The sequence below is a fragment of the Aquila chrysaetos genome, chromosome 1, assembly GCF_900496995.4.
Source record: "Aquila chrysaetos chrysaetos chromosome 1, bAquChr1.4, whole genome shotgun sequence".
In the NCBI taxonomy this organism is placed as follows: Eukaryota; Metazoa; Chordata; class Aves; order Accipitriformes; family Accipitridae; genus Aquila; species Aquila chrysaetos.
This window is the reverse complement of record NC_044004.1, coordinates 10,363,965-10,424,912: the sequence shown is the minus strand read 5'-3', so window position 1 is coordinate 10,424,912 and position 60,948 is coordinate 10,363,965. Positions and strand designations below refer to the sequence as shown.

Sequence of the window (60,948 nt, the reverse complement as noted above, 5' to 3'; positions counted from 1 at the left end):
ATTCAGGCTGACTTCATCTTCCTCCACCTCATAACTAGTTTCTGAATGGCTTTTAAGATTAGAATACACCTCCTCATTCTGGGTAAAAAGTGTCATGATTATTAGGACAAAAACTCATTAAGATATACCTACATAAAGTAAAATAATTTCTTTGTGCTCCACCAAAACTTTGGTTTCATTTCAGACTAGCCTTGCAGTTATTCTAAATGACCTTTTGGAATGAAAAGAAATGGATTTTTCCATTAAGTGCATTTGTTAAGAGTCATTTTGGCCTTGACAGTATGTGTGAAAGACTTCTCAGTACCCTCACCATCTCTTCTTAAGGTTCCTCTCAAAACTAGGTTAAGGTCTTGCCTCCTACTAAAATTTCTATTCCGTGGTAAAAGTTGAATGTCAATGGACTAATTCTTTGAACTTCTGGCAGCCAACTTCCTCCTTCACCTTTTTAGGGATACAACATTTGTTGTGGCCATTTCATGAGCCAGGTGATCCAGGTGGTTCCTGCTGAAATCCAGGTGATTATGGCTGATCCTCCATAAACATACTTTCCTTGATAATTGGCTTACTCCAAGTTCTTGACTAGCATAACATCCTAATTTAATCTGAAATAGAAAATTAGCCTATGCTTTTTTTCATAAGCCATATTATTCTTAAGACTGAACCTGAACCACATACTTTACACATCAAGTATATTTTCTTTGTATTTGGAGAAGACAAGATCAAAAGACATAGCTGTGTCTGCAGCTAGGAGATTCAGAGGCATAGCTGTATTTGGAGACAGATGACTGACTATAAGGACTATCAGAGAGGAATTTTCTTCTAGTGCTGAAGAATGCTGCACCAGTGTTCAGGCAATTTAAACTTACACTAGGCACCATGCCATTGCTGATGTTTCAGCACGTGGGGTAAATGTCTTCAACTGAAGATGCTGGTACCCCTCTGTAAGCAAACTGGGATGTTGCATGGAGTTGTCCATTGCACAAATGAACACATACAGTCAGTCACACAGAAGGGAAGTCCACTTAAGAATAAAGATTTTCAATGTATATTGTACCTTTTTTAACCACCTTCCTAAAATAAGGTCAGGGCTTATTCAAATGAGAATGCATAAACCAAATTACAAGAAGTTCTTGCCAGCAAGGAGACATGAAACAAGTGCATAATTTCTGGTGTAATCTGTATTATGCCATTTCAACTGGTGAAATTCAGTCATAGTTTTTACTGAATGTTAACCAGTGTGAACCAGCTCTAAATAGGCTTACATCCTTAAATACAGATGAGATGTAGATTTAAACCCTATGTAGACAGTTTGATTTTTGTGAAAGATTTAACAGTGGTGTATTTCATCTTCACCTAGTGAAGTTCCAAGTTAAGCTAACTGAAAAAGAAGTATATAAAATCTTAGTCATATAAGTTTAAAGAAAGTATAGCGTTATAGTTAACACCACAGAAGTTCATGTGGGCAAGGTTTTATGCATCCATAAAGGAGATTGCATTTGATCTAATTATATTGAATTAAAGATAAATTATAGTTAAACCCGTAGGGGGAAGAATGAGGATCATGGAGAGTTTTTAAAGTAGTTTTAATTAATTTTCTAAATATGTTTACTTTGCAGTTCATAGAAAATTGACATTTCTATAGCTTCCTTCAGTGAAACAAGCCTTCCTCAAGCTGTGATAAGTACTTCTCAACATTAAGTATGTAGCAAATTTTATACCTTAAATAGTATGCACCGATTCATTTTTTTCTTGCAATGCATAGCAAGCCAGAACTTACCCCTAAGATAACAACATACAGTCAGGAAGTTAGACTTTTGTTGAAAATTTTACCAACACACTTACAAATCCAAATTCAGATATATGTGGTTTAACATCTTAAACATTTTAAGAGTTATTTGCCAAATTCTTAGAACCTGATGGAAGAAGCACAGTTTAAGAAAACAGAATTATAAAAAGATTCATTTTCAAATGACTGAAGGCAGCTACTTTGAAAGATATTTTCATATGAGCTACTTTCTTTAAAAAAATATTTTAGTACTGAACAAGAGATTTGGAATACAAGCAACACCCTTCACTACATTGCAAATATTTTACAAAGACATGATTCTTATGGATGACTTCAACTACCCAGACATTTGTTGGAAGAACAATACAGCAGCTCACATGTCATCCATCAAGTTCCTGGAATGTGTAGAGGACTGCTTCCTCATACAAATGTTAGATGTGCCAACCAGGAATGAGGCACTGCTGGACTTGCTACTCACAAACCAAGAAAACCTGCTTTGTAATATCTCGGTTAGTGATAGCCTTGGCTGCAGTGATCACAATATTGTGGCGTTCAGGATCCTGCTGAGCACACTGAAGGTTAGTATTAAGAAGACAAAGGTTTTAGATTTTACAAGAGCAAACTTCAGCTCACTCAGAGCTCAGCTGGGAGGGATTCTGTGGGAAGCTTCCATGGAGGATAAAGGAGCTAGCAAGTGCTGTACATTTTTCAGGAATGCTATCCTGGAAGCACAAAAACAGTTCATCCCCTTTAAAGGTAAGGGAAGTAGGCAGAGCAAGAGACCCCCTTGGCTTAACTGTGAGCTTCTGAGTCTGCTCAAAACCAAAACAGAAGTGTACCAGAAATGGAAAAGCAGATGAATACCCACTGAGAACTACAAGGGCATTGCCAGGGTGTGCAGAGGTGCAGTTAGAAAAGCAAAAGCTCAGCTCGAATTGAGATTGGCCAGAGATGTCAAAAACTACAAGAAAGGGTTCTTCAGGTACATGAACAACAAGCAGAAACAGAAGGAAAACATTGGCCCGCTGTTAAACAGGAGAAGTGAATTAGTTACCAACAACGTTGAAAAGGCAGAGGTTCTCAGCACTTCCTTCACCTCTGGCTTTACCAGCACTCTTGGGCCCCAGGGCTTGGGAACAAAAATTCAGGCTGATGCAAACACAGACCCGACCCACTGGAAGTGAAGGAAGAGTTGGTATGTGAACTATTACAGGAGCTTGACCCCTACAAACTGATGGGCCCTGACGTTATCCACCCGAGGGTGTTAAGCTGGCTGACGTCATTATGAGGCCGCTCTCCATAATCTTTGAGAAGTCATGGAGATCAGGGGATGTCCCAGAAGACTGGAAGAGGGCTAATGGCACCCCCATCTACAAGAAGGGCTTAAAGGACAATCCAGGAAATTACAGGCCCATCAGTCTTCAGTCCCTGGGAACGTTATGGAACAAATCCTTCTGGGAGCTGTCACAAGTCAAATGAAGCACGTGATTGGGAAAAGCCAGCATGGATTCACCAAGGGCAAATCATGCTTGACAAACCTGATCACCTTCTACGATAGAGTAACCTGCTTGGTTGAGGTGGGGCGAGCGGTAGACATTGTCTACCTGGATTTCTCCAAGGCTTTCAACACCGTTTCCCACGCCTCCTTCTAGAGAAACTGATGTCTTATGGCCTAGACAAGTGGTCTGTGCGGTGGGTGGGCAACTAGCTGACAGGCCACACCCCGAGGGTGGTGGTAAATAGCTCCTTTTCAAACTGGCAACCACAAGTCACAAGTGGGGTCCCCAGGGATCGATATTGGGCCTAACGCTGCTTAATATCTTCATAAGTGATCTGGATGATGAGATCAAGTACACGCTAATGAAGTCTGCTGATGATACCAAACTCAGTGGGGAAGCGGACACTTCAGAATGGAGAGCCACCCTGCAGGAAGACCTAGATAGGCTGGAAGAGTGGGCTAACAAGAACCTTATGAAGTTCAACAAGGACAAGTGTAAGGTCTTGCACCTGGGAAAGCATAATCCAGGAGCGCAGCAACAGGCTGGGATCTACCCAGCTGCAGAGCAGCTCTGTGGAAAGGGACCTGGCGGTCCTGGTGGACAACAAACTCAATATGAGTGAACAGTGTGGTGCTGTGACAAAGAAGCCAACAGGATGGTGGGTTGCATCAACAAGGGCATCACCATCAGAGATAAAGAAAACATTATCCCACTCTACTCAGCACTTGTCAGGCCACACCTGGAATACTGCATTCAGTTTTGATCCTCACGATGCAAAAAAGATGTGGACAGGCTGAAGAGGGTCCAGAGAAGGGCCACAAAGATGATCAAAGGACTGGGAAGCCTGCCGTATGAGGAAAGGCTGAGAAAACAGGGTTCGTTCAGCCTTGAGAAAAGAAGGCTTAGGGGAGACCTTATTGCCATGTTCCAGTATTTAAAGGGTGGCTACAAAGAAGGTGGAGACTCCCTTTTTACAAGGAGTCACATGGAAAAGACAAGAGGTAATGGGTACAATTTACTCCTGGGGAGATTCCAACTGGACACAAGAGGAAAATTTTTCACAATGAGAACGATCAGCCATTGTAATAAGCTCCCCAGTGAAGTGGTGGGTTCCCCAACACTGGACACTTTTAAGATTCAGCTGGACAGGGTGCTGGGCCATCTCATCTAGACTGTGCTTTTGCCAAGGAAGGTTGGACCAGATGATCTTTGAGGTCCTTCCAACCCTGTATTCTATGATTCTATGACATAACGTTCAACCAGGAACGAACTGAGATCTTATCTGTAGTAATTAGCTTCAGATAACTGGATGTTGTTCACTGCAGATGACTGGTCTGTCTTTCAAAGAACACACCTGAAATTATTCATCCTTATTAGAAATGTGTTTCAATAAAACACCTTAAATTAAACTGTAGGAGAATGAAAAATTTCCAGCCAGAAAAATTATGCATAGGAACAAAATTTCACCCCCAAAATGGCAAAGTAATTTAAATGTTTCTGTTGGAACACTAAAAAAAAGATCAACAAAAAAGTTTAATGATGTAGTCTCAAGCTTGCACACACAGGAAGTATGCTACCCATAAAATCAGGGGAAATAGATTAGCAATCTAGAGACCAGATGGTTAGTATTTACTTGCTGACATAACACCACCAAATGTTTCTAAATTTCTTTTTCAAATTTGCCTTTCACATTACATTATCAGCATAGAAACTGATCCTACAAACATATAAATACAGAGTTCAATAAATGTATTGGAGTAGTCCTGTTGACTTTAGTACAAGAGACTATTCACAGAACCAGGCTGTCAACTTAGGGAAAGTCTACAGAGTTGTAAACTCTTTTTACCTACACTGAATTGGGCAGATTAAGTCTGGAAAAATAATTTTTAAATTCTGTTTATGTGTTTTTCTGCTGGTTTTGTACTTTGCAAAAGAGATAGCTGTTTACGGAGAAAATTATAAAAGACATTCCATGTCCATAAATATATTGCCTGCTTTTGTGGATAACTGTTAAACTTGGCAAGGCCTGAAATAAACTAAAATCTTAAAATGCTTCTCCAATTTGAAGTCAAGGAGTAAAAAAAAAAAAGTTACAAACTATTTTAACCAGCAAATTGTTAATACCAACATGAGAAAATGCTGTTTAATTATAAAGGGATCCTACTAGAAATTACTTAACCTCTCTAGTTTGTGAAAAATATTTTTGCTTCCAAATATTTGTCCAGAGACTTATTTTTCTCTGGTGGGGAAAAAAATGTCACTACTTGCTGTACCCTATTTAGAACTTGTCTAAGTTATTGGTAGGAGCTGTCTATTCAAAATATACACAATTTCACAAGTGTTAGATCTTCATATTCATAATGTAACTTTTCTCCTTCAACAGTATGTTTTTTCTTCCATTTTCACTTTCCTGTCTTTTAAAATGTTATGTTCCTTCTCGTCCCTGTCATTACTAGCTTCACTGGGAGGCATTTACTTTGCCCCTTTGCCTAACATTTTTTTCCCATCTTTCCTTTCATCACGATCTGCTTCTCCTTAATTGCTTGCATGTTTCTCAATGTCTCATTTTCTCATCTGCTTCCTCAGATTCCTTTTCATTCCATTTTTACATCACTTACAAAGTCACCTGCCTCCAGGCAGCGTATTTCCTCCCCTATTTATTTTTTCCATTTGCACTATCTGTGTGTAATACAGGCGCTTCATTTAGTGAAAGTGATATCATACTGTGTTGACCCCGTTACTGCCCTGAAAATAAGAAATTTGTTTTCCTGTGCTACAGTTTGTTTGTTGATCACACTTCTAGCAGCCATGAGGGAGTTCCTTTAATGTCATAGTTACAATGATAAACTTGAGTAATCCCTGATGTGCTCTCCTTGAATACTTACTACACTCTAAACTCCCTACTCATACGGACACAACAGCAGTGTCTCAGTTTTGCAAAACCAGGAATTCTACCAAGCATTTTAATTCTAGGCAGGTCTTTCAAGTTATAATTTGTCTGAATAGCTCAAATATTCAAATATCTTTATGTGCAGCTAACTGTCCTCTATAGATGAGAAATCTGTGCCTACCTTAAAAAAAAAAAAAAAAAAAAAAAAAAAACACAGAAAAATCACTCAACCTATTCTTTCAGGTAAATGTTCAATCTTTACTAAAACAAATGAAACAAGCAGCAAAAAGAAACTATGGGTAGATAGGGAATTTTCAACCTGTTGTCAAAAAGAGCATTAGAAAAATTCTGTCATACATGAAACTAGTTATATTTGTCTACAGTAGTGCTGTGTTCACTCTCTGAACAAAAACAGGGCTAGAACACATATAATCTGGAAGGATGGGAATAAAGCCTTTTGTTAAAGAGATGAGGTTTTAAAACTGAACTTCTAAATTTAACTACTAAAAAAATGATGTTTTATATAGAAATAAAATCTCACAACCTCCAGAAAACACCACTTCCTTTAATGTAGTTACATAAGACAATGTTCAGAGTCTCATCTAGAATGCTGTATATCATTCTGGTCATTCATCTTTAAAAAGGATGAACTCAAAGAGCAAAATTAACAAAACAGTCATTAGAATAATCCCTACCTTATAAAAGAGTGTTAGTCTTCTGAAGAAGGGCTGCATGGGACATGACCTCTGGCTTTCAAGAGTAAATGCTACAGAAAATGGCAAAATCACAGTGTTGATACAAGAAGAAATTGGTATAAATTGAGCAGGAATAATCCTAGAAGCAGTCTTCTAAACTGCAGTTTACCCATCTCTAATGCAGCTCTTCATATAATTCTGGGGACAAAACACCTAATTCATTTTAAGGTCCACACATTTACAAAAGGGATTATATGACACGGTTGCTTGTGGTAGCAGGCAAGGAATCAGTGGATTTCCTCCATTCCTGTTCCTACAGCTCTGGAGTCACAATTCTCTTAGCATGCAAGGAGAGGGGCTACCTACTCTACGGAACAAGGTTCACATACGCTGCCATTGTTATTGCTCATTAATTGGATTTAATTGCTATAAGGTTCAAGTAGATAATATCAGTAAATATTATTAATTCCTGTGGAGTCAGGGGAGAGTTTCTTTGTATCTTACTGTAAACAAGTTAAAGTGTCAGGAAGCACTACAACATGGATACATCAGCTTACCCAATCTGTTACAGATCTACATTTGGAATGTGCAAAACCATGACAAAGCACAAAACATATATGCCCTCTCTCTTATATGCCTGTATGACAATGCTCTTGCAAGTATTCTGATCGCCTATATAACATTAGGAACAGTCCTGCTTTTCACAGTAGCTCTGCAGGCAGAGATATAATAAGGTTTTATGATTCTCTTCCAGATATGACTAATTCAATTTACATAAACAAAAGTAGTTGGAATTTCACTTTTGCTAAATGTCAGCTATCACCCTATCTTTGCAGACGCTTGCCCTTTTTCCAGTTACCCAATCACTGTAGTAAAGGTGGAGTGAAGGAAAGTTATTTCATTTATACTTCAGCAGCCACCATTTTCTGCTGGTTCAGTCTTCTACTACATTTGCATTATCCTGTTATCATGAATTAAACTCTCTAGGAATGGGCCACATTTACATACTTAATCATTCTTAATCTTCATACCTGCAGGATCTTCTAAGAAACATTTCCACATATTATTACTTTGCTTGGTGAGTATAACCTTTATCCTGGTCACTAAGCATAATTACAGATTAATTGGCTGGGTCTGGGTTTTAAAATAGTTTAGCTAACATTAGCTTAGGTAACAATATGTTAAAATATATAGGAAAATGCAAAAATTCAAAAGCAAAGTTTCAAGAGGGAGCATTATTTAATAGAGGGAATGGAAAATGGCCTGAGTTCCTAGTACTAACATTAATTCCATACTTCTATATCTGAATCTAACCTTCAGTCTTGCAAATACAGTGAAAGCAGGAGAAATATGTTTTTCAAGGAGAATGCAAAAATAAATGGTATATAGGAAATTCAGCAGATGAATTTTTAAATTTATGTAAAAGGTTATTTCAATGTCATATTTCATTGAAGAATGAAACACTTGCTGGAACCTCATCTTAACGACTTAAATACAATCCTTTATGCCTCCGGCTCCCTCTTGTGGTATATCAATGTTGATCTTCCTTACAGACCACACCTTAAAACCTCTAATTGCACACCGAAGCTGTGCCACCAGCAACTACTACTGTAGACGTATTGAATGTTCTTCATGACTTCCATCTCTATATTTTGGGCATCAGTATAGATCTTAGCACTGCAATTAAGAATTTAAAAACTTTGACGGTGGTTATCTCTCCCAGTATTTTTCATTGTCCCAAAGCATACTATCTGCCCAGCAATAATAAATAAGTTTCTTCTTTTTCTTTATTTCATTTGATAGATTATATATATATATATGTATATACACACAATACAATATTTTTCTTTTGTGATAGAGAATAAATGAGAGTTTTCATTGCTGGTTGTTCATTAAGTCAACAGATTCCAGTTAATAATGAAAAAAATTAAACATTTAATATCAAAAGCAACTTCAAGTATCTTCTATACATTTTAGTATTCAGCATATAGTAAGGTGGGTTTGGGGTTTTCTCTTTATATCAAAAGTGTATTTGAATAGACTATTTTTACCCTAATACTTTAGAGTACTATTCATATCAGGCATGGAGTTTAAAATGATGTATCTCATGGTCCCAACTAGCTCTTCACAAGAACCATAGTTCACTTGCACAATCACGGCATATGTTTCAAAACAGGGTTTAATCATCAGCAAAGTCAAGATGCAATTACCATATTTAGAAATGCACTATTTCGTTCTCCTACAACAGGTCAAGCTACAGTCCTTGATGTGAAGCAATATACAACACCACTGTTTGTAAAACAATACCTGACCGAGGCATAAATAGTACTGAAGTTCCCAGAGCTATTCATCCCTTAACCTTTCCATATAAAAATAGTTCAACTTCGGCATATATTGCACTAATTTTATCATACTGGATAGCTCTCGCCCTGCATTATCTGTTCTCTTTGCTTATCTAAGATTACACTAGGGTTTTAATTTCCATGGAAAACCTGGGAATAGGGCAACAGACACACATATGGTGTGCAATAAAGGGATATCTATAATATCAATAGTAATCTCAGAGGCATTCACAAAGGAAACTACACATTAGATTTGGAGATCATTTTTTCCAGTAGATTCATCATTCTCTCTTGTAACTGTAAGCTTTGAACTTGAATGATGTTTTGCTGATCCAGAATCCTGCGCACTTCTCTACAGGTTTCTTCCATAGCTCTACTCAACTTCTTTTGTTCTTCCAACATGGCCTCCATTATTTTTAGCTTCTTCTTTTGGAAGCTGCAGCTTTGCATTTTTCTTTTCTTAACTGGTCTTTCTTCAGCTCTGAAATGTGAATACATGTTAACAATTAAATTTATATTTATTAAAAAAAAAAAAACTATGTTAGAACCTAAAATTCTATACTACATTCTTGGCCAAGCTACAACCTAGTCCTATTTTTAAACCCCTCTGTGTTCTCCAATAAATTCCCTCTCAAGTTCATGCCAAAACATAAGTATTTACCGTATTATTGCATAGTGTTACAGACAGTTTAAAAAAAAAAAGTTTTTAAATCTCATTGTTTTTAATAAGAATTTTCCCTGCACAATACCAGGCTTTTTTTTTTTTTTTTTTTTTTTAATCTTGACGTTTCTTACACATTGAATTTATAAACTGTATTGGGAGAGAGATTTTGCTCATCTGGCCATTAAAACTCCAATTTTAATGCTGCAATAACCATCCCATCCAGAGAAAGCGCTGCACTGTTATGTGTGGTTGTAAGTTACAGCTTGTTTCTTAAAGCATTGCATCAGTAAGGCTGAACCCACTACAGAATACAAGTCTCAGAATTTGCCCTTGCACTGAGACATAATAGTTGCACTGACCACTCATTTATATATTCCATCACAAAACATTATAAACATAAAAGTTTAGCAGGATACAGCTTACAAGATTCCCTCTTTTCTTAGTGGATGAAGGGAAGGCTGTGGATGTCATCTACATGGACTTTAGTAAAGCCTTTGGCACCGTTTCCCACAGCATTCCCCTGGAGAAACTGGCTGCTCATGGCTTGGACCGGCATACTGTTCGCTGGGTAAAAAACTGGCTGGATGGCTGGGCCCAAAGAGTTGTGGTGAATGGAGTTAAATCCAGTTGGCAGCCGGTCACAAGTGGTGTTCCCCAGGGCTCAGTTCTGGGGCCAGTTCTGTTTAGTATCTTTATCGATGATCTGGACGAGGGGATCGAGTGCACCCTCAGCAAGTTTGAGGATGACACCAAGTTGGGAGGGAGGGTCGATCTGCTCGAGGGTAGGAAGGCTCTACAGAGGGATCTGGACAGGCTGGATTGATGGTCTGAGGCCAACTGTATGAAGTTCAACAAGGCCGAGTGCCGGGTCCTGCACTTGGGTCACAACAACCCCATGCAGCGCTACAGGCTTGGGGAAGAGTGGCTGGAAAGCTGCCCTGCAGAAAAGGACCTGGGGGTGCTGGTCGGCAGCCAGCTGAGTACGAGCCGGCAAATGTGTAAGTGTATGACACATCTTAAAAACCTCCAGTTACAGCTGGATCACTTCTTTTCTAACTTAAAAGTGGTAGTCCACGTGTTTGTTCACACTTTTTGTAACTCCAGACTGGAGTGCCCAACATCAAAGTTATCTGATGATGGGTCTTGAAGTCCGTTCACACAAACAGCAATCTCAGTCGTGTTCTGCCAAATGCAGTATCCTTTCTAGGTGAAATGCAATAATGAGATAGCACAATTGTGAGTAGTATGCTATGTCAACATCTTGCAGATTTCAAGGCATCCTTGAATAAGGATAACTTGAACTCTTGAGGAATGTATTTTTATTAATGTGAAGAAGGGGAGTGGGGAGGGAGGTCACTCAGCTGTGGCAGATTTGTATCATAACTTCATTCATGTTCTTATCCTACTTGACAGGCTTTGTGCAACAGTGACTGTGACATTCAGATCTCTCAGCAAGAGAAATAAACAATCCTAAGCACCTGAAAGAATTAATGCAAATATAACAAAAAGATACAAGCCCCTTGACATTTAAGAATGCAATGACCGAAAAAGGGTGAGCTCTACAAAAAGAAACAAGTGGATTAAATTAAAAGCTATTAAAATCTTAGAGAAAAAAAATTTAGAATTGGTCATGAGGGAAACTGTTTGAGCACCGTTTAGTCATTAGAATGTGCTGTCTCCCTGTGCACAGGTAAGAAAGAACAACAATCTTCCTTTGCAGGTGGCACACTAACACGGTGAACAAGACCACTGGCTTTCAGATTATCCAAGAATTTAAAGTTACTTGTACAATTCAAAGGGCTTTATCACTATTACACTACTACGATGATGCTAAGGGAAAGGAAAAGTCATCATTTTTATGCTAAACAAAACTTTGGAAGATATACAAAACAAACTCACCTTTGCAGATCTATCTATCATATCTGACTTTGGGCATTAAATAAATGTGCGTAAAATAAATACATGCTGCTCTGCTCAAACTGTGGGTCAAGCTTGCAGCTGATTACTGAGATTATCACAGCCAGCCAATCCTGCAAGAATGGGTCTTGGCTGACAGCAAATTCTGTTTCTCCCCATTAATTCTAAGGGCCAGAATGATTTGAAATGTGGTTCTCAAAGAAGTCAAGCAAGTGGAAAAGGTCTACAGCAGTCTAAGGAAAGCACTGAATCTGTTATTCCAAGGTTCCCATCACTGCACTCACATTCACAAAGAATGCATGTTTTCTGGGAGGCAGAGCAAGAAACTTTCTGAAATTATGGTATTATTTTAGCCAAAGTCACCTTTTGAATTTAAACTTGTCTTCACAAAGGATTTAAATATTGAAAAGTTGATGGATCTCTATCCTCCTCCCTATACAGTACTAGAAAGTAGCTAGCTGAAATAAGGAAGGACTGGCTCCTAGAGCCACAAGAGGGCTTGCATCTTGTCAAAGTAAGCCCTGGTGAGAATGGTCCTTCATAAGGAATGAGAGAGAAGATCTGAGGCATGTCAATGGTACTGAGCTGCACTGAGTATTGTGTGACCTTCTTGGCAATTGTGGCTGCCATGTGGTTTTTAATTTCAATCAAGACAAAAAAAAAACATGAAAAAAGGACATAGAGTAATTTGGATTGAAAGACCTAAAATAAGCCTTATGTTTAAGAAGAAAAAAAATCTTTGAAGTGTTTTCCTAGAGTCTGTACAGGATTTTATCTGTTTTTCAGTTAAACAACTGTGGTCCATCAAAAACCTGTAAGACATATAACCATATGCCCAAGACAACAACTGTCTTGCACAGCTTCAGAGAGGAAAGAGAAGCAAAATGTGTGATGGTGATGGCAGCTACCTGGGGAACTGTATCAGCAGTTCCTGCAGTCTGCTAATAACTGAGAAAGTACTCACTGACAAGCGCTTGCTCAAAATCAGGTTTCAGCACAGAGAAGTCCCCCTGAAAGCCAGGGCACAAGGATTCTTCAAGGTCTCCTAAGTACCCTCTATGTTTGTTTACAATTAACAAACATGACTTGGTAATTAGACAGCCTTCATTGGAAAGAATTTCAGACACCCCTAGCTTTGGTGGTGTTCCCAATCTCCTTTTCTCTCCAGCCATAGTGACTATCAATGAGAGGGTTTTGTGATCACTCACAAGTCCATAGTAAGGACTTGGAATTTACAATCCTCTCTTATTTCAGAATAGCTCTTGAAGGAGAGCTCTTGAGAAGGGGTCTACAAAAGAAGGACCTAAAGAATCTAATTTACAACTAAAGAACCCTCAGCAACATGAAACAAAGTAAAATGTCCAGTGATGCCTGAAGGAGTTATATGAATACTGAAGCGTTTCCTCAGATATTTAGCCATCTTTCTTGAGAAGTTTTAGGTCTCCTAGGTAGCACACCAGAGAGACCTCTCCAGTGTCAGTAACTTTTTATAACAGAAAGTCGAGAGGGAAGCAGGGATAGGAATATGTGTTCAGCACTGTGTAGCCCACCAGCATCAGTACCCTCAAATAGTTTCAGCTAGGAGTATGTGTAGTTTGGCAATCTATAGGCATGAGCATAAGAAATGATCAATGTTTGCTGCAGCAAACACCAGTCGGTTCTTGTTGCCAATTCTCCACGTTGCATTCCTGTGCAGCCAACATGTCTGTGACAGTAGGGGTGCAACGGATCCTGACAGCATCCACAGCCTCTGCCAAAGAAGCATCTCCACTGTTTGCCAAGCCTAGTCTGCCCAGTCTCTGAAGGTAGATTTTGAGATCTGGAGGAAAGAGGGGTTTAGGAAATCCAGGACCTCAAATACAAAATCTGCTGATACTCTCAGGCCTTCACAGTGTCTACGGCAGGGAGCCTCTAAAAGAATTGGCACTGGTATTCCCCTGACCGCACAAATGAAGTGTGGAGGAGCTCTGGCATTGGGACTGTGTTCCAAGCAGACGCTTGCAAAGCTATTTCCACACTGTGCTCTAGAACAGACGGGCAGGGTTCAAAGGAAGCAAACCAAGGGAAAGAAAATGTTCCATCTCATCTAGGAGGCCGAGCAGAAATGACAGTGTTTATTGGGGACCAGGGTGAACAAAGCAAAACCTCCAGATATAATTAGACAAGATATTAGGCAAGTCTCAAATGCATTTGCTGCCTACCTATCTAAGATTGATTTAATTCACTGTTCAATTAGAAGTTCCTTGATTGATTGCCTGCACTCACCCAATAAGGCCCAATTTCAGGGATGTGTGTGAATAATAAATGAAGCAGGAGTTGAATACAAAGAGTTATCTGTCTACCAAAATGTTTTACCCCCACAAAACCACTAAAACAATTCTTCCTTTCTGACTAGTTCATGGCAAATGGGTCTCCAGTACCATTGGTTTCTGGAATTTACAGCTTTCAACAGCTAAGGGCTATTTCTGGCTTGTTTGTGCTTTTTTTAGCTATGTACAAATCTGAGTGGACCTCCATAACCCATGTCTTTATGGAAAACAATTAACAATGATCTGGAAATGTCACATTAATTTTAGAGATGGCACAAAGATCTTCAGAGTTTGAGGACTGAGGATCGAGCAACCTGGATCTCCTGGTAAACTTGGCTCATTCAAATACAGCCAGATGCATTCAGGAATTAATGAGGCTCATCCTTGAAATCAAGTATAGAAAAGAACCACAAAAATGGCTTGGAGCCTGGGCAAAGCATCTTGCTATGATAACAAGTCTGCATAATGAGTTAAGATGCACTACATAATGCGCATAGCCTAAAGCTCAAACTTCTTTGTAGATGCTGCCCATTCAGATTTTAAATAGCCATGGCATAATTTTAGAAAGATTAAAGGCTTTGCCAAAACTGTTATTTCCTGAATTAGCAACCTCGCCAAGTTTTAATGCACTTCTATTAAACAATTCATATCTTAGCTAATTCATGTTACCAATTCTTACTCTTTCTCCTTATGTAAACCTTCTGTACCAAATTATTTAATCTACATTTAAAAATTAAAGAATACCAAAGATGGTGTGATCATGGTACACAACTACCTTGAGGCAAAAAGTGAAAAATGCTGAAAGGGTCTCCAATATAGTGAAACGAAAAATAAATAGAAGTAACATCTGACATTTTAATCACTATATTCACATTAGAAACAAGACACTGGTTTAAGCAAAGGATTGATCACTAGAACAGAACCCCATAGGGATGACTGAATTCTCCATCTTCTGAATATATCAGATCTAGACTGAATATCTAGTAAAAATTTCCAAGAGTCAAACGAATCATAGAAGCAAAGAAGTGGAGGACAACAGAGACATGGGGCTCCTGAGTGCAGTAGTCCTCTGCTGAAAGGAAGCATGTCACAGAACACCCTCCATAACATTTCTGGGCTCCACACCAAAATAACTGAATTCAAATACATGGATGGTATTTAACAAGAAGTCAGAGTAGATGACATGGTGGTTTTATTATGATCTATTAATCTGTGAAAGTAACTCTTTCACCCCCATTTTTAGTACAATAGAAAAGGCAGAACAGATGAAGTCTGAATCACATTCGCAGTCTGTATAATTATGTTCTGTCATTACTTTAACAATGAAAATAAAGACTATAAACTAGTCCACAGGGTGAAAAAACACTGTTTTCAGTTAGATAAAAAGTCATTTATAGTGTCAGGAATTTTGATTTTAAAAGTTTAAGCTGCAGTACAAGACTCCGCCACATTGCATTATATTATCTGACCATAATAGAATAATTCTCTTATTGTCAGATGTTTTATGGACATTGCAGTAAAATACAAGCTTTGTTGAAGCCCAGGAACAGTGTTAGAACAACACTAAACTAAACTAAAGCAGGAGCCCCACTAAAGGGAAATAGGGATTCCAAATATTTTCCTCATCTGGAAATTGCAACAAAAATAAAAACTAATTTTATCCCACATTAATTGTGTTATCACTACCTAGCAAAATTTGTTTTTTTGTAAGAAGGTCCCAAACACAAAGAAATTCAAATAAAATGCAAAGAAACCCAGTTTCAGCTATTTTTAGCTTAAGAGTATGTATGTATTGATTGAACTATAAATCTTGGCATCTTTCTCTATCATGAAAGCTAAACATTAAAATCAATAAATTTTTTTATGTTGTAATTTATATAGCCAAGTATCCTCCTGCTATGTTCAAGGATACTGTGGAAAATACAAAGCTGACACTCAAAAGCTGTGTTTGAGAGTTTAAGGGAATAACAGTAAAGTTTTCAGAAGTTTAAAAATTGACTTAAAAAAAGTACTGCTTGAGGTTTTTTCCACTATCTATTGTTGCCATAACATTATAATTTTTATTGCTGAAGAAAAAAATCCCATAGCGTAAGCTTACTTTACATACTTGACTGATCTGTGTATAGTCTGCTTCACAGGAAAAAAAGGAATATACAGTTGTAAAATATACAGCTGTAAAATGCATCTATATTTTACATATAGATATGTGCATATATTTTTCAAAATGTTTCAAAATAATTGTTTTGCATAGCCATAAAGTACAAAAATCAAGAGAGAAATTGAGGACCTGAAATGTTCTTTTAATTTCGAATCCCAGTCTTGTCTTTAGCTCCTTTTTTGAGTCTGTTAGATCAACTGTGTACTGTTTAGAGGCAAAGGCATTTACAAAAAAGCCAAGATGGACCCAAATTTTGTATGCTAATTCTTTTCTCTCTTGTTGGCTATTTCAAAGTGTTTTTCAAATACAGGATGACACACTAATTGCTTACGCTGAAAATTGCTTCTCAGTTCATAATTTTCCATTAGTAACTCTAAAAGAATTATCTTCCTTGTCTTACCATGGCAGCTGTAAGTGATTTTAACCCATCTGATATCATTAGCAAGCACTGTATTTCCTTCTGGCCAAGAAAGGGTTCCCTACCCTTCTCTCATTCATCAGGCTAAACTAAACAGGTCAAAGCTGTACAAGCTTTTCAAAACCTCCTATGACTATTGGAATACCACTTTTCCTCCTCCCAGATATGTGTCCCATTAATACCACAAGTGCCTTCTAATTTTTAATCCGATCACAATGCTCACCTGAAATGTTATGCTAATCTCTCAAGTGGTATCTACTGCTCAACTTTTTCTTTTTTTTAAACACAGCAGAACTGTATTTTAGCTTGTGAGTATGTACATATCTTGCTGTTAAATGATAAGCACAATATTATATTGCACAAAATCTGTTTATAGTAGGGACTGTGAAAGCATGGCTGCATTTGTAAATTAGGGAGCAATGTATTATGGAGGTCCTACCACACTGATATCTGACTTACCCTTTCCTGCAGCTCCCAAACCCTGTTGCACAGCCATCCTTAGCAGGCAACAGCAGCACTGCAGCCTGACCTACTGCAAGGACAAAGCATCATTACCTGCCATACAGCCTTGCAGCCAGTTAAAAGCCAGCCTGTGCTGTTAAAGGCCAGAGTTAAATGACCTGCAGTTTCTACATTGGCCAAGTAAAGTTAATATATTTTTTACTAAAACAGCTTAGGTAATTACCTTGGACAAAGTAAAAAGCCCACTGACCCCGAAGCTGGCTAAAATGCATTATAGCCTAAATTTGCCAGATCTTAACACTATGGAAATAATTCAGTTAGAATGGCTTAAGTCCACTTTGGCTGTGAATGAAAGCATCTACATGAGAGTGGGAGTCCACGGGCAAACTGTAAGCACAACAGATAGATACACATTTGTGGTTGATTAGCTTGACTTCTGTGATGGCTTGTCTACACTCTGTAATGAAACCTGGTGTGGTGACCTCTGTCATCCCCTACCAGTCACCTATGGTACAAAACTGTATTGTCCTGGAGTTGTCCCTAAGCTGAAGAAACTTAACATCTGGCATTTTGAAAAAGTCTGATGTTATTAAATAGCCTAGTGAACAAACTATAGCTCATATTTGTGGAAAAGTGACCTTCTAATTAAATATTAAATAATATTATTGGAAATCAAATTGTGAATTAGGGAAAAAAGTTATTGCTTCAGAAAAGTGATCTTGGAGTTTGCAAATCCTAAAATCAAGAGAGATTGTGTACCAGGGATACCTAACTTACAATGAACTAGGATGAAAAAAATTGTTGCTTACAGTTCAAGAATTACACACCCTAATATGTATTCAGTTGCCAAAAAAAAGTTTTAAAAAATAATCAGCTGTTCAAGGGCTATTTGCTTGAATGATAGAATGAATTTACCCTAGTTTTATTCATCCAAGAGTAAGCCTGGAAACAATAATCCAAACTTGTTAGGTTGGTTCTGCTTCCAGCTCAACACCTTCTCAGTTGCATGACTGACAGATAATTTTACTGTCATAGTTAAAGCCTCACAGACTCATGATAAGGATCTCTAGGATCAACTTTTTTCCTGCCAGAAAACTGTAATCAACTCTTTATTTCGCACCACTCTGGACAAAAAAAATGAGACCAGTAAAGTTTAAAATTTGTATCAAGTATACAACCTTGCCTTTTGTTAAAACGTTGCCTTCCAGAGAACTCCAATCTTATGGAAAAAGGAAACATGTTTGCATTCTCAAACTAGCATTTACTTTGAAAAAGTGACATTCTCAATTGTATTTAAAATGTTACAATGTACTTCAAAACTGCATGAGCAGCATTTCAGTGTCCACTGAAATATTTAGTTTGCATCTTTTCACCATTTTAATAATAGCTGAAACGAGAGAAATTTCATACTCATACCAAAAGCAAAACTGGAGCAAGCCAAAAATCATCTAAGCAGTATATTATATCTCTGATTGCACTACAGGACTCTCTTGAACATGCCTATGCTCCTATTATAAACACTCGACCTCATGTGAGCAGTGACATGCATGCTGAGTTTTGGCAATATTATACAACTATTTGCCCAGTCCTCCTACTCCCCTCCAGTATCTCATAAAGGAATAAAGAAAATGCCCTTATTCAGCAAAGTGGCTGAGACTGGGGAACAGATTTCATTTGTGATTTACAAAAAAGATACAAAAGCTGTTGGAGAAAAATGTTCTAGGGTGTCCCCTTTACATAGCAGATCCAGTTCATTCTGTGAAATAGAAGGGGGGAAAATAGATGCTACCTCAGCTTGTAAGAAAGTAAGCTTGACGAGCTCTCTGAATGTTCATCTTCAAAGCACTCTTCCCTTCCTTCGTATGTAAACTGGTTATATGGCAAATACAGAGGTGTAGACTTAGCTGATGGAGACTGCGAGGCCTCCGTCTGTGATGTAGAAGGACCTGGTTGCTGATTTTCATGCATTTTCACATCACTGTGGTCTGTCACTTTGGATAAGATCCTATCAATGGTTTTGTAGTAAGGCCAGTCAGGTGCAACGGTTTCACTGTCAGTCATGCATTTTAATTTCCTGTAAGAAAAGGCATACAACATTAAATCTTGTTTTCCTATAAAAGTACTTTTCATACAGATCTTCTATCTCAAAACATTTGTTCTGGTCACATTTAGGAGTCAAACTGAATGCTTTAATGGAATAAAATTAAACACTTTTTTCTTTTAATCTCCAATGAAGCCTTTTAGTTTCTTTTCCTAGTTTTGACCTGTGATTAAAAGTTGCATGTAAACCCCAAATGAAATTCAATACGAATAAAGAACATTACAACTTCTAAAGGAAACAGAACTATGTTGGTTGTAGAATAGTTTTTCTTCCCCTTACAGAGTGCCAGACTAACCAATCTCACAGCAGTCCCTGACAACTGGAGTATGCAACACACCACAGCCTTTACCAAACTATGGGCATCCCTGTCCTTCCATGCTTTGAAAAATGAGTATTTATTTTCCATGATAAATACAACTGACTATAAATATAATTTATACCCTTTTCCTAATATAGCCTAAAAGCTCTGAATTGCCTAGGTGAACATCCTAGTAATAACCATGAGATGTAGATGTCTGTTCATCTGTTACAGAATAAAGATCAGCATAGGAAGTAGTATAGAATTTCATTAATTTACCAAAAAACCCAACAAAACCAGTTAATAATGCACTATAAACAGCATGCACAAAAACATTATGGTGAAAGGACTATCAACCATGACCTTGTCTTTCACATGCATCTTATTATGAGACCTATTATTCAGTCCTAACACAAAGTTCACTGCTATCCCACTTGGTACCCATTGTTATTTTATTTACTTTTACTGAGAAGTATAAAACTGAGGTGTATAGATGAATTATACATCTCTAAGAAACTCCAGTGTCCAGCTAGAGTCCCAAACTTCCTTTTCATTTGCCTTTCCCAGTTGGGATCTTGTTACTCTAAATCAAAATGCAGCAAGGGAACACAACAGGAAAGACAAGACCAATGACAAATGCTCCATTTTCATAAAGTAAATTTCATTCAAATTAACAAAAAGCTGAACCAAATCTGATTCTCACAGCTAGCAAGAGGTTTCCATTTGCAGCAAAAAGGATAAAAACTCTTCCTGGACACCTGCCCCCCCCCCCCCCCCCCCCCGCCTTTTTTTCTTGAAGCCTTTCAGGTTTTTCCTCCTCAGAATCCATCCTGCCCACACTGGTCCTCCAAAGGATAGAATTAAATAACATGTAAACATGACAAAAATGGTGCCAAACTTAAAAGCAAGAACTTGAAGTTCTTCCTTTTAAACAGCTCTCAGCCTAGGGTAAGAGGAAATCCACCAGTGAGCAAAGAAGGCAGAAAGATTTGCTTAAATTTTAAAGCCATTTAAGGATTCTTTTTTTTTTTTTTTTCTCATCCTTGCAAGGTCTGATGAGCTTTTCCAGCTATTTAGAAATGCACATCATAGTCTTGCATAGCAAAGCCTCCACAGCCATCCATATTTTTATGCCCTCTATGCATTCAAAATTTTAATTTCATACATGTTTCACAACCTACTGCTGCAATTTCATCGTCAGAGAGTATCTAGCACAACCTACAAATACATGTATATCCATCCAGCACAGATACAAAATAGCTAAATACAGGGCTGACAGCAACCATCACTTGATATTGATTATTTTTAGTTCAATTGTTTAGGCTATTTGCATGAAAAACATATCAATTAAACCACTATGAGCTACTAGCCAAGTCTACAATCCACATTTGTTTGCCCATGTTGAAACCCCCAATATATTCAAGCAATGGGGTTTAAAACATTACCATCCTCAGCAGCTCATTGCAACGCATTTGCCATGGTCAGTCATCCCCACGGGTGAGACGGCAAAAAGCCATGAGTGAGCACATCTCAGCCATGCCAGCGCAAAATCCAGCAGCTGCATTAAAACTTCGCAGGACATGGCTTGAGCCTTGAGGACTGCAAAACATTGTGCCAAAAAGGACGGGGAAAGCTCAGAGCTGGTGTTCTGCTGACTCTGCTCTGGGGCCAGACTTGTGTTTAGCCTAGCGTTAGCCAGGACCCCCAAGTCCTCATCAGCAGAGCTGCTGCCCAGCCAGTCCATCCCCAGTCTGTATCAGTGCAGGGGATTCAACCATCCCAGGAGTAGGACTTTGCATTTGCCCTTGTTGAATTTCATGAGTTCCCTGTCAGCCCATTCCTCAAGCCTGTCTAGGTCCCTCTGAATGGTAACCCTGACCTTGCATGTGCAGACCCCCAGGTTTGGCATCGTCTGCAAAATTGTAAGCATGCAGTCCACCACCTCCTCCTTCAGGTTGTTGATGTTAAACAGGGCATGTCCCAGTATAAACGCCTACAGTCCTCTGCTTGGAATGAGTCTCTAGGTGGAGTACAAGCCATTAACCACGACTCTTTGAGCCCAGAGATCCAGCCAGTTTTTCACCCAGCTGGTAGTATCTCCATTTGGAGTATAACATCCCAACTTGGATACAAGGACGTTCTCAGAGACCGTGTCAAAAGGGTTTCTACTGTCAAGCTAGACAATATGCATTGCTCTACCCTCATCCACAGATCTAGTCGTTTAATCACAGAAAGCAAGCAGGTCAGTTAAATATGAGTCACTCTTAGTATATCCATTCTGGCTATTTCCAGTCACCACCACCTTCTTTATGTGACTGGAAATTGCTTCCAAGATGGCTTGCTCTGTGATCTTCCCAGGAGTTGAAGGGAAGCTGATCAACTTTTAATTCCTGTTCTTGCCTTTTCTGAAGGTGGGTTCAACAGTGGCCTTTCTTCGGTCCCCAGGGACCTCCCTCAGTCTTCACAAACTTTCACAGGTGATTCCTGACTCAATCCTTTTCTACTACTGGTATTTCCTCTAATCCTGCTCCAGGCACACCAGACTGAGACACCTGGGCAGTGAAGACTGAAATAAAGAAGGAACCGAGTATCTTCAGCCTTATTACTTGCATCTGCTTTCACTAAATCACCCACCCTTGGTGGTGATTTTCAGGGCAACCCCCAGTATCAATACAGGTTGGGGGATGAAGGGATCGAGGGCAGCCCTGTGGAGAAGGACTTTGGGGTACTGGTGGATGAAAACCTGGACATGACCTGGCAATGTGCGCTTGCAGCCCAGAAAGCCAACCGTATCCTGGGCTGCATCAAAAGAAGCATGGCCAACAGGTCGAGGGAGGTGATTCTGCCCCTCTACTCCGCTCTGGTGAGACCCCACCTGCAGTACTGCGTCCAGCTCTGGAGTCCTCAGCACAGGAGAGACATGGACCTGTTGGACCAGGTCCAGAGGAAGTCCACAAAAATGGTCAGAGGGATGGAACACCTCTCCTGTGAGGAAAGGCTGAGAGAGTTGGGGTTGTTCCGCCTGGAGAAGAGAAGGCTCTGGGCAGACCTTATTGTGGCCTTTCAATATATAAAGGGGGATCTTAAGAAAGACAGAGAGAGACTTTTTACCAGGCCTGTAGTGACAGGACAAGGGGCAATGGTTTTAAACTAAAAGAGGGTAGATTCAGAGTAGGTATTAGGAAGAAATTTTTTACAATGAGGGTTGTGAAACACTGGAACAAGGTTGCCCAGAGAGGTAGTAGATGACCCATCCCTGGAAACATTCAAGGTCAGGTTGGATGGGGCTCTGAGCAACCTGATCTAGTTGAAGATGTCCCTGCCCGTGGCAGGGGCTTGGACTAGATGACCTTTAAAGGTCCCTTCCAACCCAAACTATTCTGTGATTCTATGAAAAGTTTTCAGGAGCAGGTGTTTTGCCCGAGTAGGTCAGTACCTTGGTTTTTATGTCTGAGCTCAGCTGTGTACCCAGACCACGTTTTTTTTAACAAAACTATCATGATTTTGAAGGAAGAGCTGTTGTTTATTATCTGCCCACACAGCTGTAGAGTTGCAGCTATATAAAACAAGGTATTTCTCTGGCTCTGAATGCATTGAATGGATACTAATTCTTTCACTTCTGACTGCTCACCATAGCTCTGGGCTAAAAAAAAGGGGATCACTACCAGAAGGTAGGCAAGAGAACTTTGTTAGCTTAAAAGCAGCACCAGCAGCAACCATCTACCTGTACGGAGTCTGGCTCATACATAAAGAAAAAAGGATGAAATAGATGGAGAGATGAGAAGATAAGGGGGAAGGGAGTGTCAATCCTCTGGAAAAGAAGTAGGAACACGGCAGGTGGAGGTTAACAGGGAGAACATTCACTGGAATAGTGGTGATGGTTTAGCTTTCTGGTAAAAACAAACCAAATGGATAACTTAGCAATATTAATACCAAGTTTCAGAATTCACTGATTTTAAAATATTTTTTTCCACAACTGCCAGAAGTCCAGAAAACCTAGTGAGACAGCTGAGAGTTTTTGCCTGCATCGAGGAAAGCATAACCCTGGCAGAACTGAAGTCTAAAGCAAAGATGAATTTACTGCTGTCAGTCAGTCATTACCGTAACTCATCACACCAGGTCTTAGTTGCATCCAAAACGTAAAGTTGGGGGTTTTTTGTTTGTTTTATTTCTCTGTGGTTGGTTTGTTTGTTTGTTTGTTTTAATGAAAAACGAAGACGTTAAAAAGAAACAGAACAATAGTAAGGCTGGGGTGCAAGAGACCAGAAATGAGAGAGGAAGATGAGCCAAACATTCAACACTTTGAAATTGGGCAAATCACTGCCTGAGTGAGCAAGCCAGGCAGAAAAATTAGGTAAGAAACAGAGGTAAGTGAGGAAGTCAACAGAGCTTGCAAAATAAATTCATGCTGAGTTTATCTAGACCTGTTGCTGTTTCATGAGGCTCTATTAAAATCCAGCTGAGAGCAGAGGCAACTGAGAACTCTCTCCAAAAACTCGGGGACCAAAGTCGAGCTACTGGTGGACAAATGTCTGAAGTATGAAAAACATTGTTAATCCAGTTAATCTGAAAAGTGGTTGCTTGTCTTATTGCAGAGAAGTGAATAAATTAATGGGCTTTGAGATCCTACTGCCAAAATGCTCCACTGAATGGACTGAGACAACAGTTGAGTAATTTGTGCTGCCGTTGACCTTTCTTCAGACTTTATTCTTTGCGCCTATTAATTCTCCTTCTAAAATAAAAGTATTACAATATTATGTTCTAAAGAGTTTTTTTAAATCATCATTATTTAGTCAGTAAAAAGCAAGCAATCTATAACTTGCCTTTTTTTTAGGCTTTGCTCAAAACACTATTGCTTTTTTATTATTATTACAGTATTTGATATTACTACTTGCCTTAAGGAATGGATACAAGATCCATCTCCTGGGGTTTCTGAGAAAAGCTTTCAAAATAAATAATAAATAGCAACTGTTCATGAACCAATCAATGGTGAGGAGAAGAAAGATGTATGAAAGTACAGTACTAAGTTGTGCATCTGATATAAATTATTGAAATTAAAGAGAAAGATAGTAAAATATTCAAACTCAACTTTCTGCAGTTATTTGGCTGCACTTATATTTTATCATTTGCTGTAGCAGAGGTCAAATATTCCAGTTGCTTAATGTCATAGAGTATAGCAACGGATTACACAAGCAACAATGTTTAATTGCTATCATGTACACATGAAAATAAAAAATTAGACTAATCTTTTATTCAAATCATGAGACTGATTCAAATTTACCAATCATTAACATTAATTGACTGCGATTTAAATAAAAAAGCAACAGCTGCATCCTGGTTTCTAGGCTTTGGGGAGGGTGATGTTTTTGAAAATAATAAATTTGCATTCACACAGTTCTTATTTTTAAACATCAGAAGGAATCAGTCAAAACTGTGGACTGCTGTGCAAGCTTTACAAACCCTTCTTCCTTTTTATAAGCCAGTGTGTATTATGTCAGTGGAAATATTGTAACAACAGATACAGTGCACTGTTACACATTAAGATCGGCATATTAGCGGTCACAGGACAGTGCTTTCTTTTAGAAGGACTAATTACTGGTTCGTATGTGCTGAATGCCCCAAGTAGCCTACATAATGGAAAGAACTCGGCACATACTCTAAGTGATGCTAAACTGCAAGAGCTGGCATGCTAATCTCTGCAAAACTTTTGATGACCAGCACATCAGAAAGCTTAACTTTGCATTCCAGCAGGCTTGACTCAGCCCTTCCTTCTTCCAAGACAGATAAATAGGGGGGTTCACGCAGCTCACCGTGCAGGTGTCTTTAAAATTGAACATTAAAAACCTGGCGGCTGATCTATCCACAGCAGATATTTCAGATTCTACAGCAGTTCCTAAAAGCAGAATTTTACTCAAACGCACCTGCAAAAAAATTTTCCTTCCACCTATGGTGCTGTGGCAGAATTTTCCACCCAGCCAATTTCCACAGTGGATGAAATGGTCCTTTAATATACTGAGACTCCAGTAAGAATTACTTCAGGTCATGGTATATTTTTCCCTGAATAGTTTCCTCCAAATGCACTTGGACTATGGTAATGCAGAGGAATACAGGAACCGCTCCCAGATCAGCCCATCATCCCACTGCCTCACTTCTGACTAAGGTCAGTGCTAAATACTTCAAGAATCATTTTGATAGACAGGTTTTGGGGGCACGTTCGCCCATAAAGACACTTGCTTGATTTTCTATCGACCACTAGTATCCTGAAACCTGTTGTCTTTTATAACTCTATCTAATTTGAAGACAATGACTGTATTTTTATTTAATAAATCTAATCTTTAGTAAAAATAATAATAATAAAACAACTTACCGCTCTCTTGGTGTCAATGATTTTCAGTGGTAATGAGTTCCACATGCTTATTATGCAGTGCAATACAAATTTATATGACTTTAACTAGTTTTAGATTTCTTGCCTTGCAATTCCAATAAATAACTTCTTGTATTATGGCAAAAGAAATACCTGCTTTATATTCTGAAAAATAGTACTCTATATTTTTACGCACCTCTTGAACTCCTTTGTATTTCTTTGCCTTCTTTCTAAGCAAGTCACAAACTTTTCCATTTCTCTTAATAAAGCAAGCTTTCCACATCTCAGCCTAATTGTGTTTCCTAAACAACTTCTCATTCTCTTGTCACCTCGTTGAAATATAGGGCAGTCAGAAATAAACACAAGAATTAAAGGAGGAAACAATGACAGAAAATAGATTTATATAATGGCATTTTAACATCTGAATAATGTTTTTACCTCAGATGTGGAGGAATGGGATACGATCACCCTAAAATTGCTTTTGTGACAGATGCTCACATGCACCAAACTACACCTGAACTAACTTTATCTGGCAGCACAAAATTCCACATAGAATCCCAACATACCAGGAACCAGGGTGAATACTTGGGCTGTAAACCCATACTGAGCTCTGTGCCACCGCAAGCATGCACGTAGTTGCATTAGCTGCAGCAACTGCAATAATTAGCAACTAAGAAACACTCCTCCCCTACCTATGCGTATTTTTGTCTGACTTTGACTCCTTGTGCACAATGAGTAATGGCTTTCACTGAGCAAAATAAGCAAAACAGTATTTATAGAACTGCATCTTAAAATGCTATGGGATCCTCAAACTACAAAGGACCATTATAAATGTGTTCACTGCTTTCTATTTCAGATCCTCTAATGGTTCAGATCATTAATATCTGTTTCAAGAGATGTCCCAAGATAAGACATGCCAGTGACAACACTTTTAACACTGAACTTGGTTAAAAGGACTAGTAGAAATATTCAAGTACTGCTTTTCCTTATACAGAAAAAAAAATACATATATGTATACATGCATATACATATGCATAGCAATTTGTAGGACAGAAATTTTATTTTCCTTTATGAAATCATGGCACACAGCTAAATAATAATATGATCTGATTAAATATTCTAATCCAGTTCATTTCTGACTAATGAAGACTAGAGACCATAGCATGTTTGCAACACTGTAAGCAGTTGCCTAAAAAAGTAAAGGATCCTGAAGTGGTAGGAAGAAATAACCGCTCGGGTGCAGAACACCCCCCTCATTCCTGCTGCTGGTGCTACCTTCTCCCACGTCACGCTTACTAACCCTACGTAATCATTACAAAATATTTTCTCAAAATAGAGCATTTTCCTACTCTCAGGATCTTCTTTTTCAGTTGATGCCACAGTGCAGCAATGATGCCCAGAAACATAGTGAGGTAAAGCATCTTCCTCAAGTATCCTGCAGGCACCAAAACATGGATTAAAACTCAGCTGCCTCACAGCAAAGACAGCAGTCGGTGGCAACTCGCATCATTTACAGTTTCATCACAACGTCTGCTATCTTCACACACCAACAAAAAGTACCCAGAAAACTAGAAATTGTAAGTCACAGCTTTTGTTTGTCCCTCTTCTCTCTACCCCCTTGCCTCGAAAGCAAAGCACACAGGCGTGCTTTGGATAAGAACAAACAATAAGAAAGATGTGTTTCATACAAAATGAAACAGCACCGTGACAGTGCAAGGCAGTTTTCTAACTCTCCTACATTAGCATGTTAATCAATAAGCAGGGAGCTGCAATGCACTGCAAAATAGAAAAGCAGCATGACGACATGCAACAGAAGCAATCTTAGAAGTTCACAGAAACATAAGATGAATTTTTAAAAAAAGTGTTGTGTTTCCACACATACACACACAGAGTGCACGTATGTGAGTGATTTTATTTCTTCCCTTCCCCCGGTGCAACTTTAAAGTAAAAACATTAATTAGAAAAACTGAGGCAGTCTGATTGATGACAACACTGAAAATTCAGAACAAAGGCTGACAGAAATAACCTATTCCACTTGGCAATTACAGCACTTAAATATTGTGCAGTGTTGCTAGACACCTGTAAAATCTCAGTGCCACGAGATGTATTTCTCAGCAGGGAGGACTGCAGATTTAGCAGACTAAGTAAAGGCCTGGTAGCCAACAACTCCCGACTTCTAAATTTGCATCCGAGTGTGAATTGCTGGGTGATGCTGGGCAAAAATTTATCTTACTTCCAGCTTTCTCGTCTACAGTCTGGGTGAAGGAGATTGCAAGGATTACAGCAGGGTTAGTAAAACATTTTGGAGACATTAGCATTTGCTACAAAACATCAAGTTTAATATTATGGGAAACGATGTTAAAGATTATGCTTGTGGATCATAGAAATGTAGAAGAAGGACATTCAAAGTTAAGGGGTTTACAGGATTTTCCCTAGTTTTCTATTTGATGAGTAGTCTCTGCATTAAATACAGTAAGGGTGCCTTACAGAAAAGAGAGCAGTTTTAACATGGTTGCCTGCTGTAATAACCTTTTTTATTATTAATACGAGCTTTGAGGAGAGATTAAATAAGAGTCTCACATATTTGATTTTCTTGCATTACAAGCACATAGCTAAAATCACCACTCAGGATTTCCAGTATGAGGCAGTTTGTGCCTCATAGAGATAAGAATTAAAAAAAAAAAAAAAGGGGGGGGGGGAGATACGCAAATATTTCTTTTAAGTTCTAATTATTTTTTTCCCCCGCAAACAACAAATGCACAAATGCCTCGCATTTTCTAAAGGCAACTTCCCCTCCTGACTGACACTGCCTGTTCTTTATCATCCCCTTGTAGACACCTCCGCCCTCCCCCCGACTCCTTTGGAGCAGTATTGACGGTGCACATTGATTCTCTCTCTGCAGATATAATAGTTCTTTCGCTGCTGCTGCTGCTGCTGCTTATAATTATAGCAATGTGTGTCACTCAGTAACAAGACATTCAATTATTCTTGGCCCCGTGAAGTGTAACCCTTCAACTCACGAGACCATAATCTAGGAGCTTCAGCCCCCCAAAACATTATTCAGTGGGGTTTTTTTTAAACTTTGCCTCGCAATACCGATTCTCGCTGGCCACTTCAAACTGCAAGAGTTTCACTGCAAGGAACTGCTGCCAAGCTAACACAATCAGTCCCCTCAGCAAAGAGAAAAAAAAAAAAAAAAAAAAAACTCTTTTCCCACTAAATACATTTCCATCCCTCTGCATCATAACAACGCTAGCTAATTATAAAGAAACAAAGTTGCCCCGGAGTTTGACATGAAATGGGGGAAAAAATTAACAATGACGTAACAGCACTGGCAAGAGAGAATTTTAAAAGCGATATGAACAATCTTTAATCTTTTATCGACAGATTTCCTCTAGGAGACTTCTTTCTGAAAGGCAAAAATCACTGCGTTGTCCCTGCTAAAATCTCTTAAAATAAAAAGAATTAACTGAAGCTTACCTGTACTGGAATGTCATATTTGTAATTTTTATCTTTATTTCCTCTCCGTGGCGAATTTCTCCAGTCATTTCAAAGAGTTTGTTAGCCATTTTCTCATAAACTTTGGCATTCCTTTTAGTTTGTTTCAGCTCATCAAAAAATTCTTCCCAAACCAGCATTAAACCTCTCATTTCTGCATCAGTCCAGTTTCTGGCCCTCCTGTGTTTCTCAGTCTGAGAAGAGACAATGTAACTGGGAATTTCTGCTGCAGCCATTGCTGACTGACCTAAAAGGGTTTTAAAAGAGGACACTTAATATAGATTGAGTTTTTAGTTGAGGTTTTTTGTAGTGCAAGACATGCATATGTGGATAAAGAATTTGAATGACAACAGAACATATGAAACCTTTTTGCAACAGCTTGAAGCTTGAGTGCACAAAATGGGGCCTACATCTGACAGGCAGGAATTTAGTTAAAAGCTTTTAAACAGAGAAACGTCATTTTGATGTCACGTTTCCATAGCAACAGAGCAACTGCATAAGCTACAACAACAAAAACCTTTTAACTGAAAGCCAAAGAATCAGGACAAAGTTGACAGGCCATCAATATTAAAGCTTTTAAACACTTTAGGTTTAACAAAAAAAAGATCTATGCAGCCTTTGAGAAGCTACTTTTAAGTTTCTACTTCTTTTTTAGCTTTCCCTTACCTTTTAGGCAGACAATCTGCTAGCAGGGGGTCATGGTCGCCTGAACGAGCTTTTAAGTTGCGCCTTGACAGACTCTCTAGGAGGTTGCAAGGACTGAGGCCATGTACACAAAAAAAAAGCTTTTTTTGCAAAGATGTTCTGCAAAAAGCTTCAGCCAGCTTTATGAAAACTATACATCTCCAAGCTAATAAATGTTTAAGCAGGCAGGCTCATTAAAAAGGAGCCTGCATCTGGGTTTAAGAACATGCACAAAATAGTATTTAAGTGTTTAAATAGAGAGAGAAATGTATATACAATTTCAATATAAAGCCACTTTTTTTTTTCCCCGAGATGTTTTGCTGCTGATAAGCACACACTGCAGTCCTGTCAGTATGAATTTGCCTTTGTAGGTATGTATTACTGTATGTGTATTTTGTATTCCTAGTAATTTAGATGCTATTTATGCAGCCTGTGTTCTGCCTTAGGACTGCAGCAGAAGCATTTCACCTGCTTTATGGGGAACCTAAAAGGATTATTCAATGAGTTAAAAAAAGGCTGCGAGATGCTTAGAACTGTGAATAAATTGCTTTGCTGTAAAACAAGCATTTTGAGCTGGTTTCTGTATAGGGCTAAATTCTGCCAGCAGTTATACCAGAGAGGCACTGCTTATTCATCATATTAAATATTGTGCAACACAAGCAGTGGGCCAAATTCTGCCCCTGCTTACACTCGTGCAATCTAACAAGAAGCTTTCACAAAATAGTGAGATGCACGAACTCCATTAATTCAAGCAGTACAACCAGCTAAAGAGAAAGATGTTAATTTCCTACCGTCCCAATATAACCATGTTATGTAAAATATAAATGAATAAACCACGGACCTTTCTTATTATTATTTTCTGTTTCAGCATATAACAGCAATAACGACCTCACTGCAGGGCATTTCCTGAAGATTAATGACAGGCAGGGGTTAATGGCCTGAGGCTCACCCAGTCAGTCGTTAATCCCCAGGAAATGTTCTGTGCCTCAATCCTTAATGCTTAAGTATCCTATAAATTGTAAGTCTTCTCATAACCACATCCTTGATCTTAACAATAGTTTAAAAATGCACAGCTTGGTTTGCAACCTGGAGATGGCAAAGACAGCACATAATGTTCCTAAAAGGTACACTAGTAAAATTTGTAGTATTGTTGCCTTCTTTCTATTTTATTTATTCTATTGTTTATTACAAAAGGCACAACAGCATACCATAGAACAAGGAGGGGGGGAGAGAGTCACATATACTGTACATAGGAACTTCCACTGATCCAACTCTGAACATGCCTCTGTCAGAAATATACCTGCTGAGTCACTGGCTTCCTCAAAAAAAAAAAAAAAAAAAAAAAAAAAAAAAAAAAAAAAGAGAGAAAAAAAGAAAAAATCCCCTAGCTTCCAAATAACTACTTTTAGCTACTAATATGACAGCCTAGCAACTATTACCTTTAAAAATGTGTAAATAGCAGCATATGTTGTGATGATGATCTTGCATGGTTTGTCTCTTGGGTGGCCAGCTGGGAGACATCACATGATCAGGGGACAGATGGTGGTCAGAAGAGGATCAGCTGGTGACACGTTCATTTTATTAATTTATTGTTTTGTTTGGTTTTGAAATTCCCATCACTTAACCTTGGGCTCCGTGCAGCTCTGTTAATAAAACCCTACCAAAGTCGGCTGGCTGCCGTCATAGCCAGTGGCTGGGGATCACCAGGACGCGTTTAAGGAAGCAATGCAGCGTCCGAGAGGAAAACCCCACCGGTCCCTTGTTACAGTGCTGCGTCTGACTTGGGACCAATGCACGCTACTGCAAAGCCAAGCTTGCTTTTCAACCTTTAATCATCCATTAGGGGGTTGTTTTTCCCCTCCAGACTTTAATCCACCTAGGTTCTGAAAATGCTGATTAACACCACTGAAACCTATAGCATGACATATATATGTTATAAAAACCCCAAAGATACATATGGTCTCTGCTTTAAAGACTTTTTAAATCCAGTTTCAAGCACGACAACCGGGACAGGGTTGGAGAGAACCTGTCCAGCTGCAACAAGTTCTTTCCGTGATGGTCCACAAGTATTCCTTCCCCTTTTCATCCACATGTGCCTGGCATATGTGCGGCAGCTCCTCGCACCGTCTGCTGGGGCTGTGCCCGGCCCCCGGCCCCCAGCCCGGAATCCTGCAGAAGGGGAGCAGTTGTTTCCCTGTGCAATTCACATCTCAACTTTTCTATATGCTGTTTCCTATTAGCGTAATTGACAGATTGGTAGAGTGGTATAGTGCTATTTAACATCTGTTAAATAAAAGAAATGCTTTCTAATAATACCTCCCTTATTCCCCTCCCCTCCGTACCAGAAGGGAACCTAAGTTTCCAGGACTCAGGTTTTATCCCCTCCTCCAAGAAAGTCATTGATATTAATTATGGAGACTCCACAGGCCTCCTCTGCCTCGCTGAAGCACACGTGCCAAGTGGTTGATAAAGTGACTGTTTTCCTACGTGGACCTGAAAGCAAGGAAAGCTTTTTTACCCCCAAATAATCCCTGCAGTCCTCACCAGAGCCAGGGGAGGAAAAAACCACCTCTCCAGGCTGCGCCTCTCTCCGCTGACGTTCTGCAGATATGTGTGGTCCCTGGGAGTCACTAACCCCTTGTCCTGGCCCCTGAGTCAGGAGAAACAGCTAAGCCAGGACCGGCAAACCTTTAGGGGAAGAGCAGCCCCGCAGCAGCGAGAGCTGTCCCTCCCCAGGACGGGGGCATTAGGAAGGAGAAGCTCCATTAGCACTCGGCTGCTTCTCGGCCCTCTCAAGCTAGAGGCCAGTCAAGATTCATCATCTACCTCAAAGACTGGCTGGTCACCAAACCCAGAATAATTGCTGGCATGACAAGCTGCAACTCTGACAGACCCGAGGCATGGATCTAGCGGGCGCTGACATCCCTCACACGCTCCGCTCCGACGTCTCTGCTGACAGCGGAGTCCTCCAGCATCGGAGTCCTCCGGCATCAGCCTCCTCCAGAGCGGGGACCAGCCTGGCACCGAGTACCATGCAAGCAGCTGAAGCTGTAACTGTTCTCATCAATAAAATAAGGCTGCTACTTCTCTTGGAAACCACTGAAATACATAATGGAGCTTCTGATGACACCTTTGTAGATGACTTCCATCTGTAGGAGAAAGCTGTTCTCCTCTGCTGTCCTGCTCACCCCAGACCCTCCTCTGACAGGCGCTGCAATGACAAGTCTAGAAGATATTCTTATGAACACTGACCTCAGTGGGCTTGAGGATCTCACTCGTGCCTTTCCTTTTAATGCACACCTGCTCCTAAGAGCTCAGAGGAACATCAATTTAGTGATCCTCTCGCAAATCTGTTCTTCATATCTTCTGTCTAAACACCCTACCTTTTTTTGCAATCATTATGTATCAGCTTGAATAATAGCTCTCACAGCTGTTCCACCTTTCATGGTGATCTCTAAAGATAACAAACCCCAAACAGGGTAGAAGGGTTTCTAATTTGCAGATGTGGATCTAACGAAGTTCACCTATAGATGTTTCTATCACAGAGTTCAGGCAACTCCATTAATCCTAACGTATCTGTTGACTATACATCAAGTGATCTGTGCTAACCGACTGCATATACAGCCTTCAACTTTGCAAGTGAGGGCTAACGCATGCCAAATAACGCTTCCTGTAGCCAAGTTTTAGGGAAAGGTGTTTTCCCTTGTGTTTGCAGGGAGGCAACGGCTCTAGTCAGTCAATTACGGGAGCTCAACCCACAAACTGTAAGCCACTAAACTGTGATTACAGAAGAGCATGTCTGATCCTGCTGATAGGGATTGTGGTAGGATAGGCAGCACCTTCTTGGCAAATCAGAATTTATTCCATTAGGATGCAAGAAATTTCTGCAGCTTCTCCTAAATGTAATTCTGTGTCTGAAATCCAAACGGGCAGCTGCCTACAGAGGTTGCTGACGCACAGGTCACTGCCTATTTGGATTTCAGATATGGAAGTACATTGGTTTTGGTTCAGCTAAGTCTTGAGACCAATTGGTCTTGTCCCAGTTTTAGCACTACTGGCAGCAAACACCCTTTTAGACAGCAACACTGGGGGAGGGAGGTCCCCGCTGGAGGGCCATCAGAAGTATGCATCACCCCTCAAAGACACAGGACCTACTCTCTAACACACGTGGGTATTTCAGTAGACCATCCTGTAATGTCTTGATTACATATTACTCAAGAAACGAAGCTGCTTGCAGCCTTTTGTGTTTAGGGCAAGCTGTTGAAAGCAAGGGCATCCAAAGCACAGGCTTGTCACTGCTCCCTGCAATCCTCCAGTCTGGCCCACCAGAAGCGTAACACATGTGGGCAATAAGAAATCTTGAAATTGGGTAGTGGCTGCAGAACACGTGTTCATCCTCTGGTTATTTCAGTGCAGGCACACCTTGATAACTCTGTTTAAAAAGTGTTAAAAGTATGTGTGTGGCTGTTTAAAAACAAAGCATTTGAGTTTTGCATTGCAGTGGGATACTAAAGTTTTAAGTTCACGAAAGCTGTCTGCACATGTTGGGAGGCTGTCTCCTGCCCCACATTTTGCTGTCCACCAGGCTAAAAAGCCCACTCTCCAAAGTATTTCTGAAAATGATGTTTTTAGTGTCTCTGATTGCTGCACACTGCCATTTGCAAAGAGGGATAAACGCAATGAGAGAAGAAATACTCTTCTTCCATTGCTTCTGAAAAGCTTGGCCAGAGGAGATAGGCAGGGACAGGCGATCACGGAGAAGAAGCTGCTTTCTTTTCTCCTCCATTAAACCAACGGGTCCATGGCAGTGAAGCTGCTGTGCTCAGGAGAGTGCTGGAAACCAGGAGCTCACCCTAAGGTAGGGAAGCGCCTTGCAGACAGTGGAGCTGGGCTTGGGAACTCTGATAAGGTCCAAGCACCCTTCGGTCTGCCCGTCTCCTTGGGTGATGGAGTCGTGTGGGTTTGTAAAGCCTCAGAAGCTATAAAAAACCATAAGGGTTGTGAACACAGAGCCATCGGGTCAGTGCTGTAAAACTGCACGTGAACCACAGCTCACGCTGTCCTAATACCCATGAGGGAAGTTTAACAATACAACAGCATTTGTAAAGGAGCCAAAAGCTATCCAAACTGCAGGAGGTCCTATTACAAAGACAAAAAGAAACAAAATATTCAGGCTGAGGAAGTACAGGAGGTGTCTCAAGGTATGTAAAAAACGGACAGCCCCTTTCGTCAGAGGGTTGCAACCTAATTGGGACATACCGCAAGGGAAACAAACAGGATGGACCAGGAGGGACAAGTGACAGCAATACATTAGTGAGCAACAGCCATCGCACGGTTGAATAGCTTTTATGTACATCTAAAATAAATAAAGCCTGCAAAGAAATCTGACAACAGAAATGGGTGCTCTGGAAGAAGCTGGCTGAGGGGAAGGCATCCTGGCTGACACGGGACAGAGAAGATTTTGGTATGTCAATGCTTAGAACAAAAAGAACAAGAAAAACAAACGTTTCCACACAAATGCCCTGCCACGGGGCTGTCTGTGCGGCAGGTTTCCCCGATGGTGGAGTGGGGCACCAGGCAGCCCAGGAGGACGGCGGTCTGAGAAGGTGCAGGTGAGCTGGCAGAACCTGCAGAGGATTTTGATTTCATTTTACTAGACCACGTCCTGCTTGAATTTCACAGTAATCAGAACATTTCCCAAAAGCATTTTGATCTTGCTGAACTGGCAGATTCCGACCAAAAATATCTCCTTTGCCTATTTTAGTAGTAACCATGGAAGCCAGCTTTGCACAGACATTCCGTTGGAGAGAGAAGGATGGCGAGAGACAGTGAGGTGAATGCAGACAAGCTGGGAAATGGGGCTTCAGCAGTTTTTGTGGTCAGACCAGGAAGCATTAGCACAGACAAGGGGGAGAACTGGAATTCTGTGAGGCTTTAGGAGAAGGAGCTCATGGACTGCAGGGAACCCAAGGAATTCACTGCTTGGGGAAACCTGGTATTGACTGGTATGTTGGTAGCAATTAGATTAAAAATTACAATATTAAGATTTTTTTATTATTATTACTTTGTGGTTTTTTTAAGTTTAGCAGGAACACAAACACTCATGCCACAGACCCTAGTTTAGCTTATTGGGGGGGGGGGGGGGGAAATCCCTTATGTCCAGAAGTTACAAATAACCACTCCCAAAATGCCTGGCTCTTACAATATATGGAGACAGGGTACCAGACTAGATGGACTTTCAGTCACACATGTCCCTAAATTTTCAGGCATACAGGGAGACACAGGCAATATTCTTAAAAATTTAGTTACATAGTAGAGAGAGCAAAGACATCAGTTCTACATGTGTCATACTCCCAGTTCAATTTATAGCAAACAGAGCATTTCTGAGATTTGCTTACTCTTAAGAAATCATTTGCAGGTCCTTGGCATATGGAACAACCCTGCAGTATCAGACATACTCCTTTTCTGGTAAGCAAGCAACAAATCAGATTACAATGAAAATCACTCAGTTCCCAATGAATGGTTTCCCAAATCCCACTTGAAAGAAATTATTTAGGCCCTGCTTACTTACGGGGGTTAGTCAATAAGTCCTCCTGCCCATGTTTGGTTTTTAGCACATTTTAGCAAGCTACATGCTGGAAAGTGTCTAGTTCATTAAAAACTGCTCCTAAAATGCTATGCAAATATTTCTCTTTCAGAAGTAAATTCCTCTGAGAACCTGTTCTGAACAGTTCGCTTTAGACGTAGACCATGATTTAATCCAGTTTGGATTTGAGATGTGTCACAAAAGAAGAAAAATAATCCCTGTTGCGCAGAAGTCTGCCCTGTGCCTTGTGCTGAGCGACGTTCCCACGACTCAGCAGGGCAGGAGAAAAATGCCGTGTCACGAAAAACCAGATGACGGCAGCTGGTTTGACCGTGGTGGTGCTGCTGCGGCACGCGGTATTGTTTCTGCCCCAGCAAGAATTAGTGCTGCTGGTCTCATCCCTTGCTAACAGCAGCGCAAAAGGTAGCGATGTTTAAATAAATGCTTGAAGGAGGTTATCAATTCATTGATCCATTAGCGAGAAGCCATCCCCCGCCTTCCAACAGATGAGAGCGAGCCAAGCGCAGGGAGCTTGGCACTGGCACAGGACTCCAGCTAAGCAAGTTTTTGCACCGTTGTGGTAGCAAGCATTAGAGCCGCGTTGAATAAATGGGTTCTAGCTTGCTGTTCTTCCAGAAAGGAGAGCAGTTTGGGCCCTTTTCCAGCAACCTCAGAGAAACTGCAGTGCAAATCGCTGGCAATTCCCTGCCAGAAGCCCAGCCTTGCCGCTCGGAGCTTGCTACTTGCTTGGCAACCCGCTGCATCCACCTAACAGCTGTTTGCGTCCCCGCTCTGTCTCTGCCTGACTCCCGGCCAAGGCCCGCGATGGACGCGGGGATGCTCTGGTCCCTTGCCATACCCTGCCCTCTGCCCGCAGCCACGCTCCAGGCAAGCCCAGCAATTACCCCGAGGCGGCTGGGGAACGCCTCGCACCAGCTCGTCACGGTGGGGGACGGCGATGGGATTACGTGCTGCTGTTCTGCAGGTTAATCAACCACAGGTTTTGCAAATAAAAAGCATTAGAAATCAAAGATGTCTGCCAAGTCGAGAAAGGCAGGAGCTTCTCCGACTCTCCTTCTGCGCTTCTGCTCGGAGAGCCGAGACTACCCCCGACCACCCCCAGCTGCAGGCCTTTCTCCTTGCAAGGGTTCACTCAGCTCTCCAGCCCCACAGAGAAAAATTTGCAAGATTGAAAAAAACATATTTCAGATAAAATATTTAGGGCACAGGAGATTTTCGTATCAGTTCATAAAAGATTTAAATACTAAAATGTAAATGGTGTTTTGGGTATTATTGCAAGGCAGCCTCAGGAATGGAAATTCAAGAAAAGTGTTGCAACCTATAAAGTTCAGACGATACTCGTAAAGCACTGCCTGATCCGAGAGCTGCCAAACAGATAAGTAAAACCAAATTCACCAGCACCACTGTAATAGCCAAAGAGCTTATCTGCTTAAGTGGTTGCTAATGGAAGTTGAGACTGTACAAGAAGTAGCTGCCATTTCTGGGACAGGCTGCCAGCGATGTCAGCCGTCCCACAGCATCTCTGTGTCCTTGCATGGGAAACACATACGGCTTTCAAGGGACTGAACTGGACGTATCACACAGCAGGTCGTGGTTGGTCTTGACTTTATACCCAATGCTGTGCTCAAAGTGTTTTAGGGGAGTTTAGTACTTCGTCAAAGAGCTACATAGAAAAGCTGCTATCCCCAGTGAAAATACATGGGGTTTCCAGTAGAAGCATGTATTTCCATGTTGTCCCACAGAGACTGTGCAGCCTTATGGCCTGTGAAGTCCTGTATGGTCTGTGTTTGCAAATGCTTCCCCCGAAAGGATGACTTCTGCCTTTGTGCAGATGATCCACACGAATTCTTCAGCTACCAGGACACTGAGTTGCAGCTCCAAGACGAACACAGTATTGGGAACTTAAGCATTAGCCCTCTCATCTCGTGATAGGCAGGAGGATGACCCTTCTCAATGTAGAAGTGTTTATTGTGATATGCATATAACGTTGCCCCTTTTAACACAAAGCAGTTTGCCAGTATTTGGGGTCTTGTGATTCCTCTTGGTTTACAGCATGTGCAGTCTTGTTCCCTGGACATCCCAGGGACAGCCAGGAGGGGTCATCTCCCCCCTTGCATCCAAGCGTGCCCCTCCAGCCGGCCTTCTGCCCCCAGACACCACGTCTCCTCTCGCTGCCTTCGCCGTAAGCCTGTACTGCATTTGCTTTTATGTTCCTCATTGACTCCTGGCTTTTTCCAGCTCTTTTTCCCTCTCTGTGGCTCTCTGCTGTTTATCAGACGCAGTTCTGCTCCAGCCCCTCTCCAGCCACGAGGGTTCAGTTCATATTCCAGCCTTAGCATGCTCCTCCAATCCAGGCACAGCTTCTATTGTTTCAGCTATCACTAAACCAAGGAGTGTGTATTTGCTTCCTCTCTTGGCCTCAATGAAATGGTGCCAGCAAACCCATCACCCCATGGATCAAAGAAACATTTTCTAGCTGTCACACACAGGAGCATTCTGGCCAGCCTGAGGAAGTCCATCTGCCTCCTTTCATAAGTTCTCCCGAACTAACGCACACCCACAAACCACTTCTGGATGCAAACTTTTCCACGTCCAACACCAGCTGTCCAATACCACCAGTGATTTTAAAATCCTCCCCAGTGCTTTTCATTCAACATGGCATTCAGTGTTGTAAACCAGAGGACGTGCCCCAAATAAGTGTAGGTCTCTGCAGGCAAAAGCAGCTTGCCTATAAATACCCACCGCAACGTGGGTATTCGTAGAATCATAAAATATCTCAAGTTGGAAGGGTCCCACACGGATCCTCAAGTTCAACTCCCTGCTACTCACAGCACTACCTAAAACTAAACCATATGCCTAAGAGCGTCATCCAGACGCTCCTTGAACTCTGACAGGCTTGGTGCTGTGACCACTTCCCTGGGGAGCCTGTTCCTGTGACCGACCACCCCTTTCAATGAAGAACCTTTTCCTAATGTCCAATCTGAACTTCCCTTGATGCAGATTTGGAGGCAAGCAAAGCTAATACTACCAAAAGAAGTGGCAGAGTACCTGCCACCATCCATTTCTCTTCTGAGTAGATCATGCGACTGCAATCAACAAGATTAGTTCAAATTATGGATCGAGTGGACTCAGTTTGCCTGTAGCAAATTAGTGAGCACTCAAATGACTCTTTTTTGGCAGCAAAGCTGCCTCCTGTAGGTGAACAAAGATTATTCTGAACAGTAACAAAACTGAAGAGCTACAGACCAGATTTTCAGTAGTGCCAAGCCTACATATTTCCAGCCAAACTCCACAGGGGGCTGGGCATAACCAGCATAAATAAGAAACCTAACCCAGATGTTTGAGGGGGAAGTGCAGACCTAAAACGTACGGAACCTAAAACCACACAGATGCAGGAGACATCCAGAGTGAAGACGCAAGTACAGACAAGCTGTCTGAAGGGAGTCCGTGGCAGATGCGAATGGCACTAGGGAATTCTTACTTTGTTTCATCCCTAGACATTCAATTGACAGACAGATTTCTGCATAGCCAGAAGGAGAACTTTTGGATCCCCATGTTCTAAGCAAATCCTCAATTGCTCAGAAGGTTGGGATTTTTTGGGTTATATAAAACAACTTTAATGTCTGTAGGACCAGAGACCTTCTAAACAAGGCAACTAGGAACCATCAACTGATTGCAAAGAAACAAGATAAACAATTTACAAAAAAACAAGCCAGCTCACAACACAGTATCTCATTCTCTTTAATAAGAGTGGCCAGTGTTTTTCATGTGCTGTGCAAACAGAAAGCAATAGTGCGTTTCCCAAGGGAGGCACTCTTGTGCAACTGTTCACTAGAAGCAATCGGCCAACTGCAAAGGACTTAGGAAGTCAGTCCTCTTCTCCCCCCACCTCACTCACCTTACTGTGAAAGGGTATTGTAAAAACGACTTGGACTGGCTTTAGCTCCTGTTTTGCTGTGGATTTCAGAAGAAGTCAACAGCCTGATCCCCAACCTTTCCCAACCAAGGGCAGAACAAGTATGACTGCTTCTTGTCAGCATCTCACTAGCCATATAAATGAAAATTTTCTTCTCTGCTAATATACTACAACTTTAACCCAGCAGTGATGTCTTGCATGCTTGAACATACTGTTTGCACTGACTCTTCCCCCAGGCTGTCTTTAATGCCCCATAGCAATATCCCAGTGGCTGAAGCTGCTCAAGCAGACCAAAAATGCATCAAAGGCAGCAATCTAAAATATTCAATTCTAGCGTCATGGTTTTCTCCATTTGCAACGTCTTTCCTCTCTGCGCACTATGCTTCATGATAACTGGACAGGCAGATTATATTAAACCTCATGCATACCTTTTCAAATGATTTCTCATCAAGTCTCAGCGGGAACTAATTGAAGATTAAACTAATCATTCCTTGAGGCCTCTTACAGAGTGTTTTATCACTTTTTGTGAATACATTATGGAGAACTTCAGTGAAGTGCTGATCTGGCAGGACCACTGAACACATGAGCTGGAGTGGCTGGACAACACAACACACATCTGAGAAATGAGGACTCAGGACATACTCGATAAATGAGACAAGACAAACCCTTATCCATTTCTTCTGGCTGTAAAAACCAGTCTAGCAAAATCACAATAGTAAACGTTTTCCAAAATATCATCCTGCCTTTCTGAAAACGAAGGAGCAAGTCTGACAAGAGCTTTTTGACATTACATGAAAGATTCCTGATGAACTCTCTGATTTTCTTTGCCCCCTGAAATCTGGAGAATACCACGACACCCAGCCAAAACCCAGCTACTGTAACTCCTGTTGATCCCTGCTTTAACCTGCTTCCACAATAACCAAATTCTTTCATCGACAGATCTGCAGCTCCATCCCTGACCTCTGATCTGCACAGCACCTCTCTGGGTATTGTACATGGCTATCAGATAACGACAACTGACATGCAGACTTCCACCAGCCTCGGGGTAAAAGCCGTAGTGCTGGCTCATGGCAGACCCCCAGATGAAAATATTAACGTGCTTTCTCTGCAGTGCCTTGCAGGGTTAAGTAGCCATTTAACCAGAGATGAAAGTTGAAAGAAAGGTCCAAAAAGGTTTTGAAGCAACAGAAAACATCCGCTGGAATGTCAGAACCAGACACTTCACTCAGTAATAAAATTCACGGTCCCAAAAGCAGGATCAGATATATCCTTACTGGTGTTTGCTTTGACAGAAATACACATTTTCAGGTTTCTTCTGCTGTAAAGGCAAAACAGAATCCTGAACACTGGTCACACAACTATGGGGAATATTTTGGGAGTATTTTATGCATCTTATTACTGTAAATGTTTTAGAAACATTACTGTGCTCTGTTCTACTCTGCCTCCCTATGTCATTTTTATGTTACAAATGAGAACTCCTTCAGGCAGGCATCACATGCAAGATCCCATCTAAGCATTTAAAATATTACAGGTGACATGAGTTATCAGTCAAAGTTTCTGGAATCACTCTCACTTTTAAGACAATTTAGATGCTTCCCACTTCTTTCAACATGCTACAATATGGGAAAGCAAGATCAGCTTTGTTTTAGATTATTAGCATGATATGATTGCAGTGCACTCAGAAATGGTAAAAAAACCAACTCTCTCTTTCATTCCCAAATGCTCAATTCTGTATAAAACCACCATAAAACCGTAAGTAAATCTTGTGAATAAGGTTTTCGTTTACATTTGACTGTGTTAATTATTGTCAGAGCGCCAACATCTGCGCTGCTGCCTATTTTATTTATACACATACACACACATATATACATACACACACATGCTTTTTATATTTTTATATATATATATATACACACACACACACAGAGACACGCATTATTTTACCTGGTTGATTTCTAATAGCAACTATTCCAACATAAGTCTTGGAAGAGGAGAGGAAGGGACATCTGAAGGAAGACTGGGCCGTCGCCTCACCATAGAGCCCAAGGAAAGCTCCCTACCTGCAGATTAACCCTCAGGAAGTGGAAGAGCATTGTATTTTCCCTCCAAAAATTCAGAAATGCATTGCATGTCCCTACAGACTCTGCACCATTTCAGGACAAATCCAAGACTGCTAAAAATAAAAAAAAATGCTTGGATGCCACAAGTTGTTTTTCTGTGTGCTGTAGTTTTACAAAAGAATCACCAAAAAGAGAATTTTTTAATTTTTTTTTTTTTCTTTAAGCAATAGTCTCATCAGAAAATTCTGCATGTAAAAGCCTGGGGAGATGATGGGACCGACTGCCAGTCCAATACAGGATCATAAGAAGGCATGTCCACCATGGGACACAAAAACTCTTTGGACTCTCAAAACCATGAAGAAATGTCAAAAGTCAACAAATGCTAAAATACAGTCTATGGGCTAACATCTCAGAAATGGTCAAGTCACACAGCAACCTCAGAGCCAGTGCATCAGAAGAAAGCAAATTGGTTCAAGGACAAAGTACCAAACAGTTAAACCTTATAAAAACCCAAATCAGCAATCACCACAGAAAGCCAGTAATACAACGTGGACTCGTCTGTCCAGAAGGCACAAACCTGTGAAGTGACTCCTTACAAGGGACTGAAATAGTGACCGACTTGACCTCCTCTGGCTGAAGACAACACAGCAACTTCTCCACACTCAGAAATAGCAGCCCCGAAACACTCAGCCCCGTTCCTTGCCCAGCTTTTCAGAGGTGAAGCAGGAGGGAGGCACAGGCTCAGTACACAAACCCACGCTTTTATAGCTTTGGGGGTTTCATGGTGTGGAAGAAAACCTTCAGTACCTGCTGTCCTAGGAACAGAAGATCCTCCATGAGCCTTGAAGTCAGTGCAGGAGTCCTCGCAGCAGATCACTGACCCAGAGCAGAACTTTGTGTCTGGGGAAGAGAGATTTTGGCAGAACAAGGCACCATGCGGGGAGGGGAGTGAGGAAACGTTTCACAGCAATTGAGGAGGAAGGTCAGCCGTGCTTAGGCAAGGTTACCTTGTAAAAGTCTAGTGAGGTGGGTTTAGTTTAGTTTGCAAACTCTAGCATTTCAAACAGCATGGACAAATATATTCCCCAAGCTATGTAGTCCCATCATAAATTACTTGAATCAGCCCATAAGCCTTCAACAACCTCATTCCTGTGTGCTGAAAGCTACTCATTTTAAGCTAAAAGAATATGACAAACATCCTCATCTACATATTTTACCACTGCAAGCAAAAGGTGTCTCTTTAAAAGACATCCCAGCCTCACCCTGACCACCAGCAGACGTAATTTTTCCCGAATTTTCTCTCATCTGCCAAACTCTTCCATTAGTGAGTTAATGCTCAATGCTCAGCATGCTGTCCTTCAGAGGATCGCAAATCTTTTTAAAATATGGTGGGTCCTGAAGGTATTGTTATCTCTATTTTACACAAGGAGAAGCCAGAAACAGCAAGAGGAAAATTTTCAAAAGCTTCTAAATGACTGTGAAACTGAAGTAATTTTCAAAAGAGAATTGGACACTCAGGAGCTGAAGTCAACCTTACATGTCCTTCAGCCACATCTCAAAATGAAATATGCTCTCAATTCACTTAAGGCAAGGTCCTCAAAGCCACAGAGGCACCTAAGGAGTATCACAATGTGAAACGATTTCCAAGCTTAAGACGCAGAGCTAAATTAGCCACGACTTCTCCCCTGCTCCAAGAAAATAACCGATTAGGTGCCTAACAGTCCACAGGACCCCATTTTTTCACCAAAAGAAGGTATTTGGGTACCTCAAGTTTTTCCTCCTCCATGCTGAGATCCCACCATTTTGGCCAAGCTGAACCGCTTCACACTTATGCCCGCGAAAACCCACTCGGGACTGGGAAGTCGTGAGCACGGCTAACGCTCCTCGGGGCGGCTCTGGCGTCGGTACGAGGGAGCAGCCGCTCCGACTTTCCTTTAAAGATGTGGCTGGAGGAAGGGGGTGTGGGTGGGGTGGCTCGAAAAGAGCACCCACTGCCAGGGCAAGGTGGTTGCAACCTCTCCCTGCGGAGAGAGGTGCTGGGCTTGGACCCTGCCTCCAGGGCCGGTTTTGATTTTTATCCAGTGATGTTTTAATGCAAATCATGTAGTAAGCAGCCTTGGGAATGCCGCCAGATACCTGCTTCCCCACCTCCCTCCGGGGGAGGTCCCAACCGGTAGGCCACAGTCAGGCTCCCACTTGCTTCTCCTCTCCGGCTCTGCAAAATCCTTCTCCACACCATGGCACAACTTCAATAGGAAGGGCTGAGAGGTTGCCTACAGCCTGGGAAGGGACAGGTGGATTTGAATATCCCTTGGGAGGAGGACGACCCAAACCCAAGTTCGACCACTTCTGAGACGAGTATTATAACCATGAAGTTATTATACAAAAACCACCACACCAATCATTTGTATGTTAAGCAACGAGTGCAAGGCTGTGAGCTGAGGCCTCGGCAACAGGGGCAGGTTTGACTCACCTGGACGGGTTTGGAGCTCGCAGAGTGTGGGAGCCGCTCGCGGGACGCGGCGTGAGACCTGGCACGGGGACGCGGGTGGGAAAAGGGTACCCGGGAGCCTAAGCAGATGTCAGGACAAGCATCGGGGAGGGAACAAGATCCTGCAAACAAGCCCTCTTGAAATCACCAGAGATACATCAGTTCCCACCATTTGAAGTCCTAACCTCTTACTTTAGGGTTAAAATGTCAAACTAAAATCTCTTTAATCACCACCAAAGTGCTTTTACCTTGAATTTTTAAGTGTTTGTTTAAGCTGAGGTTAAAAACAGTCTGGGCTCCTTGACTGTTAAGCAGATCGTAAACTCTCTGTAGTCCAATAAGCTATAGAGATTTTCAATAGTTTTACTAACTATTGTGTGCCTAGTTAGCTTCCTGCACCTTCTTCATCCTCAAACTAAAAGAGTTTAGCTGCAAAAATTTAACTAAAGGCATTTCTTAAAGGAATTTTAAAAGTAGCTGTTAGTCAATGTGTTTTTATCACAAACCAACACAATAAAGTAACAGCTAGCTCTACGTTTAATTGTTAGAAAAGAGTATGTAATTAAAGAGCAAGTCTATACATGTGTTTTTAAATACTGCGAGCCTGATTTTCTTCAAATTTGTTGTTTCTTCCAATTCTTTAAATATGCATTTGAAAGAAGTGGAAGGACAGGTACCACTATTTGGAAGTTGCAAATAAGTCTTTTGAGAAAATAAGTACCTTTTAAGCTCACTGAAATGTACTAACCATAAAAATAGGAGCTATGCAGTAGAAAAGTGGCACTTTTTGACAAAACAGGAGGTATTTAGAGGATGTATACCTCTAAGTAGGGATAGATGAGTAGGCTGCATAAATGGAAATATTTGCAATTAATTTTAGACATTTGGCAAGATAATTTTGCAGGTAGATATGTGCAAGAGCTCCAGAATTTGCTTCAGGCCCATTCGGAAATAAAGTCTGACACGAGTTTGATTCAGATTTCAGACTCATCTCAGCGACATAGTCTTTAGTTTATCCAACAGCACTAAAAGTGAACAGCAAGTGCCTCTAAACCTCCTCCCACAAAATATGAAAGTGAGAGCTAAAATTCTGCATCATTCCACACTGATGATTTTTAGGCAGAATTTCCCACTCACCTCAACAAGGTGATAATTTAAAAATCTCTGCCAAGGAATACAACCTCCTCACTGGACCCCCCCAGCTCTGAAGACACCTGCTGGGGGAATTTGATATCCAGTATCTAAAGCATCAGAAAGTGTTTGGAAGACTTGTGTTAGGAAAAAGTACACAGTTGCACAGAGATTAAATTCCCTGGAGTTCTTTTTTATTCTAAGAAAAAAAGAAGAGAGGATCCTACATTTTGATAAGTCTGAGCATAAGGACACAAACACGGCTTATGGTCCTTCCAGCCAAGCACCTGTTGGCTGTAGAAGAAATACCATACAGTTGCATCTCCAATGAGTTGCTACAGCTGCTTTTTCAGCATTTCCAATGGTGTGGGAGCATTACAAAGTTTAATATCACTTTTGTCATTTGGAGGGCAACACTGGCCAATCCTGCTTGCACTATCACATTATTTAATTAAATATCCAAAAATTAATTATACCACATGTCAATACACCGTGCAGTCTTACCAGCCCTAAATCAGGGTCAGGTTTATGGTTTTGTAACTAGTATCCTCTCTAAATAGGCTCAACTTGAATAAGCCGTACCCTCTGTCTGTTTGAGAATGATTGCCCATGTGTATTTTATGGGATGGGTGCAGACCCCATAGGGCATATCTAAGCTCAGGCTTTTTTTCCCCACAGAACACCAAGGTGCAGATCAGAGCACACCTGACACCCATATCGGTTGCTGTAATATCTGTCAGTTTGTGTTCTGCACCGTAAAGAAAGAGAATCCAGACTTCAGCAATACCGACTGCACAGTGCACACACCACCACCTTCCTCTGAATCCCACTAAGAGGGATGCCACTGCTCCCACAGGAGACCAACTGTATCGCTCTTCCAGCATGGCCTGCTATCCAAACCCATAGCTGGTACTACCACCACCAGCCCCTTATTCAGTGGCAAGCAAGCTATTGTGGCCCTATATCCTTCCTCCTCTTTCAGATCTCAGTCAAGACTTTCCACCCTTGGCACTGGAGCTCAGCGTTGATTTAACTCCCCACAATTTGGCATAATTTGTTTTCTCAGACCCACCACTGCCATTTTCCCAAAACTGCCGATACAAAGAAGGACGCAAAGATCACATAAGAAAATCCTACACTTCTACGTGGCACTATGTAGCTCTCCTACAACACCCACTGTACCTTCATGCCAGCCTACATTATCTTCAAACCCTTGAGCCCCAGCTCCTGGGGATATATTCTCGGTGAGACAGCCATTCACTTCAACAATGAGAGCTTCATCGATGAGACAGTCATTTCTGTGGTGGCAAAATACAGCCCAAATCTGAAGAAATATCCCCTCTACTTCGCACTCCTGTCTAGATCAGTCATCAAAGATGCTCCGCACATGCTAGAGATTGGGTGTTGGTTGCGGAGCTCAATAGCCCTAAGAAGAAGAAACTCCCAGTTAATGCTGAAAAAAGACAGCTTCTAGTCAGACTTAAGTTACGTCCCCAGGCAAAAATAGGGTGGTTCATCAGGAGGCGAGTCTGGCCTCTGAAACAAATGCATCAAATTCCAAATTTTATTTGATTTGATCCAAATAGATGCCTTTTCTGGGCCTGGCGCTAACCAAGATAAACCTGCGTGCTTCAAACAAGAAGAAACACCAGAATTCCTAATGTCTTGTCCGTGGGCCAGGGCAGTATCTCAGCTCTGATCCTCTAGCATGTTTCCAGACTCACAGTCAGAGACTGACCAGAGCCTTCCCAACAGTTCCCGTGACTCCCAAAGAACAGTCTCTAGGATGTGTTTATTGTAGTAGTATAGATGCAAAATGGTTAGGTGAATCACTGAAGGCATCTACCACTGCTTTGTGATGCATTTCAAGAAGCTCATGAGCAAGGAAATAACATGCATCAAGCAGTGAAAAGGAAGAAACTTTTTTTTTTTTTACCTTCATAGATTATATAAAAAATTTTGGCCCACTTAAAATAGACATCCTCAATTAAAATTATACCTAGCTATGAAAAGGTAGTGGTCTTGTTTTGATCGAGTCATCGTTGCACAGACTTGATTTTTAGTATGGAAAAAAGGGGGTTCACTGGTATGGAATTGTTTCTCAAATAAAATAAGGTATTCTGTAAGGAAAACTAATATAACAAAAGGAAAGAGCCCATTTAACTATAGCTATATGAGGGATTTTGTCAGCATAGTTATTCTGTGACAGAACTTAACTACGAACTCTTCTTTCACAATGATTATCACATAACCATCTCTGAACAGTACAAGAAAAAAAAAAAAACGAGTCCTCTAATGAGGACTATGGGAAACAGCAGAGACATCAGAGACTTTACATGCTTACCTCTCCCCATACATCCCACAGATGCCAAAACTCAAAAATTTCCCTTCCCTAATGTCAAAACAAATATGAAAAAGGATTTTCACAAACACAAAAGAAACAGGGAAGGGAAAGTGGAGCTGCTTTTCAGGTGGATATGATAGATAATTCAGATGCAATCCAAAAAATTAAAAAAAAAATTAGTTTTAGGATCTAGCTCAGTTTTCAGGATGAATGACACTGCTGAATGGGGGAGAAAGACACAATAGGTGGTATGAACAAGAGTAGGACAGCTATCTACTGGCATGTAAGCAGAGCTGAACAAGCTTAATGCATTCAAATCAGAGACCAGACAATTCTCTGGCAGTATTTGAGAAACACATGAAAAAGCTGTATGCCATCATGCCAGAGGTAGTAGAGGACTGGACATGGTGACCCCAGGGGTCCTTTCCAAGCCTATGTTTAAGTTTTCTTGGGACAGAAACCTTTCTGTATCTATGATCATTTTTGCAGCTTTTCTAGGTACTATTTCTACTTCTACTGTATTCGAGACACAGTTATCACTCTGTGCAACACTTGGGCACTTTGTGGATTTACACATAGGTCTAATTTTTTTTTATTATTATTTTAAGTTTTTTTGAAATCCTTAACATCCTATTTATCTTCTTGATCACTACTAAGGATCGAGCTGGTATTTTCCAAGAGCTATTCACAATAACACCAAGATATTTCTCCTGAATGGTTACATCTCTGTGGATGCGTAGGTATGGTTCTTTTCCCCTTATGCATTACTTTGTAGTTGTCTAGATTGGATGAGAAAATGGAGAAGAATATTCGCAGCAGTTTTAATTTTAACTATCTTGAAAATTTCTTAGAGGTAAAGTTTGTCATCTCTCTCTTTTTTTTTTTTTTTTTTTTAAAGCATTAGTAAATAATTTAATAGTAGAGATACCAACAGAGATTCTTGTAGCCTGGTGACTTTCCTGCAGGAAAAATGGATGATTCAATTCCAACCCTCTGTTTTATTACCTTTAACTAATTAGAACCATAACCAGTTCAAAACTACAGGAGTGCTTTCCCTTTTATTTCTTGAAAATGTAGGGGGGTTGATGGCTATTGGTAAGGGACCTTGGAAGTCCAGCTACACCTTATCAACTAATCACCTCAACCCAAGGGCTGCTGGGCTTCAAAGTACACAGATTTGTGACAGCTTCTTTCTACAAAATCCATTTTGACATTTACCCAATATATAATATTTACTCTACAAATTCAAGTCTTCATTTTAGTTTCCATAAATTTGCCCAAGAAAGGCTAGATTTACCAGTGTACATAGCCCTTTAAACATTGATCACATTTGCCACCTTCATGTGCCACAGCGATTATTTAATTCATATCAAACAAAACCATTAATTCGACAACTCCACATTTGGGACTCTTGGGTGGCTACCATGGCTACCGCCTATTTTTATCAATAGTATTATGCATTTTATCCAATTGTTCTAAACCTGTTCTGCTGACACTTCAATTTAAAACCCTCCTTTAGACGTTTTCAGATACCAAAATGCTCCAGAAGAGAAAGCTCCCCGAGATCCTTTATAATGAACAGCAAAGCAAAGATTTATTTAGCCTTGCTGTAACGGCCCTATGTACTTTGAGTGTTCTTATTACACTGCAATCACCTGTCAAGCCTGCTGACAGACAGGCTTCCTACTCTTCGCGTGTTTGAAGGGGTTTTCTCATTGTTTCTGTGAGTTTAGCAAGTTGTTCCTCAAAATTGATTTTACCTGCCTTGTTTAACTTGCCTTATTTAACTTGAATGTATGCTCTTTTCTATTTTCTCTGTTCAAACATGACCTCCACTTTCTGAAAGATGTCTTTTTACTTCTAACATCTCTCTGCTCTTCCATTGAACAATACCAGCTTTTCAGAGTTCTGCTCAAGCCTTTTGATAGAAGAGCGATACACACTTCCTTGAGCTCATATTATAATGTCTTCTCACCGGCTGCATGTTCTCTGCAAGTGTCTGACTCTTTTAGCTGTTTCTTTGAACCACAAAATTGTAAGAATCATTCTTATATTTATGTATTCCACATCTTAGAGGTTTTTTTGTTTGCACAGGGACAAGAAAACTGAGTTTGTCCTGGTCACTGCGCATTCCTCTGGGTTAAAACCAGTGCTGTCTTTCTCCTATCACATTAAGTTGTTTCACATCCATACATTGCTTTCCCTGTTGTCTCTCACATGAAGGTCTTTCTCCTTCTTTTCTGATCTTTTGTTTAGTGCCATTGGTATTTCTCCATTTAATTCTGCAGAGAAAGGCCCTTTCTTCCCTTGTAGTTCACCGAATACTCTCTTGATAACAAGCATCTCAAACATATACAAGTCTCTCCTCCGAATGAAATTGCTCCATTTGCCAAGAGAAGACGACCCCGTATTTCCCAAACAGAGTCCTCTGATTTTCCCAGCCAGCATTTTGATAAGGAGAATTTTCCAGACTGTTTCAGGACCATGTTTCAGTCATCACTGTGTAATAATACTAATTACAAACACAGTCAACACCAATATCAACGCTGGTACCTCCACATCTCTCTGAGATAAGAAATGTATTCCTCTAGCCTTATTCTTTCTTTGTTTCCCACAAGAGCACAGGAGTTCCCTGGAAGGGCAGTTTCTTCGCACCTCCAGGATAGTTTGGATGACAAGTCTAAGAAGATTATCTTCTGTAATGTTTTCTAAAAACCACTGTAAGGAGGATCACTGACACAGATGACTGATTTTCATCCAGGAGATTCTAGCATTGTTCCACTATCTTATGCATTTATTAGGATTTCATTTCCTTCTGGAGCCTCAAGGGAAATTTCATAATCAGCACACCTGGTATGTGTAGTATAAATAATTAAGGGGATGCCCTCTCTAACAATTTATGCAGAAAGGCTGTTCTGCTGGAAGAAATGGCCTGGATCATAGTCTTATTAGAAGAAAGAATTAGGGTTATAAGATCCTCTCCATTTTCAGACTCAAAAAGCCTCATGAACATTTACTGAGCCAGACAGAGTGAAGGCTCTACCTGATCTATAGAGGAACCTACTCAATCAGTATGTTTATGAGTTATTTCAACATTATTCTTTCTACGCTGTCAGCATAGATGGTACTTTATCACCATTCTTCTATCCCAGAATACAATTTATTGCTCGCCTTAACAAAAAGATCATGACACCAATTTAGCTTACAATCACATCAAGAAAAATACTTTATGTGACAAATTTGACAATAAGCCAGCACTATATAAACTGGTTTGATGACAAAAATACTTAGGGCAAACTATGTTAAAGAGGACGGAGATCATGAGGAGCCCGCCACACTTAGCTTTATCTGTTCAACAATTTGCAAGGGCGGTATAGTTGTTACAGCCCAAGCTCTCGTCTTCTTTGGAGGTTTCCCCCCAGACACTAAGAGCACTAAAGTCCTCACAGATTGGACGTTATAAGAAGGAGGACATATATTATTGTCGCAAATGGATAAAATAGTCAACACCTCCCTTGCATTGCAGGGCATACAAATTCGTGTCTGATAGCTCACACTAAGATGTTGGTAGCATCTCCACAATTTTGATCTGAAAGAGTTATTTTGGGGTTGTGTTTTTTCTGAGGGCAAAGCCTCTCAGTAGCTGGACAAGGATTGTATATCTACAAATTTTCACTTAAGTGCTGTGTCTTTCTCTGCTTTACCAATAGAACCCTTTGTTCTGAATTCTTCTTTCTTCTACCTTTGATTAATTTCCTGCCTTAATCTGTATTTAATACTTACATTACAGATCCCTCACTTGAAAATTTTCTTTCCCCAAACCTGAACTCAAGTTTTACTTTAAAGCTTCTAAAAAAGGTTTTATCATATGAGTGTGCTTCACTTAACGCTGCCACCTGTAACTGAAGTACAGCACGGTAAGTGGCATATTTGTGATTTGGAATCCAGTTTTGCAGATAAAAGAGGTTAAACAGTTCATTTAAATATGCCTCTTTGATATGTAACCGAAATAGATTCAAACACTGAGATTTGCTCACCATCATTACTCCTATTTTCCAACACATTAATTGGATATAGGCAGCCAAATCAAGAAAATCAGCTTCTCATCAAGCGCTGCATTCTAAATTCTGATATTTTTAAAGCTAAAAAAGGCTAATGAACAATTTATTACCAAAAGATTAAAACTGATATGAACAAAACCAGACATACATGTAACATTGCGTAAACATACTCCCACCCTTTCAACTTGCCCAGTTACCTTAGATCCATCTAAGTACTTACACATTTTTCTAAAGCAATCAGATTTGAAAGATCTATGACTAATTAAATCTATTGCTATTAGTGCGAGCAGGCCATATTTAACTTCCATTATTCAATGGGTTATGAACCAAAGCGTATTCATTACCAGAATTTCTCCCTTTTTAAAAGCCTGATACTACAATTGGATCTGACCGGGCACCTTCTTACACCTATATGTTGCTGTAAGGGGACTCTGCTCAGGTGCATGGGTCCTCTACAACCAGAGCCTTCAGTCGTAGCATGATAAAGCATGGCAAGATTATGGTAGTCTTCCTAAGACAAATAAAAAGGATTCATCTTTTTCTTCTAAATTCGTTTGTATTGGTAACATCAAGACCTTAACGTTCTATTTAGAAAAAGAGAAGCAGGAAGCAGTTATCAAGGTAGAGGGATCCAGGCATCCTACAATAAAATTCAGTATTTGGTTTCAGTGCTGCCACCTTCTTATCCTACCTGGAGCAGTAGAATACGTAGGATCTGATTAATTAAACCAATTTGAGAACCCTCAGCAAAAAGTGGGTTTCAATTTAGAAAAAGGTAACGGGAGGGCTCTGGGCATGGCTGGAGTGAAAAAGTCCACTAGTAAAGCTTCACAAGCTGAGCAATATTTTCCCCCTCTTTGAGAAGTAAATGTGTGATGTGAAAGTCTGCACTGAACGGATTTACTTCCACAGGGTGAGCTACTTGACAACTTAAGGTATTTGGTGAAACTCGTAAGACTTACCTTTCTCCATCTGCATACTTCATTCTGCTCTAGTGGAAACTCGCACAACCACCCACCCTGCTCTGCTGAATCAATTCGCCTGTTCCACACAGTCACAGCTGTTTCAGCCTACTAATACTAAGTGTGCTATAAGTACTCCCAAGCTGTAGGGACTAAGGGGTTAATCCAACTCGCAGGCATACATTAAACCATGCTAACAGCATTCCACAGGAATACCATCCTGAGCTAGCAGCCTAGAAGGAATAGCTAACCTGACACATGCTCTGTCCGGGCAACAGACAAATACACTTGCTTTTTAAACTTGGCATCAATAGGGCACTTTGTGGGGCACTCACAAACCCATGGGCTTAGAAAATCAGCCATTATATGGACAGCTGCATGAAAAAAAACCCACAAAAACAAATCTGGAAAGCAGTTTATGCAGCCTTAGCTGTGAAAGTTGTACTTTGCTTTAAGCAGACTCATTTTGAGATCGTACCACCTGTTTAAAAGGCAAAATATTTCCTCATTCATTTTAAAAGCTGCAGCTCTGCCCCCCCTCCTCTTTGCATAAAGATGCCATATAGACAGACACTTACAGAAGGATAAAGAACCCACAGCTGTAAGTATCCCAGATATTGATCTCTATCAGGCTATATAAACCAGCAGTTTTAGCAGTCTCTCAGGAGTTTGCTGTAAAAGCAATTGGAACTGCAATTAACAACAGCACATCTTAGGATAGGGAAAGACTTCTAACTAGAAGCTAATTAGGAGGGCAAACACTGAAGCTTGTTAGCTGAGATGCTAATGAGAATTATACTTGAGTGGCAGCAGACTAGCTATTCAGAGTTAATTAGAAACCTCAGCTGATAGTATATTGCTCTTAAGAGCTTTCAAAACAAACAACTGGAAAAACTGTCCTGCAGCTAAGGATCCCGCATGCCACGTTGAGTAATTCATGGGCACGGGGAACAGCCAGAAAATTACACTCAGGCATCGGGGTAATTTAACAGCATGTGGAAAAGGTAGAGAGGAGGTTTTTAGGAGGCGCATGCCCTCCTGGATTTTCTGCGACGGTTCTGTTCGTCGGTGGCAAACCTGATGCCGCATTATACGCTGCCACTTACGCTGCCCGGTGAAAACAGCGTCCAGTTGCAGGGGGGGATGAGCAGGAGGGCTGCCGCACGCCCCGAGCATCCACACCGGTCTCGGGCAGAAGCGGGACGAGGACCTGGGCCGGTTCCACAGCCCCTGACAGCCTTCCTATCCCACCCGCCTGCCTCTCCCGTCCCAGCCCTCAGCCCTCAGCCGGGGAAAGCTGCTGGTGTCAGCTGTACCAGGGCAAACAGCAGCCGTGGGCAAGTTGCTCTCCCCGTGCCTCTGCCTTCCCAGGGCACGGGAGGGTTTCCCTCTCTCCCCTTCTTTGTGCAGCGAGGAGGCAAAGAGTCAACTGAGGCGCTTGGAGGGGAAAATCTGATAAATGTAACATCGCCGCAATGGGGGTCGTGGAGTGTGGCCTTACCTGGGCTGAGTTGCATGGCTGATTCCTGCTCTGAGCAGAGCCAGGGAGGCAAAGCAGAGGGGCTGCGTGTTTAAATGTTTCCTCCGTGCCTGATTGGAAGCGCAAGAGCCAGTCAGGGGCAGGGGAGAGGCTGCTAAACTCAAAGTAGGTTGCTTGTTTCAGGAAAAGATCGGATACTGGAGAACCTGCAGACTAGTTCGCAGCGCATTTGAACGCACGAAAACGTTCGGGTGTCACAGGGGAGAGAAACGCTCCAGAAGAATCAAGGGGATTTTCAGTTTCACTGAGGCCCTGTTTGCATTCAAACTTGCAGCGATTTAAGCAAAACCTGGGTTTAATTCTCTTCATTGAAACCAGTTGCGAGCCCATGTGGATACTCTTAAACAGATTCAGCTTTCCAAAAGAAAAACCAATCTACGCGGATTTCAATTAAAGCACACAGAAGAGCACCCACAAACAGTTTTACACCAGTGTAATTAAACAGATTTCAAAGTTTAACTTTAGCAAAACAAATGTGACTTTTAATGCAGGTGTGACCGGGCAGTCAGTCACTGGCTGATAGCACGTCAGGGGACTGGGAACTTTGCATACTGAAACCTCACTGAACAGTCATGGGCGTGAATATGTGTAAATACACCCATCGCACAAGTTTCCAGTATCTGCCATGGAAAGCGTGTGAAAGTTCAAGGAATTAAGAGTAGACACTAACACTTACAACTATAGTCCATAAATCCATGTTTCTTAAAGCAAAAAAAATTCCCAGTGCATAAGCAGTATTCTGAAGAGAAAAAGTTACTCCACCAAAGCTTTGGGAACCATCGTTTCCACCTGATGTTTTTGAAGCAAGAGCCCCGGATTGTGGTTATTCAGGTTTAACAGGACTCGTAAATGCTGACTGAAGCTAGAGGCAAAATTCCCCACACACCAAAGTGATGTAGCTCTGGGCTTGACCACGCTGCAGCTCACTGGAGAATCGTCCCAGCGACAAGCCGTACGCCTTGGCTCAGCAGACGGCGGTGCACTGGTGACGGGGACGCGATCGTGGGTTTGAAAAAGCCATTTCACAAATCCGAACTCACCTGCACCTGGTGCCTGCGATCCCCAAGCTGGCTGGAAGCACCGGCTGGGGGTCCCTTTGCTCAGCAGCCTGCACAGCCGCTCTGCGCTCAGTGCAAAGTGTAATAAGCCGCTTGGCAACTCAAACCAGGCTAAATAAAAGAAACAGAAAAGATTTAAAAGCAAGTAACTTGTATTAATGCTGCAGGGAAGATTTACTGGTGGGGAACTAAGGGTATAGATAGCGATACCTCTTAGACAGTCCTAGCAAACTGCTCTCAAGCCGGTGCAGGTCCAAGGTGCAATCTCACCAGCACAGCACAGAAATGAAGAGCAGTTGCCTTCCTCTCCCTCTCGGGACTTATTCCCTCCACCTCCCGCATTGCTTAGTACTTCTGGTAGATTTTCCCCAAAAAGACTTTCATGGAAGCAACCTTCCCAGAGCTGCAGCCCCAACTGGAAGCAAACAGGGGCAAGGCTCTAGTTTTTCCAGGGTTTGTATTGCTGACAGCAAGCAGGTACAGGTATAGGCTCAGGTGAGCAGAGCTCGGATTTGGCCGTAGACACGTTTGTGTCTGTCCTCCCCCTGGGACTGTCCCAGCGCCTGGAGTGGAAGCCTGTGGGATGCTGGTATCAGACACAGCATCGTCTGCAGGATATGGTATCTCCAAGGAGTGCTGGACAGTAATTCCAGTGACAGAGTTGACAATGGAAAGTACGTACCTGTACTTAAAAGGTCAGTTTAGCTAAGACAGAGCCTTTCTCACAGTTAGCAGGCCACATTGTTTTTTCTCCGTTTGAGCATATTGGTGCTTAGCTTGCTTTGTACCAGTGGTAGTAAACTGATAGAAGAGGACCACAGCAGTCCCTGTCCTTTCAGTGCTGCAACTGGGCAAAGGTACCCTGACCCCAAAGCCTTATCAGCCCGGGCACAGTCAGCCCTAAAGCCAGGATCAGAAGGCACCGGCCCATGCTGCTAGGGGCTTCATTCATCCATCTCAAGTGCCACTCGAGCCTTTCTATTTACTGCTGCATATTGGCTTATCATACGCAATCAGAGTCTGAAGGGAACACAAGGGTCACCCATTTCTGTGAAACAAAAGGTACCTGAAAACGCTTGCTAAACTTGGTTTTCACCACATTACCTTCGGCCTTTGGTTTCTGCGCTTTCCTCAAATGCTTCTTCAGTTTCTCAAGCCCTTTATCAGGACTAATACCTCCTGCCAAATAGACATACTTGGACAGCAGAGCTCTGCAGTTGGCCATGGCACAAGATAAGCTAGACAAGCAATTCCCAACATAGCTCAGCATGCCAGTTTCTCTATCCCTCCTGTCTCCCAGACAGGCATTCTGGTGAGGCATTGTGGTGAGCACCTTTCACATGCTGTGCTGACACCTCACTCTATTGTATTTATTTTGGGGAAAAAAAAAAAAAAAATCAAAGGTGTTGGACTAAAACTATGCATTGGCATAAGCCAATGATACATAGGCATGAGCCAATGATAGTATATGTATAGGAATGCCTATAGTGATAATCCAATGTACTGAGGCTTTTTTAATATATATATTATCAGAAAGTCTTCTAGCTGGAACCAGAGATCGAAGCGCCGTATTTGCCCTGCCGTGCTCAGGACATACTCCCTCAGCTCTGAGCACTTCGCTTCCCAGAGCAGAGAGCCTTCTGACCATGTCTTTCAGCCTCTGGGGAAACTATAGCAAAACTGGGTTCTCTGAATACTTTTTTTTTGGCCTTGCTGAGCAATCTCCTTCCTCCTCAGACATCCCCAAATGCAGCAATTGTTTTGCTCCCATCAATTCAGGAGGGCAACATACGGTCTTTTAACATCCTAGCGAGCATATACTACAAACTGTAATTTTCCCCATTTGTTAGGTGTGCTTGGTCCTATCTTCCCTCTGCGGGGATAAATGTACAACTCTAACCCTGAATTTCATGTATTTACCTTCTCCTGACTGTGAATCTCTTGCAGTATTGCTAGCTTTACACTGGCTTGCACACAGCATCCAACTCCAGAAGACCCCAATTTTCCTTTCAGGTTGATGATCTCCTGCTGCAGTGGCAGCAGCTCCCCATGCAAAGGAGTCCTCCCCTCCGGCTCTCCTCTCCTGGCCCATATTGCACACCTGCAGCAAAATGACACAATCTGTTGCAGCTTTTACCTCTTTTTTCTCCCCTCAGATCTAGGCTGCTGCTTAGCTTGCATTGCAGCTCCCCAGGGATCAGTGGTTTAGCTCTGCGGGACAGACTACCCCAGGTCTCTGTCTTGTAATGGTTTTAATTTTTTATCATGCTCGGAGCACTGCCTGCTGTTTCTTAAGTTTTCTTATGCACTGGGGAATTTCCTTTGCTTGGCAAATATTCATGGGTTTATCAAGGATTATTTCTGGGTTTTCTAATAACAGGGTTTCTAGTAATGCCTCTGAATTTACTTTTTTTTCTTTCTAATTCACAGTCTGATCTCTCACAACTGACATAATGCCCCAAAATTGCCACACTGCACCTTTAATCTTAGATCTGTCACTAGTCCTCTTTTTCTTCAGGGAAGAAAAGAGAAAAAAAAAAAAAAGGTAGTATCAGGAGCAGAAGTCTCTTTGTTGAAGCCTTTGGCCTCAGGTCAAGAAGGCTTTTCACAGGAAAGCCTTGCGGTTCCCTGGAGAACTTGCATAAAACCACATTCTCTGCTGCTGCCTTCACCTGTGTGCACTCTGAAGGCAGTGGCTGTATCTCGGGTTTTCCTGTGCTGCTTCCTTCCCTCTGCATTTATTTTTTTTGTAACCAGGTACAGCTATCGCATCCTGTGGGAGATGACTAAAGGAACTTTCAGCCTAAAGGAACTAGTAAATCCATGAGGCTATTTTCCCTATTCTATGAATTACTTGGATTTGTTTTGTTTGGATATGTATTATTAAAACAGTTTGTCCACAGTTTAATAGGGGGAGGTTTGTACTTTCACTTGAGTTAAGCAGTCCTGTGTTTTCTGTGTGACTTGTAATCCCAGCATGCTTGATTTCCAAAACACCCGGTACGTCATTTACTTTGTCCTTACCATACTACAATCACGCTGTCGTTCGGTTTTCATTTGGCTTGGCTTGCTCTAAGTTTCTCTTCTCTCACATCAGGTTAAGGAATTCCCTGTAGCCCCACATGCTCATCGCTGCATCTCTGCCAGCTGCTGTTTGCAGGAGCAGCGCAGCTTTCCCAGAGCACGCAGTGCTGCTCTGCACTTCACAAATCATTTTTGCTGCTTTGCACTAGTCATACCTGTAAAATCCATTCTCTGAGTCACCACTTGCGTCTCAACGCAGCACTTTCCATCTCTCTGTGTTTCTCTTGTCTGCTGACTCTTCTCATTGCATTTTATCTCCTCCTCTTCGCATATTTGCATCTCGCCTTTGCACAATCATAGGTGCGCTTTTCAAAGTGCTTTTCGTTATCTCTCTGAGCTAGCTCATAAATGTTCTTTGCTTGCATACTTCCTTTCCAGAAGTTTTACATATGTCCTGCAGGCTGTGGGAGACGGACAGGAGCATCTACGTGTTATATTCTGAGCAGAAGAAAGTTTACTGTTCCCATACCCCACCAAAACAGCAAACAACTGCATTAGTACAACGCTGGGGCAGAGCTAACACACCCTGCTCCACACTGCGACTTCTTACCCTGGGCTTGATCCAACGAGAAGGGGCAGCACTTGCAGTGATCACCGGGCTCACATCTGCCCACGTTATGCTTGTACAAACACCGTCAGCAAGGATCACAGACGCTAGTGAGCTAACGACAAGTTCAAGTACCCACCAGCATTTTCACTCCCATTTTTATCCCCCTTAATCACTGCTGAGTTCATCTTTGAAGATTTGTGAACATCAGCCATCTTGCACAGCTTGGCCATATAACTGTTGTTTTTCCTCATTCTTGGTAACAATTGTCAATACTTTTCCTATCAAGCCTCATTAGAGGATTTTTTTTTCCTTTCATTTTTCAGAAATAGGATTTTACCTTAGCTTGGCAAGTCTATTCCTGTTCCCATCCTAATCCTGCTAGAGAATGTGCATTGCTCATTACCCTTAATAACACATCTGCTCTTTTTCTGCTTTTCCTTTTTCTGCATGTCTGGCAGTTTTGTAGCTTTCTTCCTGGGAGGCCTAGTTTCTGCACCCGTTTCTTTTCCTACAAGTCCAGCTGCAGCAGAAAGCCTAGGAGCCCTCACCATGCCCTCCATTCACAAAGCAATTCTTAATTTCTGGTGGCATCCACTTGCCACAACCAGCTCATGTCTGCCACCAGGTGCAAGCACAAGAAGGTACCTGCTGTGGAACAACTCCTCGGTTTTATTCCTTTGACTCTTCTCAACCATGTCCTGAAAGGAGAGTTCTCCCTCTCCAGGATATAATCCTGTTGCGGCACTCCCTGTCAGAGTATTGTCATAAAAACATCTACTTTTTGCCTGCAAGATACCGCATATTGCAAAAAACCCCAGTGAAGTACGTGCATGGGTATCCCCCAGAATGAAAGGCTATGTACACATTTAATAACAAAATACCCATTTCACGTTTAGACCCAGACAAAAGGACAGATAACAGCAACTGGTAACAGCTCGGATATTGCTGCTTCAGCCTGCTAAGACTGTGTTTTTTCCCTACTATTCTAAATATAAGTCTATATTTCAAATAAAAACATTTCACAAGGAGTTTTATAATAATTGGGAAAGCTTTCATGCC

At 41.2% G+C, this 60,948-nt stretch overlaps 1 protein-coding gene across 5 annotated transcripts; it reads right to left on the bottom strand.

Moving 5' to 3' along the window:
• Positions 1 to 6,720: 6,720 nt before the first annotated feature.
• Positions 6,721 to 55,253, bottom strand: MSANTD1 (Myb/SANT DNA binding domain containing 1). Of its 5 annotated transcripts, XM_030027996.2 has the most exons (5): positions 44,434 to 44,485; positions 43,476 to 43,568; positions 29,384 to 29,648; positions 18,930 to 19,214; positions 6,721 to 9,693 (listed from the first exon to the last, which is right to left on the bottom strand). In XM_030027996.2, the coding sequence occupies exons 3-5, from the start codon at positions 29,635 to 29,637 to the stop codon at positions 9,453 to 9,455; spliced, it is 780 nt and encodes a 259-aa protein (XP_029883856.1). In that variant the 5' UTR covers positions 29,638 to 29,648; positions 43,476 to 43,568; positions 44,434 to 44,485; the 3' UTR covers positions 6,721 to 9,452. The 5 variants fall into 5 exon arrangements, with proteins under 5 accessions (XP_029883856.1, XP_029883847.1, XP_029883840.1 ...); XM_030027987.1 differs by lacking the exons at positions 43,476 to 43,568; positions 44,434 to 44,485 and adding an exon at positions 55,159 to 55,253; XM_030027980.1 differs by lacking the exons at positions 43,476 to 43,568; positions 44,434 to 44,485 and adding an exon at positions 31,525 to 31,587.
• Positions 55,254 to 60,948: the final 5,695 nt, after the last annotated feature.

Excerpts from the sequence above, each read along its gene's own strand:
- MSANTD1 (XM_030027980.1), bottom strand. The coding sequence starts at position 31,573 with ATGCAAGATCATCATCACAACATATGCTGCTATTTACACATTTTTAAA. Across the intron at positions 29,649-31,524 it reads CTATTTACACATTTTTAAAG|GTCAGTCAGCAATGGCTGCA; the intron begins GTAATAGTTGCT and ends AAACCCTTTTAG. Across the intron at positions 19,215-29,383 it reads AATATGACATTCCAGTACAG|GAAATTAAAATGCATGACTG; the intron begins GTAAGCTTCAGT and ends CTTTTCTTACAG.